The sequence below is a fragment of the Pseudonaja textilis genome, chromosome Z, assembly GCF_049901715.1.
Source record: "Pseudonaja textilis isolate UNSWEBS1 chromosome Z, rPseTex1.2, whole genome shotgun sequence".
NCBI lineage: Eukaryota > Metazoa > Chordata > Lepidosauria > Squamata > Elapidae > Pseudonaja > Pseudonaja textilis.
In genome coordinates, this window is record NC_142008.1 from 110,104,427 (window position 1) to 110,176,515 (window position 72,089).

Here is a 72,089-nt window from a genome sequence, read left to right on the forward strand (position 1 = left end):
TCTGAGAGATGCCTCTATATGGTGTTCAGTTTAAATCCAGTCCCCAAAGTTACTTCCCCCGATCTATTCCATTCCTACAGCCTTTTTCAATTAGAATGAAGACATTTCCTTGGCTGGTAAATTGCATCAGGAATTGTGTTGTGATTTTTCATTTCCCATCCTTGGACTAGAATAACAGAGTTGGAAGGGACCTTGGAGGCCTTCTAGTCCACCACCCTGCTCAAGCAGAAAACTCTATAATATTTTCAGACAAATGATTGTACAATCTCTTCTTAAAAACTCCAGAATTGGAGCACCCACAACTTCTGAAGAGAAATCATTCCATACATTACTTGTTCTAACTGTCAGGAAATTTCTCCTTAGTTTTAGGTTTTCTCCTTGATTAGTTTCCATCCATTGCTTCTTGTCCTGCCTCCAGGTACTTTGGAGAGAGGTTGACTTCCTCTTCTTTGGGCCAATCCCTTAGATATTGAGTATCTAAGCTAGTCCTTCTTAACTGGAGTGTTCAATGCTGAAAGTCTACATATAATTTCTAAGGCTGGTTCATTTCTCCTCTTCTGTTAGTCTCCACATGAGCTACAGGGTGGATGTTTATTAGTTTAAACTTGTTACATCTTAATCCAGGCTTCAGATCTTTAATCTCCTGGAAGGAAGAGAGACATTTTACTGTCAATATACTGCAGAATTTGAACAGCAATGTCACTGTACCACTCTTAAATGTGGCAAGTTTTGTGAATGGTGCCTCCAATTTGGGAGAAAAAAATGTTGTGAACTCCCCACTTAATCTAGCTCTCTCCCTATTTCCCATTTCTTGAGCAAAATTAAGTCCTAATCATCTAGCACTGTGTTATGGGTGTCCCAAATATGTTTTTCCAAAGGGCAACCCAACTTTCTTGGGTTTTTTTCTTTTGAAAATGTTTAGCTTCTCATCCAAGTCTCTTCCTTGGATAAGAAGTGAAACATTAAAAAAAAAACCACAACAATTATGTTCAGTCACCTTTTGGAAAAGCATCCTTGGGATATCTCTGGAGAAATTCATAATAGCAAGGCAAGGAGAGGAAATTGTGTCAAAAATGTTTCCCTCACTATCTCACAAACACTTGTGATTGAACAGGCTACTGCTGTGGTGCATTAAAGAGACTCACTCATTCACCACAGGGAAAATCAATAAGTTGTTTGAGGAAACATGTGGAGAGATGCTTTATTCCAGGCAACTGATAATCTTTTATTGATCCCGCTCTTTATCTTATCTCATTTCTCTTTCCAGAACAGTTTCTCATGTGAAGCTTGAGATTACATCTCACAGAAAAAATAAAATACCAGACATCTGGATTGTACTGAAATTAGATTCTCTGCTGATCTGATCTGGGGGAATCTGTTCATAGTGCATTGAGTAGAAAGATTTTTAATTGTTATCATGGAAAACTGGATTTCTCTCTTAGCTTTAATTGCTAGTGCTGTCATTCATTGCATGATGACAGCTCCTTCCAAGAGTTTAGGTCTTCTATGAGGCAACAAAGCCTTATTTCTTCCCCTCTACATCTTCATCTCTGAGTCCAACCTCAGTTGTAATCAAAGGAGTTTCCTTTGGAAACATCTCCAGCCCACATTGTATTTTTCTCCAAGTTTGCTTCTGTTACCTGCGGTAATTGTAAGTGGGGCAGTTCTAAAGCTGTATCTACATATGTCTCCTCCTAAATGTTACATCCACATTCTGTGCTAAGTTGAAAAGATTGTTTTGGCTATTGTGATCAAACACCTGAAGTTTGGTACAGAAGTCAAATATTTAGATCTAGACAGTTGTTATGTTGATGAAGTACTCATAGCAATTATTTTTGAATTTCTATGACATTTAGTAATAGCTTCAGTGATAGAAAAAGCTATAAGGAGTTTATATTTTTATAAACTTATATTTGCGACTTCCAGTTTGAGCCCCTTTGCGGACAGACCGAAACTGCGATTGTGCGAGGTTTCAATCTGTGCTCGCCTCTGGAGCGCCCCGAGCCAGCTGATTTCGGGGCTAAGCCCCCCATAGAAGTGGTGAAGAGGGGGGAGACTGCCAGCAGGGTTGAGGAGAGCTGCATCTCTCCTCCTCAGCTGGCCATTACTCCCTTTCCCAAAGGGGGTTGCAGCAGTGGTCAGAAATGGCCACCTCAAAGAAGAACGGAGGAAGATAAGAAGAGAAAGTTTTGGTTGACCAGGTTAAACTGCAAAAGCAACAACTAAGGAACCCTGGAATTTAAACTAAAAAAATGTAACATTGTTCCCAAAGAAGATTTTGAAGCAGCAAAGGAGAGAAAAAGTAAAGGATTTGGTTTTTTTTCTTCTTCTCTCCTTTCCCCTATACTGACAGCTAAGAGATCTAAATAAGAAATTGGAAAAAAGAATCCACTTTGACATCAACAGGCATTTAAGCTGAAAATAAAATGTCAAAGGGATAATAAAGATTTCTGGATACTTAAAACCTTTGAAAAGCAGGAAAGGAGAGAAAATTAAAATTAAAAGATATAAAGGTGTCATACTCCAATTAGTAACTACAGGAGAAAAATTGTTTAATGAGAAAAGAAAATATGGACAGACAAAAGTATAATGATTTGAATTGATATGAGATAATTAAAATAAAATTGAGAAAATTAAGAGAGGAGAAAAACTATGTAGAAAATGTAAAACAGTAATAAGATATGGAATAGAACATAAAAGTGAGCATGAACTTGAGTTTGTATCTGAATGAAGAAGTGTAACCCGGGACCAAGCTATTTTCAAAAAAAGATGTTTTATTTGTATTATGTTTTTTTTTGTGAAAACCCAAATAAAATTTTCAAAACAAAAAGGAGTTTATATTTTATTTTTCAAGTTGATGAAATATTTCCTTTTGTTTAGAATTACAGATGAATTCCTAAGGTTCCCATCTTCCTCTCTAAACTCTTGTTTGTTCTTCAACATTCTTGAAAAGCATTTACTTCAGGAACTGCTTAGGTCAGATAAACAATGCCAGAACATTTCCTTCTTGTTGACTTGGTAATTCTATTCCATTTTTAAATCCCTCGTGGAAATAGATATATTTGTAAATGGTTACCAATGGAACTACAGTCCAGGAATTCATTTTGCTAGGCTTGGAGGATGGGAAGCAAAAATGCTTCTTCCTCTTTATTCTTTTTACTATCGTTTACATAAGCACTTTGGCTGAGAATGCCACTATTATCATGCTGATGTGTGTAGATGAGCAATTAGCACACCTCCCCATGTACCACTTTTTGGGAAACTTCTCCCTGTTGGAGATCTGCTATGTGACCACCACCATGCCTCCTATGCTCTTCAATCTGACTTCTCCTCAAGGGATCATCTCCTTCCAAGCCTGTTTCCTTCAGTTCTACATTTTCTACTTCCTTGGCAGCACTGAAGACTTCTTCCTCTCAGCCATGGCCTTGGATCGCTATCTGGCCATCTGCCACCCACTCTATTATTCAACAATTATGTCTCCAAAGAACTGCTCCAAGCTTGTTGCTGGTTGCTGGATGGCTGGGTTCTTGGTTTACACTGTCCCAATAACTTTGATCTCCAGATTGTCCTTCTGTGGCTCCAATGTCTCAGACCACTTTTTGTGTGATCAAGGGCTCCTGACCTTAGCTTGCCCTCCCCTTGGAAACGCTCCCCTTATCCTCTTTTCCATGAATATTTTCATCATATTAGGCAACTTAATCTTTGTAACTATTTCCTATGGTGTTATCATTGTCACATTGACCAAATCCTCTAACTAAAGTAGCAGGAAGAAAGCTTTCTCCACGATATCCATTCATATCATGGTGGTGACCCTTTTCTATGGTTCTGTGGCAGGATTGTATGTAGTTCCAAGTGGGAAAGATCAGTCACGTGCCACTAAAATAGTCACCATCTTCTACACTGCCATTATACCCTTCCTCAACCCCATGATCTACTGTCTGAGGAACAATCAGATAAAGGAGGCCCTGGGCAGGTTGTTGAGATGGATGGAACAATGGTTGAGAAAAAAGATCACAGTGTGACAACAGGAGTGGAAAGGTTAAATCTAATTGCCAGCTATGTATACAGCAGAACCTCCAGTCATGACCATAATCCGTTCCATGACTTTGGTCACAACCTGATTTGGTCATGACTGGAAGTGCATGCGCATTAAAAAATGGTGTGGAAGGGTAAATCAGCATGGAAGGCAAATTGCCACAGCTGATCACCACCAGAGTATTTGTTTGTGACCTGATGCAAAACTTTTTGGTCATCATCTGATTTGGTCATGACCAAAAGCGTTAGTGACTAGAGGTTCTACTGTTACCTTTAATACCAGCGTTGTAAATCCTTTTCGCAAACTTCTCATACCCTCAAACTCTATTTTTTTTAAAGTAGATTTCAAGAACAAAGGAAATGTATCCTAACTTTCATCTGATAGATCCATATTCATATTTACAATCCTATTATTCTCAATTCAAAATAAAACTTTAATAGAACAATAAAGGTCAAGGTGAAGTTCATGGTTTCCCCTATCCAGTTGTGTCTAACTTTAGGAGCTGGTGCTCATTCATTATTTTTGGCTGAAGGAGCCAGAGTTGTCTGAAGACTCTTCTGTGGTAATGTAGCCAGCATCACGACATGCTGAGGCACATGGAATGTTGTTACCTTCCCACCAAAGTGGTATCTATTTATCTACTTTCATTGCATGCTTTCGAATTGCTAGGTTGACAGGAGGCAAGAATAGGACCTCACCTTATCACATGGTGCCTGGTCTTTATATCTTAAGATAAATTTACATCTTTAAATAGGGCAATATTTATAGGTTAAATTCTAAATTCTCCATCATTATACTCTGAGGTGTCCAATACACATCCACACACAGACAAAAGTTGCATTAATCTTATTTTACAATCACATGAAAAATTATTTTATACTGTTTAAGTTGATCCTTCCTTGATCTAACAAAATAAAATCTACAATCTAATTGCTTCATAGCTCTTTCAAATAACTAATATTGGTATAATCAACTTCCTTCATCTTTCTATGTAGACTTTCCATATAGGTAATTACTACTGATAATTCTTCCCCCTTGAAAACCTCCAACTACTATGAAGCATTTCAGATCCTTCAACCGGATCAACTGTTTGTTGAATGAGATGCATCTAGAAGCAGGAGTTTCCTTCACAGATTTTATATTATTAATACTCTTACATGATATGGCATACTCAAGGGTAGGATTCTACTGGTTCTGTCCAGCTCTACAGAACCGGTAGCTCTGAAGAACAGCAGACACAGAACCGTAAATTGCACTTGCACGACTCACGCGACTCGCGTGACGCACAACAACAGAACGGGTAGTTATACTGGTCGGATCCCATCCCTGGGCGCACTTTTCTATTTCAAAATGAGTTCTAGCCCATCTATGTGATTATTACACCCTCAGTATATAACTTTAGTCACTTGATTACTAGATACTAGTCGGGTTTGGATTGCCCTCCATTGTAATCCTTTTCGTCTATTAGATCATTTGCAGACCACAATTTTATTATTCACTGTATTTACTTATTTCCTTGCCTTTATTATTTTTACAAAGAATCAAAGGTGGTGAACATATCCAACACATAATAGATAACGGATAATCAGAGTTGGAAGGGACCTTGTAGGTCATCTAGTCCAACCCCCCAACCAAGCGGGAGACCCTACACTATTTCTGACAAATGGCAGTCCAATCTCTTCTTGAAAGTCTCAAGTGATGGCGCTCCCACAACTTCCGAGGGCAAACTGTTCCATTGGTTGATTGTTCTCATTGTCAGAAAGTTTCTCCTTATTTCCAGGTTAAATATCTCCTTGTTCAGTTTCCATTCATTATTCCTTGTCTGGCCTTTGGGTGATTTAGAAAATAGCCCCAAATAGGGCTCATATTTACCTGGTTGTCCACTAAGACTTCAAGGTCCCTCTCACAGTTCCAGTTACATCTTCCTCCTTCAATTTTCCCCACAATACCAACCCTGTGAAGTAAATTAGGTAGACAGAGAGTGACTGATCAAAAATACCCAGCTGGTTTGCATGGTAAGGTGGGATCTGAATGTATGGTCTCCCGCTTATGTAAAAATGTAATGAAGAACAAGTATCCTCTATTTGGGCATGTTTTAAACTCAGTCTGTGTTATGATGACACCTACTCTCCATGTCATTTGAGCCTATGGAAAAGTCAGCATGTCTAGATTCATATTGCATTGTGTATATTACATGAATTGCTTTTGAAATTTTGCAGTTCCTCCCTATAGTTTTGCTTTTCACACATGACATTTCTACCCACATCCTGAACAATATTTGTATATCTTCTTCATAAATTTTGGTTAAACTGTTGGCATATCTTTTGCCTTCTTCTAAATCTTTATTTCTTGATGCCGGTTCCTTTGTTAGGTCCAAACTCACATTACTACCTGAAGCTTTCTTCCCTTGGCACAAATTTTGATTGAGTGTGATGGGAGAACTTGGAATATTATCACTAATGTGTCCTATAATTTTCAAATGTAACTAAATGATTTTTGCTTCTTCTTCTATCATATTCTGCTAAAGAGTTTTCATATTAATTATTTCTCCATTTATTAATGTGAATATATTGCACACCTCAAAAACATCTCCTTCAAGGCTTTGACGGGAAGAGTGCTCTTTCTTCTTCTTCTTCTTCTTCTTCTTCTTCTTCTTCTTCTTCTTCTTCTTCTTCTTCTTCTTCTTCTTCTTCTTCTTCTTCTTCTTCTTCTTCTTCTTCTTCTTCTTCTTCTTCTTCTTCTTCCCCTCCCCCTCCCCCCTCCTCCTCCTTTCACTTATAGCCATCCACTCCAAAAGACTCTGCATGACTTATAATCTACCAATTATATAAATAAAACAGTTCAAAATATAACAACAAAATTTAATGCCCAGGCAAGAGAACAATCATAATTTTAAAACCACACTTGTAATTCCACAAAAACAATAATGTAGATTTAGGAACCGGGTCATGTTTTATGGGCTTCACTCTTGAAACTATGTGTTGCTCCTTTATCAATGCACAATGGCTTATCTTTTCTTGGCCCTCTCTTGTTCTTGCCTCAGTCCTTTTTCCAAGACAGACTCTCAGATCAAGCCTTGAGCTTAGGTTGTAAGCCCTGAGCTTATAACCCACAAAGCCCAAATTCTGAGATACCTCAGAGTAATTTCTCTGATCCTGTTGATGTTCATAATAATGCCTTGAACAAGAAACTGCTATCTTAGCACCTCTGGAGTTTTCTATGGGGTCTAAGTGCAGGTGCTCTTCCTCCTTTCATTGTGGCAGCTCCTTCCTGAGGTTGAGTCCTCAGAGAAAAATGAAGCCTGAAGTTGAGGCAGAAATGTAATTTGAGAAAGAGACTCAAACAGGACCCTGATGAAGATAAAAGGAGGGAAGAGGAGATATTCAGGATTGCAAGGCTATATCACTGTAACCTTAGAGTAAAAGTAATATTCATATTCATAGTTTTGGTTTCTTTGTCTAGCTCTCTTTGAAGAGGTAACAGTGTTTATCATCTCTTCTTTCATCTATATTTTATGCTATATTGAATAGTTTACTTCGGCTATTGATGAGATGAAGACACTGCATGTATTTCAGTGGTCAGAATTATACAGTGTTGCATAACTCTGAGTTCAAACATTTAGGTCAAGAAAGTGGTGAAAATAATGTACACATAGAAGTTGTTGTGTTTCTATGACACTCTAGTAATAATATTAAAAGGAATTCAGTTGAAGAAGATACTGCCAATAAAGACTTTATTTCTTTTTTTCCCCACAGATACATGATATCTATCCTTTTCCCTTTTCTGTGAAAGGGCTCCATCTTTCTCACTAATCTATTGTCCATAAGCCAGCTTTCTTTCTTTCTTTCTTTCTTTCTTTCTTTCTTTCTTTCTTTCTTTCTTTCTTTCTTTCTTTCTTTCCTTCCTTCCTCCCTCCCTGCCTTCTTTCTTTCTTTCTTTCCTTCCTCCCTCCCTGCTTTCTTTCTTTCTTTCTTTCTTTCTTTCTTTCTTTCTTTCTTTCTTTCTTTCTTTCTTTCTTTCTTTCTTTCTTTCTTTCTTTCTTTCCTTTAGCTTATAATATAAAATATGAAAACAAAAGAGTCAAAAATAGGGAACAAAAGAAAGGGAAAGGGGATAGAGAAAAGTGTACGAAAGAAGGAAAAAATGGCATTGACTTCTGACTCGCTCTGGTGCAGTAGAATAAGATAATAACATAAAACATCAACTTTTTACTTTTTCCATAATGTTATAAATTAGCCATTTCTATAACAACAAATTTATCCAATCAGTAAAATTCACAATAAAAATTTCATTTTTTTCCACCTCAAGTACGAAGTCCCAAAGAGATTTCCAAGTAGAAAGAAAATCATTTATGTTTTTGTCTTTGATCATAACAGTCAATTTAGCCATCTCTGCTAATTCTATCAACTTTTTCAGCCAATACCCCATCGTTTTTGCAAAGTTTTTATGCAAGGGTAGCCTTGGAGAGGAGATGAGCGGTCTCAGTTAAAAAAAAAAATCTCTTGCTGTAAAAGTTATAGTTATTCTGATGGCACTTAAATCAAATAAATTGTCAATTCTGCCTGTCCCACATTTATAATTTTTTTATATAGAAACTTTTAGAAATATTTGTGAATGGTACTTCTTTAACAGTGTGGAACAGTCTGCTTTCTTTCTCTTTGATTCCAGATGGATCTGGCCAATGAGACCACAGTCCAGGAATTCATTTTACTGGGTTTGGAGAGTGGACAAGAAAAGCGATTCTATCTCCTTGTTCTTTTTAGTTTTAAATACATAATAACTTTGATTGAAAACACCACTATTATCATTCTGGTACATGTAAATGACCACTTAGCTCAGCTGCCCATGTACATCCTCTTGGGAAATTTCTCCTAGTTGGAAATGTGCTACGTAACCACCACCATGCCTTGGATGATCTTTGATTTGGCTTCCCCTCAAGGGACCATCTCCTTCCAAGCCTGTTTCCTACAGTTCTATGTTTTCTTCTCATTTAGCAGCACTGAATGCTTCTTCCTCTCAGCCATGGCTTTGGATTGTTGTGGCCTTCAAAATACGAATAGTCTGTCTGCATCAGAGGTGATATTCAGCAGGTTCTGACCAATTCTGGAGAACCTGTAGTGAGAATTTTGAGTAGTTTGGAGAACTGACAAATACCACCTCTGACTGGAGATTTTACAGCATCCTTCCCCTGCCACACCCACCAAGCAACATCCACAGAACTGTTAGTAAAATTTTTTGAATCCTGGTCTCCATGTAATTTGCCTGTGATGGCCTGTGGCCTTGAAGGTCTGTAGCTACCATCTTGTTTTTGTAAGGAGATAACAGCACAAGAAATAAACTGTTCTTGAAAACTTTGGTTGCCAGGCTTCGGTGACAGCAGGGATTCGCGTCTCTCCATGATCCCTGCTGTGTTAGCCGTCTTGGTGCCTCCGATCCTGGAGGATAAGGCTGCCCTGTAGAGGCAGTCGAAGATAGGAAGGATCTGGGAAGGGGTTTGGGGGTGTCGCAGACCCCCTCCCCACCCAGCTCAACCTCCTTTTCTCAAGGCGGTGGAGCGGCAGTCAGCAATGGCTGCCACAAAGAAGCCGGCAGCTGGAAAAGATTGTGCTGGAGGAAGAAGGAGAAAGAAGATTCAGAAGTGAAAGTGTTGGCTGAGCCGGGAAAATAACAACTCTTAAAACCCTGGAACAGAATTGCTTATTGCCTGAAAGATACATTGTATCCCTAAGAAGAGAAAAGCGGCGGAGAAAGCTGTCAAGGGAAAACTTTTTTTTTTTTAATTCACTCTCCCACCCCATAGAAATAGCAGACGCAGAACTGGAAAATATATTTGGGCACCGAAGGTATTTTAACTTGAAAGTTACGAGAGAAAGGATTTTGAACTTTGGACTTAACAACTACAGAAATTGGAAAACCCGTATTTGAGGTATGGATTTCTGAGTGTTTAAAGGAAAATTGCTGTTGTAAGTGGGGGGAGAGGAAAAAAAATTTTTTGGAGCAGAGCTTGAAAAAGGAGGAGATTGCCTAGAACTTCAAAGAAAGAGACATTTTAATGGGAACTTCTTGATTAATCAGTAACCCCAGAAAGAGAAATAGAAGAAGGAAAAAAAAAGTATTGAAAGAAATAGTTTATTTGGATCTTTTAGTGACTTTGGAATTTTTCTGGAATTATTCTTGATTAAAAATACTTGGGTGGTTGTTTTTGAAGAAGTCTTTCTCTTCATGATGGCATTGCTTTTGGATGAACTAAAAACTCAATATCAGAAATATAAGAAAGAAGAGCAAGATGGAAAAGATACTTTGGGCACTCTTTTTCAATTTTTAGAAATGGCGGTATGCACTTATGAAAAATTGACTACGCAGCAGGATGACTGGAATAAAGAAGAAGAAGAAGCCATCTTGGATGAACAATGGGTTCTCTTTGGGGAGGAGGAGGAAGAGGAAAAGAAAAAGGGGATTTTAAGGTCTGAGAAAACAATCCAAAAAGAGAAAAATGAGATGAAAGTTGGATACAAGGTTAGATAACAACAGAAAGGGGGTAAGCAGAAGAAAAAAAGGGAGGAGGAGAGACAATGGGGTAAAAAAGGCAAGGAGAAAAATAAACAAGAGAGAAAGGAGGGGATGAAAAACCCTAATGATGGGAAGCAAGTCTTAAAGAAACAAAATCTATTTAGAGACAATGGGTAAATTTAATTGAAAAAGGGATCCTGGAAGGTACATAAAAGTGTGTTTTTCTATGTGTACTTAGAGTAAAATGTGTATTAGTATATATGATTAGCTTTTTTATGGTATCTATGGTGGGTTATATGTCTTTATTTTGTAATTGTAATGTACTTGCTTTTCTTATAAAGTTTATTGTGTAATTTTAGAATGTACTAACCAGAATCCCAATATAATGTAAGTGTTATATTAAGCATTATTAAGTTAGGGAAAAGAGTCAAAGGCGTTACTCCAATTAGTGTACAGGAGAAGTATATTTAAAGAGAAAAGATGAATGGATAACTGGAAAAGAACAGACAAAGAATGATAAGTATTATGAATTGTATTGAGATAAGATAAACAAAATAAAACTAAGAAAGATAAAAGAGGGAAGAAGCTATATAACTGAAAATGGTAATAAGATATGGAATGATATATAAAGTAAATATGATTTTTGAATTTGTGTCTGTGCGAAGAGTTTTAACCCGGGATTAAGCACTTTCAGAAATGATGTTTTTTATGTTTTATGTCATGTATGTTTGTGTATTGTTTTTGGAAGGCAAAATTTTGATTAGTAAGAAATATAATCTGGACAATAGAATGAAAAGGAGAAATTGGGATAAGATATGAAGTTGAGCGGATAACGTAAATATACACATTATATTTGGTATGTCCTATTGGTTTTTCCAGAAAGATCTTTTATGCTATTATGCCTTGATTGTCTGTATGTTCTGTAAAGTTAATAAAATTTGTTTTTTTTTTTTTTAAAGAAATAAACTGTTCTTTTAAAGTTGCTGCTGTACTCGCTTATTGGGACGACATTCCAAAGTTGATTTGGAGTGAAGGTTCCCTGCTGGAAAGGATCAAAGCTTTATTTGTTAGAATCTCTGGTGTTCACATCATGTTTTTGTAACATATTTATATCATACAAATAAAACCTTTCATCAGTAAAAAAAAAAAATGTAGTAGATTGTCTGCTTTTAATGTATCCCAGGATGAATCAATTGACTGTTCTGTTTTCTGGTGTAATTTAAACAAGTAGCAAGTTTGGGTTGATTGCACAATTTGTGGATATGCATGTATATGGAAGTAGGGGACCAAAGTGAAAAGGGGCGTGGAAGATTCAATGGGATAGTGAACAGCCAAGACCGAACAAACAGAGAAAAATCCTAAATCAATCTGGGGATGCAAATTATACATTAAACAGATCTCAGAATCAGATAATTCTGACAGACTTTATTGAAATATAGGCTCATTAGTAGCGTGGGCCCAAGAGAGGGATCATTAGACTTGAGTCCCTTCATGTCCACAAGAGATATAAATCCAGCCCATCTTGAATTCCTTTGAATTCTTATCTACTATCAATTATTTTGATCATTAGTAGTTCAGATACTTGTAGAGAGCATACGCTTGCAATAAACTTTTACATTCATTTGAGCTGTCTGCATTTCCTGATTTTCTTGCTGCTTGACAAAATCACTGGAATATAAGCTATCTGTAATGACCCAGAGTATATCAGAAATATAACAAAAACCGAAACGCGAATAAAAGTCCTTTAATGCAGGGGTCCCCAACCACTGGGCCACGGACCAGTACCGGTCCGTGGATCATTTGGTACCGGGCTGCAAAGAAAATAAAAATAAAATAAAAATGGCGGCTTTCTTCGCCTTCGGTGAATGCTGCTGGGATCAGGGATCAAGGACACAAATGAAAGAAGGGGAGGGAGGAAGCAACCAAAGCCTGTCCTGCTCTCCGGCTCAGCGGCTTCGGTTTCCTCCCGCCTCGTTCCTCTCTCAGTCGCTCTCTCGCTCCTCCACCAGCCCAGGAAGAAACTGCTTCAAACAAGCCGGCAGGGTGGCTTTTCCTGTCGGCGCAGCTCCTCCAAAGCGCCCGTTCACCCCCACCCCGCTGCCCGTGGTTCAATCCAGTGCTCCGTTTTGCCTGCCTGCCTTCGTTTCTGGTTGTTTCGGAGCAGCTTCGGCTGAGAATAATAACTATTCGCCTCTTTTACTCAGCCGAAGCTGCTCCGAAACAACCAGAAACGAAGGCAGGCAGGCAGATCGGAGCACTGGATTGAACCGCGGGCGGCGGGTTGGGGGTGAACGGGCGCTTTGGAGGAGCTGCGCTGACAGGAAAAGCCACCCTGGCGGCTTCTTTGAAGCAGTTTCTTCCTGGGCTGGTGGAGGAGTGAGAGAGCGACTGAGAGAGGAACGAGGCAGACACCTGAGGGATAAGGCTGAGGGAGGGAGGGAGGGAGACACCTGAGGATGGGGCTGAGGGAGGCAGGGCTGAGAAGCGGGGCTTCTCAGCCATCCTGCAGGGACTTGTCCTGAGCCTCCCTGAACTTGGTGGTTTGCTGGCAGACGTTTTATTACCCAACTAGGTAACAACATCAGATGTTATCTAGTCAGGTAATGAAGTGTCTGCAAGCAAACCACCAAACTCGGAGTCCTCCCCCCCCCTTGAAAAAGTGTCTCCCCCCACCCCCCCACCCCCGCCGGTCCTTGAAAAAGTGTTTCTGGGTGAAACTGGTCCCTGGTACAAAAAAGGTTGGGGACCACTGCTTTAATGCCTTCAACTTGGCTTCCCTGTTTAATTGTTCACAGTGTAGGAGTAAACTATTTTCAAAATAACATTTCCAAGGAAAGAAACACAGTTCAAATTCAAAGAGCCGATAACGAAGAAAAAACCAAAAACAAACTGCACTGAATAAAGTTCCACGACAGACCAGGATAGATAATTGCCAACTTCAGGAAGATAACCAGGTAGTCCATTGGAAGAACGCCAACAAAGATAAACCTTCTTTAGGAATAAAACACTAATTAGTCTCCAGCATCTGTTAGCATGCAGGTCCAAACTCTTATGCAAATCTCACACCTGCAACCCATGAAGAGGATCATGGCCCTCTCCTCCCAGTAGACCACATTTTACCTTGGTCTTCTCCTCCCTGTGTGCCCTAGGATGGTTAGGGGATGGGCCTGGGTCCTCCTCTCACTGCTTAGCCAGCCTCTGCCCTTCCCCAGCCTCCTCCACCACCTCTGGAGCCACAATTCCACTCCCTGTTGGCTATTCCTCCTCTTCCTCAGAGTCAGTCTCCAACAGGGGCATGACACAATACATTAACATAAAGTCCTCCCATGCTTACATTTGCTGTTGCTCCAAGCTCCTAAGAGTTTACATGCAATTTGTCTATGATGACCTATTGCCAGGAAAGTCTATAATAAAAGGCCAGTTACTTTGTCTAAGGAGACAATGATACAAGAGTTAATTCTTATGCACTATGACTTGAAGCAAAACAGAATGTCAATATTGTAATATATATGGAGCTCAGGATTGTTCTGTTGAGTTCTTGAGGTTCTCTGAGTGGGATTGTTTTCCTGAAGATGTTTCATTACCAGGCTAAGTAACATCATCTGTGCATAGAACGTACAGAAACCAAGAAAAATAATTCAACATGTTGCGAGGAAAACACAATTATTCTTCTTAAAATGAGGAGGTTCACCTTTGGAATGTGTCTTTCTCAATGAAAAATATATTCTCATAATCCATACTTTTCAGTTACTCAGTTCAACATCATGGTTATATGTATGGTACTGTAACTCATATTGTATGGCAGTAATATAGGATAGTACACTATTGGGGAACAGAGTATAACAAACATAATATATAACATAACATAAAACCATAATGTAACAAACATAACATGATAATTATAACATGACATATAGTGTAGCACAGTATGGTGTAACATAGTAGTAGCTAGACATCATTTATTAGCTACACTTTATTGATCTTCCACTGATAGTGTTTAGGTTATTCTATGTCTTTGATTATGCCACTTTGGCAAACCAATTTGGAGACATGCCAGAAAAATCATGGTGTGAAATGGTCATGGTGTAGAAACAAGCATCCATGTGTGCATACATGTACAATTGTTGCCTATCAGAAAAATCATATGATTATCCCACCAGTCACTTGTTGCTAAAATAGTCACTGAACATGAAAAGAAAATCTACTTTATTTTTATTTATGATGAAAGATATTGTTTGTTTATTTCACTACATCATTTCAAAGAATAGGTAGGCACAAAACATTCACAAAAATTGGAAGCAAAGTTAAAAAAAGGTACATATTTAATATTTCAGGAAACAGTAGTGTTATTTTCTTTCATTAAATGTTTTCCAAAAACCTTGTGCCTTTTTTGTTTAATTTTGGCCCATGTGATTAACTAATATGGAACAAGTCTAAGAGAATTTTTTTCTATGTAAATACATTCTTTGATATTTTTCACATAGTCCAACCCAATCCAATTTGACCCAATTCAGCCAATTGAATGCAATTGAATCAAATCCAATCAATTTTTTTTAGTTTTGAGCTGTTCTAAAAGCCAACCAAAAATCCACTATAAATATTTTTGAACTTATTTTTTTGTTTTCTTGATCCTCTCCCCTTTACATATTATCTTTTTCTCAACCATTGTTCTGTCCTTCTGAGAACCCTACTCAGAGCCTCCTTCACCTGGTCGTTCCTCAGACAGTAGATCATGGGGTTGAGGAAGGGTGTAATGGCAGTGTAGAAGATGGTGACTATTTTAGCAATATGTGACTGAGTTTTCCCACTTGGAGCTACATACAATCCTGCCACAGAACCATAGAAAAGGGTCACCACCATGATATGAATGGATATGGTGAAGAAAGCTTTCTTCCTGCTACTTTGGTTAGAGGATTTGATCAATGTGACAATGATAACACCATAGGAAATAGTTACAAAGATTAAGTTGCCTAATATGATGAAAATATTCATGGAAAAGAGGATAAGGGGAGCGTTTCCAAGGGGAGGGCAAGCTAAGGTCAGGAGCCCTTGATCACACAAAAAGTGGTCTGAGACATTGGAGCCACAGAAGGACAATCTGGAGATCAAAGTTATTGGGACAGTGTAAACCAAGAACCCAGCCATCCAGCAACCAGCAACAAGCTTGGAGCAGTTCTTTGGAGACATAATTATTGGATAATAGAGTGGGTGGCAGATGGCCAGATAGCGATCCAAGGCCATGGCTGAGAGGAAGAAGGTTTCAGTGCTACCAAGGGAGTAGAAAATGTAGAACTGAAGGAAACAGGCTTGGAAGGAGATGATCCCTTGAGGAGAAGTCAGATCGAAGAGCATACGAGGCATGGTGGTGGTCACATAGCAGATCTCCAACAGGGAGAAGTTTCCCAAAAAGTGGTACATGGGGAGCTGTGCTAATTGCTCATCTACACGCACCAGCATGATAATAGCAGAGTTCTCTGTTAATGTGCTGATGTAGACAATAGTAAAAATGATAAAGAGGAAGAACCGTTTTTGTGGTTCACTGTCCAAGCCTAGCAAAATGAATTCCTGGACTGTTGTCCCATTGGTCACCTCCATCTGAAATAAAAATAAGGAGTCATAATTATATGTTGTTAAAGATCATCAAATATGTCAATATATTTCTGACAAATTTCTAAAATTTCTGATCATGGAATTACAAATTCATAACAATGAATTGGATCTCTTCTAAGAAGGTTATTAAAATTTTTCAAGAATTATCCCAATGCCTTCTAACACTGGACCATTTTCAATAATTCTATAAAAGTATAAATTGAGTAGGATTTCACTTTACATTTCAGTGGATAAAATGTGTAGCATTCAATAGAAGCTATTATAGTATCCACACACTGGCTTGAACAAAATGTTTAAGCTCAGATGCCTTCATCGCACCTGTAGCCAAGCACTATAATCCATTTATTATAATTTAAAACTGTGCTTCTCAACTCTGAGAACTTTAAGATGTGAGGACTCCAACTTCCTAAATTCCTCCTGTGGGAATTCTAGGAGTTGAAGTCCACAGATCTCAAAGTGGCCAAGGTTGAAAAACACTGTTTACAATGAACAATACATGATAGGAGAATCTGTTGACATCTGCTGATAAATAGATCCTCTCTAACATGATAGCAAGGACCAGAAGTAAATTTAGAGGATAACAGGTTATGGATTATAGGTGTTGGAAAAGATAGTACCTTTGATTACAACTGATGTGGAACACAAAAATGGAGATGCATAGGGGATGACACAAAGCTTTGCAGATGATCTGTCTTGATACAATGAATGACAGTGCCTATATTTGAAGCCAAGACTTCCAGGATTTTGAGAAAGAAGTTCCCATTCAATGCACTACCAATACCAACAGGAAGAGAGCAGCTACGTTTAACATGGCTTATATCTTATGCAGTGTAAGCTCAGGCTTGACCAGAGAGGTTGTCCTGGAAAGAGGAGTGAGGCAAGAACAAGAGAGGGCCAATGAAAAATAAACAACTGCCCTGGATGAAAGATTTTGGATATGGCATAAATCTGGACGGTTGGCAAACCTTATGGGATAGAAATAAAAATAAATCTTGGCGGCATTGTATAAAGAAAATTTATATAAAATTTTTTACCAATGGCTTATCCCACCATCAAAATTGGCAAGAATGTATCCGCAACTATCCCCTAAATGTTGGAAATGCAATAAGGAAATTGGAACATATTATCGCTTATGGTGGAATTGCAGAGAAGCCCAAACATATTGTGCAGCAGCGAATCCACATCTAACAGCCTGGGCAGATGCCAAAGCCTCACGTAGGCAAAGGAGTTTCGATACCTGCAAGACCTCACGTAGGCTGGAAGCAGGTATCAGGAACAAAAGGATGCTGCCCACCTTGGGCTACTGGCTGGACTGCAGGTGCGGATTGGTTACTTTGTATCCCTTAAGCACTGTGATTGGGCGCTACAATGCATCCACTGAGACCCCCCACTCTTTTAACATGTAAAGTAGACTGAACTTTCTCTTTTGTGACGTTTAACAATGTGTGTTCAATAAAAGAGCTTCCCTGAGCGCGTGTTAAGGGGCTGCTCATCCAAGACTGAACCGGCTTGGTCTCTTTCTTGATGCATTGGACTCAATGAGAAGCCCTCCTAATGCGGAGCAAAGCTGCAATATTGGTTGAAAATTAGAAACTAGATAGAAGAGATATGTAAAATTAAAATAGAATTTAGACCTGAAATCTTTTTATTGGGAATCAATGTGGGGGAATATAATAAAGAAATAACATATTTAATAATCCATGTGACCACTGCTGCAAGGTTAGCCTTTGTCCAAAGATGGAAAGGTAATGAAATGCCAGATGAGATGGAAATAATTAGGAAAATTTGGATGTGCGCTGAAATGGATAGAGTAACTCAAGAATTAAAAAAAAATAAGACTGAATCTGATTACCACAAAATTTGGAAGAAGTTTTACCACTTGTTGAAAAAAAGAAAGGAATGAGTGTATCAAGGATGACTAAAGTTTACATACATACATACATACATACATACATATATATATATATATATACACATACACTACACACATACATATACATATATACACACATACATATACATATATACACACATATATATGTATATATATATATATATATATATATATATATATATATGTATATATATATGTATGTATATGTATATATATATATATATATATATATATATATATATATATATACACACACACACACACACATATACATACACACACACACACACACACACACACATATATATATAAGTTTTCATGGTACTTACATGTATGGCATTGGCTTTGCTCGGGTATTTTCCCACGTCATAGTAGTTGTGCTTTAAAGAAGTTGTAGCGACGTTTCAGCAGAATCTCATCTGCCATCATCAGCCTGATGATGGCAGATGAGATTCTGCTGAAGCTGTCGCTAACTAAAAGCACAACTTCTATGACGTGGGAAGCATCCTGAGCTGTTAAAGCTCGAATGCCATACATATATATATGTATATGTATATGTATATGTATACATATATGTATATACCATACATATATATATGGTATTCAGCTTTGTTCAGGTATTTTCCCACATCATTATAGTTGTGCTTTTAAAGTTGTAGCAACGTTTCGGCAGAATCTCGTCTGCCATCATCAGGCTTCTGTATTGTGTTCGTCTGTGAGTCAGGCTTTTACAGTTGTTTCAGTTTTAAATTTGGGGCTAGCCTACTGCTGTGCCAGAATGGTTTTTTCTTCATCCTGATTGGTTGGGAGTCTTGGTCTGTGTTTATTGGTCTTGGAGTTTGCTGTGTTCTGCTTGATTGGTGTTTCTAATATCTTCTGTCTGTTTTGTGGCTTTTTTTGTGTCTTGATTGGCTGGCAACTTTGTGTTCCTGTATTGGAGGCTTTTAGTGCAGCTTGGCTCTGAGTAAATGGACAGCTATCATTTATTAGGAAGTTAGGTTTCATCTGGGTGCCTGGTTGGGGTGTGTTTGAGCTGGAGGTATCAGGGGGATCTGTTTGTGCCCAGGTGTTTGCCTGGCTTGTGGTGTGGAGAAACTTTGCTACAACTTTAAAAGCACAACTATAATGACGTGGGAAAATACCCGAACAAAGCTGAATACCATACATGTAAGTACCCATGAAAACTTAAGAAAACACACACACACACACATATCTATGTAAATTTGTATTATTTGTTATATGTGTTATTTGGTGATGTAAGACAAATAGGTGTGTTGGGATGTATGTACCACATTCATTGTTTTTAAATGTTTTTCCTTTTGTTTCATTAATAAAATTTACAAAAAAGATAAATAACTGCCCAGAGTAAAAAAAAAAAATCCAAGCTGTGTCCTTGAGACACTGAGTAAATCTGCCAGTAGTCAGTTTGTGAGGCTCTTTAGGAACATTATTGCATCAGAGCAGAATCAGCTATTAAACTGTTAGAGCTCATGACAGTGGCCAGGGGGAGGGGAAAACAACACTTTTCCATCTCCTTATGCAGTTATCATGATGTTTTTCTGGTTGTGAGGGTATATCCAGGAATTCATTTATCAGATTTAGATCCAGATCTAATTTAATTTTTTTATAGGAGAACTGGAAGAAAAAGGATCTAAACAGCTACAACTCAATTTTGCTCCAGGAACTGGGAACCAGGGAGAGAATTAAATTAAGAGGGGAGCTCCTAACATTTGTTTCTTCAAACTGCTGGCAGCTTTCACTAAACAGGCCACATATAAGAGGGGTGCAATGACATTGCTGATCAAATTCAAGCTTTGAGTGCATTGCTGATAAATATTTCACTGTCTAATTATTGTATTAAATGTCCATGTCCTGAACTGGGAAGTTGCACAGTTAAATTAACAGCCATCCAACCTCTAGTTGAGCAGCTCTTAGATGAAGACTTTATTGACAGGACAAGAGAAATGACCCAGTTCTAGAGTATAGATGTAGAATTTCAGCATTCTTCTCCAAGCAACAATTTCCTTAGATGTATTTTAATCAAAAAATGGGAAATGAAATTTACCAGCCAAGGAGATGGTTCCATTATGAATGGAAAAAAGTTTGTGTCAATGGAATAGATCAAGGGAAGGTGATTTTGATTATTTCTAAACTGAACACTACACATAGCTATCTCTCAAAGACTTTAAAAACCTATAGTAAATATTAGAGCTGCTTTCTCTCCAGGCAGATTATGATCACGTACCTTAGTTCTGCTCCTTCATCCAAAGGACAAGGATGTGTGGTAGAGCCCTTGTTGTTGTTCTCAACTGCTGAATGAGGAATCAGGCTGAGGCTTGCCTTCCATAAAATGATCAATATGTGTCAGATCATTACAAGCTAAGATTTTGAATTTCTACCAGCATGGTGCAAAATAGTTGCAAGGCATCTGAAAGAACAAATGCTATGATGCTAGACAATCCTGACTGGGATGTACTGACACATAATAAGTCCTTTTTGCATGAAGCAAGAACATGTTACCCAGCATGGATCTAAATATTGGTGTGGAAAGTTTTGATGGTATGCCAGCAAAAAGCCCTTGGCTGTCATTTATAATATCTGGCAGCAACAACTGAACACTCCTAATCCAGTAGAGTATTACAAATAGTTACAAGCAATTAAAAAAAACAGAAGAATACAAAAATGTGTCCTGAGAGCAGTCAAGAGCAGTTGTCAGACTGAATGCCCAGGATAAATTTTGGAGACTGTGTAGAAACATGATTTCCCTGGGCTTGGCAGAAATGACTGGCAATCAATGGTGGTTTCAGAAGGAAGCAAACTAATTAGGCAAATCAGACCTAGAAAGGTCCCAGAAGAGGATTAATGCAATTTGAATTCATAGATAATTATTTGGCTAGTGGGGAAACTATCCAAGTTTCACTCTTCATTTGCTGTGTAAAATCAGGTGTAAAGGGTGTATGTTTGCCACAATTGTCAGCATTTCCACAAAGATAAAAAAGAGCTTTCTTTACTAAGTCTTGGTCAACAAGCTAAGTCTTGATCACAAGCCCTATTAGCTTCTTTTACTGGCTTTTATGCTTATGCTTGAAGTTCATAGATATAGCGGGGAATACCTTGGCAGATGACCAGGATGGCCTTAGATCAAACCAATCCTTGTGTGATCTGAACTCCATATTTTACAGTTTGATCCTAAAGTAGTCTTGTCTATTGCTTTGACAAGATTTCATAGAAAGTTTTTGACCTGGTATCCAGGAAAATCTTTGGATGAAACTTAATGAATTGAGCAAGGACTAACACTGATGATCGTACCTGGTTTAGATAATAGAATGTCTTATGAAAAAAAAACCAAGCTCAGAGAGCACCAGGGACCCCTCAATAAATAGTTGTCTCCTCCCTCCAGACCTGGGCTACTATGAGGGGTCCTTGCTCCTCCCTGAGCTTTAATTGTTTTCTTGCAGATGTTTCATTACCCAAACTAGGTAAGCACATCACTGCTAAATTAGTTACCTAGTCATTGAGTTTGGGTAATGAAACATCTGCAAGAAAACAATTAAAGCTCAAAGAGCACCAAGGATGCCTTTCAACCCTGAGCTGCAAATATTCTCCTTTATTTGTGGGCAACTATGGAAACTTTATGATTTGTGGACTTCAACTCCCAGAATTCTGAGCCAACAGCCCACCGTTTCCTTACCCCTATGGTTTTGTCATACTATAACACCTATTGCAAGATAAAGTGTAACTATGTCGAATGAGCATCTCTCGTGGTCAGTTCAAATAGGAAGGTATGTAAATAAGGATGTTTCTTTACTTCACTTGCCATTTTACATCAAAGCTAAGAGGGCATTTAACTGAAGATCATTATCTCTGAAATTGTTCAGGAAATCTGTCCCATCAGGTAAATCAGCACTCAATAATTCCAATTCTCCTTTTTCAATACTAATAATATTGTTCAACCTCTTTTATGGATATTTTGCATGATTGAAACCCCGCTTTAGGATTTTTTGAGTTTTTGTTCTGCCTCTGCTTTTTCATTATCACATAAGAACCTTTATTCTCTTTTCAGCGTTGGCTTCCTACTTAGTTAGATGCTAGCTGATAACCTGGCATTGCCTGTGTATTTATTTATCCCAATCCTGTATTAGACAGGAAAATCCTGTAGTCGGGACTCACGCTGTTGTACTGTCTTCTATTCCTCTCCTCTGGAGTTTCTTGCCTACACTGATGTTTCATTTTTTGATTGCACTTGGCCAATTGCCTGACATTTCCTTGGAGTGCTGAGAGAGAGCCCCCTTGTGGTGTACTGTGAAGCTGTTCCAATGGCAAGTCCACTGTGCTGTACAGTAGAAGCCATTTTAAGGCACACACCCCCCCCAGGGGTGTTAGGGGTGTCTTACACTTGCAGTATTTGTTTCCAGAGGGTAAGTCATCTGTGTATCAAGTTTGGTTGAAATTGCTCAAAGCGTTCCAGAGTTATGCTGGAATAGACAGAGAGACAGACAGACAGACACACACACACACACACACACACACACACACATTTATATGTATAGATAATCAAGAGACCTCCTTTCTTCTCTTCTCCAAATTCAACCAAACATAATGGAATTAAAGAGGACGGCTCAAAGTCTCATTCATTTAGTTCCACAACACTCAGGAGATCATTTACATTAAAGGTAATTTCATGGGATTTTAAAAAATTCATCGGCAAGCAGATGTGGACACATGTCAGTGACAACATGATGTGAAACTATCCTGGTTTAGAGACAAACATCCATGTATGTATACATGTGCAATTGGTGCCTACCAGAACAGCCATATGATTTATCCTGCCATCAAAAGAGCAGTCAATCTCTTTCATTTCATTTCTAATGTTAGATTTTGCATTTTTTAAAAATTTCACTTGGACATTTCAATGAAAAGTCAGATTAATGCTGAAATGGGAGGAACAATTAATAATGAAGTTATATACTTAATATTTTAAGAAGCAGAAGTGGTTTTCTTTATTCTAATTGTTATGCATTTGCCAAAAGTATCGGTGATTGTGAGAGAACATTTTTCTTTATATTTTGTCATCTAATCCCATCCCATCTAATCCAATCCAATCCAACCGAATTGAATAAATTCTATTTAATTATTCAGCTTTTAAAACAGGGGTGTAAAACTCAAGGCCTGTGGGCCTAATGCAGACTGCAAGATGCTTAGATCTGGCCTATGGGGCTGGCCTGGAAATAGCAAAGGACTGGGCCACAGTACTTCTGCTAGCGAAAATGGGCCCCAGGGACAGAAGGAGGGGGTCCAACCCTGGCAGAGGGTTATTAAAACAAACTAAAAACAAAACAAAAGGAGAAATATTTCCCCTTTTGCATTTGAGCATACTAGACAGGACAGGAAAGGAGAAAGGGAAAGAGGAAAGACAGAGAAAAAGAAGGAAAGATACGGAAAGATACGGAAGGAAGAAGAAAGAAGAATAAAGAGGGAAAGAGAAAAGAGAGAAGGAAGGAAGGAAGGAAGGAAGGAAGGAAGGAAGGAAGGAAGGAAGGAAGGAAGGAAGGAAGGAAGGAAGGAAGGAAGGAAAAAGATTATAATGAGAGGGAGGAAGGGTCTGAGGGAAATCCTGCCTTAGCACTTGGCCACCACAGGTGCCCCTGACATGAGTTCCATGTCACTCCCACCATGGCCCCACACCCCATGCTCCCCTCGGCCCTCTGAGGTCAAACACAACCCAGATGTGGCCCTCCATGAAATCGAGTTTGACACCCCTGTTTTCAGCTATTAAAAAACACAAGTTTTTCCTTAAAAGTCCAACATAAATGTGGTATTCAGAGAACTGACGACAGTCCCCACTCCGGTCCGCCATTCTGCCAGGAGTGCCGATTGCTCTCATTGGCTGATGCCGTTTGACAGCCGGCTATAAAAGGAGCTGTCAAACGGCATCAGCTGTTGCCACCAGCTGATCTACCTTGTTAGCCTCGGCAGCTGCGGCAACCCTTTATTCCCTGAATAAAGCCTTTAACTGTTTGCTCTGAGTCTGCCTTGTATCTCCGCCACTCCACAACACTGGCGACAATTAGAGGCAACCAGACATTCAACAAGCTGAGCTAAGTCACTTAAAAAGAGCCAGAGCCACCGAGAGCTGACAGCCGCAGCCACTGACACTCTCCATGAGCGCAAAGTTTAAAAGCCTCCACAGCTGAGGAGACAGATGCTGCCTGACAGGCGCAGCTGCAATCACTTTTTTGAGAGCGCGAGTTTCAAAACCTTCCCCAGCTGAGGAGACAGACGCTGCCGCCTCATGATGACTTCCAGCCCGGCATTCCCACCCTTCAAGCTGACTCCCGAGACGTGGGAATCGTACAAAAATCATTTCTTCTGCTTCCTAGATGCGATAGACCTCACGGACACCACAGACCACCGAAAGAAATCCTACTTCCTTAGTTTCTGTGGGGCCGCGGTTTTTGACACTGCTACAGCGCTGGTCGCTCCTCGTTCTGTTAGAACTATCCCCTGGGAGGAGCTTCAAGAGATCCTCTCCAACCACTACTCCCCTAAGCCTTCCCAAATTGCTAGGAGACATGCCTTTAGGATGAGGAAGCAGTCTGAGGGGGAGTCAGTTAGTGAGTATATGGCAGCTTTACGATCAGCTGCCCTACAATGTGGATTCAGAGATTACCTAGAGGACATGCTCCTAGATCAGATTGTCTGTGGGGTCAAGGACCTGAGGCTTCAAAGACGTTTGCTAGCTAAAAAAGACCTGACCTTAGCTATAGAGGAAGCCCAAGCTGCTGAGCTATCTGCTCTGTCAGCAGCTGAAATACAAGGGACCCCTATCAGACAAGGCAGCTCAACTGTTCATTCTGAGGAAGTTTCCCTAGACGAAAATCCTGAAGACACAATCGAGGTAAACTGCCTCAGACAACAGAAGCCCCACCCAGAAGTAAAAAAACCAACCTTCCCCCCAGGCAGCAACCTATCTGCCTGAGCTGTGGAGATACCCATCTTAGGGCATCCTGCAGGTTCAGGAATGCAATTTGCTTGAACTGTCAGAAGAAAGGCCACCTAGTTAGAGTCTGCCAAGCAGGGAGAACTTTTCCACAAAGACCTCAGCCTATTGCTATTTTCCAAAGGCAAGTTGAGGATTGCTATACCTGCTACCACTCAGATCACACTTCAAAAGGCTCTAATAAAATAAGTATCTTTGTTTTTTTAGAAGGTAAGCCTTGCAGGATGAAGGTGGACACAGGATCTGCACTTTCTATCATCTCCTGGGAAACCCTAAAGAAGATGCATCCTAGAATGTCCAAGAAGAAGCTCCTGAGCTGCCACCTGACTCTGCGTGATTACCAAGGCAAGAACATCCCTGTCCTCGGGAAAGGCAAGTTTTTAGTCCAATTCCAAAACTTCAAAGGCCACTTGCCTTTAGTGGTGGTAGATGGTGCCCTCCCTATTTTACTAGGACTAGATTGGTTCCCTGCTCTTGGCCTCAGCATAACCGGTATCCATGCTGTTTCAACCTCTGAAGTAGACACTCTATTCATAGACTACTCTGATGTATTTAGCAAAGATTTAGGGTGTTACTCTGGTACCCCTATTTCATTCAATGTAGACCCACAGGCAAGTCCCATTCGCCTTAAACCACGAGAGAGTACCTTTTGCTATTTGCCCAAGTTAGACATAGAGCTAGATAAACTACTAAAGCAAGGGTGTTAGAACCGGTAGATTTTGCAAGATGGGAGACCCCCATAGTCACCCCACTTAAAAAAGATGGCAGCGTGAGAATCTGCGCTGATTACAAACATCCCTCAATAGATTCCTGCAAGTCAGCGCATACCCTGTCCCTGTCATCCAACATCTTTTACACACCTTTGAGCCTGGGACTATCTTTGCAAAATTAGATATGTCCCAGGCCTACCAACAGTTTCCTGTTGATGACCAGACTGCAGAATTACAAACCATAGTCACCCATAGGGGTGCATTTAAGTGCAAATGTCTCTAATTTGGTGTTAGTGTAGCCCCTGGCATTTTTCAATCGCTAATAGAGAGGCTTCTCCAAGGACTTCCAGGCATAGTCCCCTATTTTGACGACATTTTGGTTTCAGGTATGGATAAGACACAACTAATACAGAGGGTCAGAACAGTCCTTGAGTGGTTTAGGCAGCATGGCCTCAAACTTAAGAGGGAGAAGTGCACCATTGCCACTAAGCAAGTGGACTTTTTAGGCTACAGAATTGACGCCTCTGGTATTCACCCAATTGAGTCCAAAGTCAGGGCTATCCACGAGGCACCCACACCTTCCAACAAGACTGAACTCCAAGCCTTCTTGGGCTTCTAAATTTCTATGCTGCATTCCTCCCACATAAAGCATCTATAGCAGAACCTCTGCACAGACTTTTAGATAAACATTCCCCCTGGCATTGGGGACCAAGGGAAGCCCATGCCTTCAAATCCGTCAAGTCCTTGCTCACATCTAATGTAGTTTTAATTCAGTTCAATTAGCAGCTGCCCCTAGTCCTGGCAGCAGACGCTTCCCCCTTCGGTGTAGGGGCAGTCCTGAGCCACAGGCTCCCTAATGGCTCTGAGGCACCAATTGCCTTCTTCTCAAGAACCTTCTCTGCAGCAGAAAGAAACTACAGCCAAATTGATAAAGAGGCTTTGGCTGCAGTTGCTGCTGTTAAAAAGTTTCACGAATTCCTTTATGGTCACTACTTTGAACTTATAACAGATCATAAGCCACTTTTAGGCCTTTTGTCAGGGGACAAGCAAGCCCCACAGGTCCTATCACCAAGGATGACCAGGTGGATTCTGTTCCTGGCTGCCTATTCATACAAACTAGTGCATCGCCCGGGAAAGAACCTGTGCCACGCAGATGCCCTCAGTCATTGCCCTCTACCAGTGCCAGTCGAAGACCATACATGCCATTTTTGAGGTCAACGAACTCAACTTGCCTATTACAGCTGAAGACATTGCCACTCACTCCAGAAGGGACAAGGTAATTGCCCAAGTCCTGGCCTGGGTGGGAAGCGGGTGGCCTGCAATTCAATACACTACTGAATTTTCACCATTCAAGATTCGCAGGCAAGAGTTGTCATCCCTACAGGGTTGTGGGGGACAAGGGTGGTCATCCCTGCCACACTACAAGAACCAGTCTTAAAGGTCCTACACGAAGGCCACCCGGGCATCGTGAGGATGAAGGCCCTGGCCCGCAGCTATGTGTGGTGGACAGGCATGGATGCCCAGATCTCCAGCTGGGTAAGCTCGTGCCAGCCATGCCAAGCTACCAGACCAGACCCTCCTGCAGCCACTCCTACCCACTGGGAGGGTGCTGGAGCCCCTTGGTCTCGGCTACACATCGACCTGGCAGGCCCAGTGCATGGGCGGACTTTCCTAGTTCTAATGGACTCTTTCTCTAAATGGATTGACCTGGCTCTTCTTTCCACAACCACACTGGCCATCACAAAACCCCTGACCAGAGTATTTGTTACCCATGGCCTCCCTGACACACTGGTATCCAACAATGGCCCCCAGTTCACTTCTTGTGAGTTTGAGGTTTTCGCAGCCAATCTGGGCATCAGGCACGTCCTCACAGCCCCCTTTCACCCTGCAAGCAACGGGATGGCTGAAAGGGCAGTTAGGTCAGTAAAGGAAGCCTTGGCGAGGTTTGGCCAGATAGATTGGTACTCCAAACTGTCCAGATACCTTCTGACCCAGCATACAACCCCCTGTACCATGACTAACAAATCCCCTGCAGAATTGCTAATGGGCAGGCGCTTTAGGACTACCTTGGATAGGTTGCACCCTCATTACACCCCTGGCACCCCCTTGGGTTCTGACAGCCTTGCCAAGGAATTTGCCCTACATGACCTGGTCTATGCCAGGAATTATGCAGGAGACCCATTATGGGTACCAGGACAGGTTATATCAGTTACAGGGCCAAGGTCCTACAGGGTCCTCCTGGATGATGGTCGTATGTGGTGCCAACATGTAGACCAGCTGAGGAGGCATTGGAGAAGGGCTACTGATGATTCCCACATCCAGCCAAGCAACCCGGTCTACCCAGCGAACGCCAATGGTCCCCAGCCAGGCGAACTGGTCTACCCATCAAACACCAAGGGGCCGGTCTACCCAGGGAATGCCGATGGTCCAGTCTACCCAGCAAACACCAAGTGACTGGTCTAGCCAGGGAACACTGAGGGTCCAGTCTACCCAGCTAACGCTGAAGGTCCCCAACCAGATGGCCCAGTCTACCCAGCGAACACCGAGGGTCCAGTCTACCCAGCCGACGCCGAAGGTTCCCAACCAAATGACCCGGTCTACCCAGCCAGCCGAAAGACGCGCCTGAAGCAAGCCAAACGAAGAAACCTACCTGGACCACTGCCGGCACTCAGACTAAGGCTCCAGATGATTGAACTCGCACTCCTGCAGCTTCTAGGGTGATCCAAGGGGCGAAGGACTCTGCCCAAGCTGGAGATTTGCTGGGACTAAGGCGGTCCAGCTGCCAGTGCAGGCGGCTGGCCTATTTACAGGACTGTGCATGCTCCTGGCCAGGAGTGCGGTATTCACAGAACTGACAGCAGTCCCCACTCCGGTCCGCCGTTCTGGCGGGAGTGCCGATCACTCCCATTGGCTGATGCTGTTTGACAGCCGGCTATAAAAGGAGCTGTCAAACGGCATCAGCTGTTGCCACCAGCTGATCTACCTGTTAGCCTTGGCAGCCTCGGCAGCCGTGGCAACCCTTTATTCCCTGAATAAAGCCTTTAACTGTTCGCTCTGAGTCTGCCTCGTATCTGCGCCGCTCCACAACAATAAATATTACACATCTTGCTGATTCATTTTCTCATTCTCAACCCTTTGATATGCATCATTTTTTCTCTCTCAGCCTTTGCTCCATCCTTCTCAGCAACCTGACCAGAGCCTCCTTCACCGGATCGTTCCTCAGATAGTAGTTCATGGGGTTGAGAAAGGGTGTAACGGCAGTATAGAAGATAGTGACTATTTTAGCAGTATGTGACTGACCATCTCCATTTGGAGCTACATACATTCCTGCCACAGAACCATAGAAAAGAATCACTACAATGAGATGGAAAGTTATGGTGGAAAAGGCTTTCTTTCTGCTGTGTTGGTTAGAGGATTTGATCAGTGTGGCAATTACAAAGCCATAGGAGATAGTGACAAAGACAAAGTTACCCAATATAATCAAAATATTAATAGAAATCCAACTGATATAGGAAGCATTTTTAAAAGGTGAACAAGTCAGGGAGAGGAGGCCTTGGTCACACACAAAATTGTCAATGATGTTGGAGCCACAGAAGGACAGTCTGGAGATCAAAGTCACTGGGACAGCATATCCCAAGAACCCAGCAACCCAGCAACCAGCTGCAAGCTTGGAACAGTTTCTTGGAGACATAACTGTTGGGTAGCAGAGTGGGTGGCAAATGGCTAAACAGCGATCCAAAGCCATGGCTGACAGGAATAAGGATTCAGTGCTGCCAAATGAGAAGAAAACCTAATACTGTAGGAAACAGGCTTGGAAGGAGATGGTCCGCTGAGGGGAAGCCAAATCAAAAATCATCCAAGGCATGGTGGTGGTTACGTAGCACATTTCCAACTAGGAGAAATTTCCCAAGAGGATGTACATGGGCAGCTGAACTAAGTGGTCATCTACATGTACCAGAATGATAATAGTGTTTTCAATCAAAGTTATTATGTATGTAAAGCTAAAAAGAACAAGTAGATAGAATTGCTTTTCTTGTCCACTCTCCAAACCCAGTAAAATGAATTCCTGGACTGTGGTCTCATTGGCCAGATCCATCTGGAATTAGAAAAGGAATCAATATCAAACATTTTTCAAAATAGCACCATTCACATACATTTCTAATATTTGCCTCAAGAATCCAAACATGCTTTTTTGTTTTATTTTAATTTATTAGATTTTTATCCTGCCTATATTATTTTATAAGTAACACAAGGCAGTGAACATATGTAATAGTTGTGTTAAATTTATGTTTTACATAAATTTATAGATTTATTTAAAGCTATTTAGATGAGTTAAATAGCTTGAAATAGATCTGTACTAGTCTCGCTTTATTTCTTTGTCAGTAAAACATAAATTTAACACAAAAATAGTTTGTCATGAAAGTGACTGCCTGCGAAGGCCCCTGGATTGGGGCTGAAAGGTGAAAATGGAAGCAGTATGTTCCTTCCCATATTTGGGTAGACAAGGTTGCCCTGACAGACCAGTCAAACCAAAGAAAATACATAATTAATTGTCCTTCTGCTTTCTAATTTTCCTGGGTTGAGAGAGAGTGACTGGATCACTCTGGATCACTGGCTTTCATACCTAAGGAGAGACCAGAACTGATCACTATATCGAACTGGAACAGCCAAAATCTACAATTTAATTTAAGGCATTCAGTTTAGCTGCTAACCAGTTCCAACAACCCTGATGCCAAGAAGAAATCTGATAATTAAAAGTTTAGAATAAATATAGAATAAAATTAAACTTTTAAGCTTAAAATTTATTTAAAGAATAAATAAATTGTTGAGTAAAGTTCCTACAAAAATTTTGGAGCAACTTAGAAAAGAGGATAGGAATTTTGGGAAATCATTTGTGGACCTTTCACAGAAGAGGCAAAAGGAAATCTTGTTGCTCAAAAATAAAAGAGACCCTAATGATTGGCATTATAATGTCACTATCTTCTTATCACTTATTATTTTCAATATTATTACAAATGTATCATAGAAATTCAAGAATGAATATCATGAATATGTTAGCTCGTCTCTTAAAGGTAGATTTAAAAGATTTCCCTAGTCCAGTCTTGTCCAACTCTAGGGATGTGCTTATTTCCGTTTCTTAGCAGAAAGAGCCAATATTGTCTGAAGACACTTCTGTGGTTATGTGGCCAGCATGACTTAAAACTGAGGTGCACAGAACCCTATTACCTTCCCACTGAAGTGGTACTTTATCTACTCATATTTGCATGTTTTTGAATTGCTAGGTTGGCAGGAGCTGGGGCAAGTAATAGGAACTTACCCCATCACATGGCACTTAGAACTTGGAAGCTTTCCAGATAACAAACTCAATTTCCTTAACTACTGAGTCTTCACACAGACCCAACTTACCCCTTAACAACACAGAAAGCAATATAAGCAAACCTGGAAAACAGCAATAGCAATACCACATCTACCTACCTACCTACCTACCTACCTACCTACCTACCTATCATCTATCTATCTATCTATCTATCTATCTATCTATCTATCTATCTATCTATCTATCTATCTATCATCTATCTATCTCACTCTCTTTACAATGTCAGAATATTTCTGTCAGACATTCTGGCTCCTCATTTTACTGACCTTGGGAAATTGGAAGCTGAGTCAACCTTGAGTCAGTAAGGATCAAACTTCTGGTTATGGGCAGGGTTAGGCTGCAAGGCAGCATTCTATCCACTGCGCCACTTTGGCTTCTATATCTTTTGATTACGACTGAGATTGAATTCAGAGATGGAGATACCAATGGGGGTGGGAGGCACAGGAGGTTTTGCAGGATATAGAAGAGCTATAATATTGTTGTGATGCAGTGAATAACATCATTGGCATTTGAATCCTTGGATCACTTTAACATCCTCTTCCATGCAACATATCTCTTGAATCTATTTTAATCCAAAGATGGGAAATGAAATATCACAAAGCCTTTCCTGGTGCAATTTATCAGTGAAGGAGAAGTCTCCATCATAAATGAAAATAATTCAATCAGAATAGAGTTGAAAAAGGACCTTGGAGATCTTCTAGTCCAACCCATTGCTCAAGCAGGGGACCGTATACTAATTGAGACAAGTGGCTTTCTGGTCTCTTCTTAAAAACTACTAGTGATGAAGTCCCTACAACTTCTGGAGGCAAGCTGTTCCACTGTTTTTATTTATTTATTTATTTTTATTTGTCAATTGCTTACAAGATAATAGGTATAAGTAAAAACATAGTTATGAATACATGGATACATATAAGCAAAATAAAAAAATAAAAGAAACAATATAAAAGAAACAATAGGACAGGGACGGTAGGTACCTTGGTGCGCTTATGCACACCCCCTACAGACCTCTTAGGAAAGGGATGAGGTCAATAGTAGACAGTCTAAAGTTAAAGTTTTTGGGGTTTGGGGAAAAAAACACAGCCAGGTAGAGTATTCCAGACATTGACCACTCTGTTGCTGAAGTCGTATTTCCTGCAATCAAGTTTGGTGCGATGAACCTTGAGTTTGTATCTATTGTTTGCTCTTGTGTTGTTATGGTTGAAGCTGAAGTATTCATTGACAGGTAGGACATTGCAATATATGCTTTTATATACACTGCTCAAAAAAATAAAGGGAACACAAAAATAAGACATCCTAGATCTGAATGAATGAAATATTCTTATTAAATATGTAGTTCATTACATAGCTGAATGTGCTGACAACAAATTCACACAAAAATTACAAATGAAAATAAAATTTAGCAACCCATGGAGGTCTGGATTTGGAGTTACACTCAAAATTAGAGTGGAAAAAAACACTACAGGCTGATCCAACTTTGATGTAATGTCCTTAAAACAAGTCAAAATGAGGCTCAGTAGTGTGTGTGGCCTCCACGTGCCTGTATGACCTCCCTACAATGTTGGGCATGCTCCTGATGAGGTGGTGGATGGTCTCCTGAGGGATCTCCTCACACACCTGGACTAAAGCATCTCCCAACTCCTGGACAGTCTGTGGTGCAACGTGGCGTTGGTGGATAGAGCGAGACATGATATCCCAGATGTGCTCAATTGAATTCAGGTCTGGGAAACTGGCGGGCCAGTACATAACATCAATGCCTTCATCTTTCAGGAACTGCTGACACATTCTAACCACATGAGGTCTAGCATTGTCTTGCATTAGGAGGAACCCAGCGCCAACCGCACCAGCATATGGTCTCACAAGGGGTCTGAGGATCTCATCTTGGTACCTAATGGCAGTCAGGCTACCTCTGGCGAGCACATGGAGGGCTGTGCGGCCCCATAAAGAAATGCCACCCCACACCATTACTGACCCACTGCCAAACTGGTCATGCTGGAGGATGTTACAGGCAGCAGAACATTCTCCACGGCATCTCCAGACCCTGTCATGTCTGTCACATGTGCTCAGTGTGAACCTGCTTTCATCTGTAAAGAGCACAGGGCGCCAGTGGCGAATTTGCCAATCTTGGTGTTCTCTAGCAAATGCCAAACATCCTGCACGGTGTTGGGCTGTAAGCACAACCCCCACCTGTGGAGGTTGGGCCCTCATACCACCCTCATGGAGTCTGTTTCTAACTTTTTGAGCAGCCACATGGACGTTTGTGACCTGCAGGAGGTCATTTTTCAGGGCTCTGGCAATGCTCCTGTCCCTCCTTGCACAAAGGTGGAGGTAGCAGTCCTGTGCTGATTTGTTGCCCTCCTATGGCCTCCTCCACATCTCCTGATGTACTGGCCTGTCTCCTGGTAGCGCCTCCATGCTCTGGACACTACGCTGACAGACACAACAAACCTTTTTGCCACAGCTCGCATTGATGTGCCATCCTGGATGAGCTGCACTACCTAAGCCACTTGTGTGGGTTGTAGACTCCGTCTCATGCTACCACTAGAGTGAAAGCACCGCCAGCATTCAAAAGTGACTAAACCATCAGCCAGAAAGCATAGGAACTGAGAAGTGGTCTGTTGTCACCACCTGCAGAACCATTCCTTTATTGGGGATGTCTTGCTAACTGCCTATGCTTTCCACCTGTTGTCTATTCCATTTGCACAACAGCATTTGAAATGGATTGTCAATCAGTGTTGCTACCTAAGTGGACAGTTTGATTTCACAGAAGTGTGATTGACTTGGAGTTACACTGTGTTCTTTAAGTGTTCCCTTAATTTTTTTGAGCAGTGTACTATACTTAGATTGGACCGAAGGCAGAGTAGTCCTAGGTTTTCTAGGTCTAGAATTTCGAGTCTGGTGGCATAAAGTATTCTGCAACAAGTAGAGCAGTGGAGAACTCTTGTGAAATATTTCTCAACTGTATTAATATCAGATATGTAATGTGGGTTCCAGACTGATGAGCTGTATTTGAGTATTGGTCAAGCAAATGTTATATATGCTCTAGTTATTAGTGTAATGTTACCAGAGAAAAAGCTACGTAAGATTAGGTTAACAATTCTTAACGCTGTTTCGGCTATGTAGTTACAGTGGGCTCTAGCACTTAGGTAATTTAAGATGAGTACTCCAAGATCCTTGACAGAGTTTGGATCATCAACAAGGTCTTGACTATTCAGCCTGTATTTTATTTTCTGATTTTTTTTGCCAATATGTAGGACAGAACATTTATTTGTTTAGATTTGAAGTTGCCATTTGTTTGACCATTCTGATACATAGTCGAGGTCTTTTTGAAGGGTAGCAGTATTGTCTGTGGTGTTGAATAGCTTTACATCATCAGCGAAGAGAACGCAGTTGCTCTTGATATGATCACAGAGGTCATTTATGTAGTGTATGAAAAGAGTTGGTCCTAGAACACTGCCTTCGAGGACACCACTGTTGACAGGTACAGAATTTGATAGGGTGCTCCCAATTTTGACCATTTGTTGTCTGTTTGACAGGAATGCTTCTATCTAGTTATGCAGGTGTCCAGAGATACCGTAAGATTTTAATTGTAGGAGAATTTTGTTGTGTACCACTGAATCAAAGGCTTTACAGAAGTCTATGTAGATTGCATCTATTGCTTTGCCTTGATCGAGTTGTGTAGTCCATATGTTTTTGCAGTGTAAGAGTTGCAGATTACATGCTAGTTTTTTTCTGAAACCAAATTGTTTATCAGAGAGTAGGTTGTTTGTTTCTAAGTGGAGGATGATGGATTGGTTAAGAATTGATTCCATAACTTTACAGGTGATACAGCATAAAGAGATTGGTCTGTAATTTTCAACTAGACTGGGTTCTGCCTTTTTGAAGATGGGGCTGACCGTTGCTTGTGACCATAGGTTAGGCAAGGAGCTGGTCCTGAAAGATTTTTCAAAGATTATGCTTAGAGGTTCTGCTATGGCAGTGGATAGCTTTTTTAAGAAGTTGGCACATATTCCATCTGGTCCAACAGATAGAGATGGTTTTAGATTGCATAGTGCTTTTTCAACATTGTCTTCTGTAAAATCGATATGTATTAGATCATTGTAGTTTTCTGTGGTTCGGCTAGGAAATACTGGGCATGATCCATTGCTGTTTACAAATACTGAGCCAAAGAATGTGTTAAAGATGTTGGCTTTAATGGTGTCTTCATTGCAGTCTTTACCATTAGGTCCTTTCAAAGGTGGGATGCACCTTGAGTATTTTAGTTTGTTGTTTACAAAAGTGTAAAAAGCACAGGTGGAATTGGTGCGTAGAAGGTTTTCCTCTTGTTTAATGTGATAATTGGTGCATTCAGTCTTTATCTTGTGGTATAAATTTTTGTATCGGCTTTTGAAGTTGGCAATGTGACCAGATTTGTTCCCTTTTTGGATTGAAGCTTCCTTATTGTTATAGGTAATCTGTTTTTTCTGGTTTTGGGAGTTGTTATTGGTACATATAGTTTGATGACTCTTTCAACTTCAAGTAAAAATATTTTGTAATGGTCTTCAACAGCATTGCATCCAGTGAATACAGATTGCCAATCAAGGGAAGAGGGATCATTGTCTATAAGATCATAGTTGCCTTTTTTGAAGTTATAATTGGGGATTATGTCATTGTGATTATTTTTGTGTGGGTGTATATTGAGACAGAAGTCAATCATATTGTGGTCACTGTTGGAAAATGGTTCTTCAGTTTGTATTCCATAAATTAAATTCAAACTATTGCAGAAGATGAGATTGAGGCAGTTGTTTAGTCTAGTAGCGTTGGTTACTGGTTGTTCCAGTCCCAGATTTGTAACAACATTGAAGGTTGCATGTATGGGTTCAGTCGTACATTCTTTTAGGGTCCAGATTGAAGTCACCAAGAAAGATAAAAGCATGTGGGCAGGATATTGCCCATGATAGTAGTGAATTTAGCTTGTTTACATGTTCGATGTCATAATCAGGGGCTCTGTAACATAGTAAGAATTGAAATGTGATATTTAAGGATAGTTCATAGATGATGGTCTCAAGAAGAGCAAACTCCTGGGTAACTTGGATGTTTTTTAGATGTAAGGACTTTTTATAGAAGATAGCAACAACACCTCCTCTATGAATTTCATGATCTGATCAGTAAACATGATAGTCTCTTACTGTGGTAATGGAGTTAGGGAGAGAGGCATTGAACCATGTTTCACAGACAAATATGATGTCGAATTTAGCCATATTTAATAAGAGGAGAAATTCAGGTATTTTATTCACAAGGCTTCTTGCATTGAGTAACTTGCATTTAAGGCCAGCTGTAGTTGGAATTGAGGTAGTTAGGGTCGTGCGTGCCTAGTCTTGGGTGATGGTGGATTGGTTGAAATAGGGTTGGGGTTGAAGGTTAAAGCTGAGTTGCGGGTTGTGTGACTTTTGATACAGTCAGCACAGTAGTCGATGTACAGATTGTTCTCTCCATTGTTTAGACATTTTTTGAGTTCTGTGCGGAGTACATGGGAGTAGGCACGTTGCTGTATCATTAGGTCAGGGCGAGAATGGAGGTTCTTATGGTTGGTGTTGCTTTTAGCAAGTGAATTTATAGTATAAATGAATTTATGTTTTCTTGATTCTTCTTTGCAAATGACTCTGCAGAAGCGTGGGGCCACACAGCCATCTCTGTTTTTGAGTTCTTGGCCAATGCGGGAAATGTCAAGTATTTAATCAGGGGAGATGGTTGATGCTTGATAATCACTGATGATGTTTTGGCCAGTTGTGATGTCATCATTGTCATTGATGTCCTCTAGACCAAATAAGATGGCATTTGGACATTTCCGTTCATGCTCAACAGCTTCTCTGATGAGGATTGGGATATCATTATTTGTCTGATTTTTTTTTTTTTTGTGGATTGGGTTGTGGATTGGGTTGTGGTTGTTGGGTAGAGATGTGGTTCGTAGCTATTGGATGTTCAGGTTTTTGCATTGTGTCTTTTTTTTCAAGGTTGGATAATCTTTCTTTTAAAGCTTCCAGGGATGCTACTATAGTGTCAAGGGATGTTATTCGTGTTTCTATGGTATCAACTCTTTCAAACAGATCCAGTTTGGGTCTGTATGATTTGCAGAGATATGGAAACTCACTGGATGATTCTAGGTATTGAATCATTTGCTCGGGTAATCTCAAGCAGTCATGATGAGCGTATTTGTTACATAGAAAACATTTGATGGAAGTTTCATTATCTTTTAGAGTTTTATAGCATTTAAGGCATGTGCAGGAGTCTTGTGATTCATTGGTGGAGATTACTTTCTCTTTAGGTTGTGGTTTGGCATTGGATTTTTTTCTTGGCATGGTAGGTTTGTTAAGATGATACATTGATTAAATTACTTAATGAAACAATTTTGGGTAATCAATATAGCCAATTTCACACCAACCAATCAACTGCAATAATCTCTGTTGGGTATATGGATACACCAACCAGGTTTGGGTTGAATAAATATGTAAACCCAGGATTAAATGTCTATGTAGCTTTAAGCACAAGAAACTGCAATGTCATTGTGGGTGTGGTTGCAGCAGGCAGTAATATAGGTAGGAAGGGAAACGTAATAGACGCTGCTTCTGGATGCACCTGGTTCTGTTCCTGGTCTGCTGCCTGCTGGAACGTCTATCTGCTTACTCTGGAAGGCTACTGTGCCAGATACCATTTCAACTGAACACAAGGACTGTTTGCTTGGTGAGCTGAGGATTCAGCGTTGTCTTTGATAGAAAGGTATCGGGAGGAGAAGATTTACAAGCAGATAAGGACATTGTATTTACTGTTAATGGACTTGATAACTGGATGGATATACTGGATAATGATATATGGACTGAATGACACTTCTTAATCTCTGTGTGAATTAAATAACTATTTTAAAACCACAAACAGTGTTTTTGTCTCCAGTGTGTGTATACTCTTGGGCCCACTCTCTCTCTCATTTGCCTGCCTGGCTTGACTGCTGCTGCATACTCTGCTTGGGGTTTATCCCCAAACACTAACATTGGTTATGGGCCCAGCAGTGTGCACAGTCTAACTAACCAGGATATAGCAGTAAGAGCTGGTGGGAGTTGCACATTACTGTAAATACAAACTGTTTGTTAAATAGTTGTTTATCACAAGAGCAATGGCACAAGTAAATTTGCCAAGTTTGTCCATGATATCCAGACTAGATGGAACAAACTATGTTTCATGGTCAATGAAGTGTAGTTTACTGCTACGAAGAGAAGGTTTGTGGGACATAATTACAAACCCACCAGATGTATCCAACTTGGATCCTACTGTTGATGAGGATGCCAAAAAGATACAGGACTATAAACAAAGAATGAACAAGCTTTGTGCATCATAGGACTGACTCTCTCAGACCAGCAACTGATACATATTCGTGGAGTGGAGATTGCTGCTAATTGCTGGGAGAATCTCAAGAAGGTTTATGTTCGAGACAGTGTAGGAGCTCATATTAATCTTACACGGAAGCTGTTTAGAACACATCTTGAGAAAATGGAGACATGTTAACTCATTTAAACTGGTGGCTGAAAAGCATTTTTCAAGAATTACAAGAAAAAGAGCTTATATTTAATGAGTTGCAAATAAGTATACATTATACTGTCTTCTTTGGATCGAAGCTATGATGATTTTGTGACTGCTTTAGAGTGGGGTATTACCTAAAGAGACAGCTTCATCAGTAACTGAGATAACCGCAGGCTATTAGAGGAAGCCAGGAGAAGAGGACGTGAACGAGACCAGGACTGAGGGAAGATAAGCCTAATGAAGAGAAATTATCTTCAAAGCCTGAAAGAAACCAGCTATGCAAGCTGAAGCACCTAGAGGAAGCAGAAGTTATCTTCATCTTACATACACAATTAAAAAGTGTTTTAATTGTGGAGGCAGAGGACATTTGGCAAGATTCTGCAGAAAAGGAAAAAGCCAGAATGTAAAGAAGCCAAAGAAATCCTTGAACTGGCCATTTTGGCAATTGTGATATGTAAAGAATGATATATGGTAGACATGGTACTCTGTTCAAACAGATCCTTTCAAACAGATCCAGTTTGGGTCTGTATGATTTGCAGAGATATGGAAACTCCACTGGATGATTCTAGGTATTGAATCATTTGCTCGGGTAATCTCAAGCAGTCATGATGAGCGCATTTGTTACACATAGAAAACATTTGATGGAAGTTTCATTATCTTTAGAGTTTTATAGCATTTAAGGCATGTGCAGGAGTCTTGTGATTCATTGGTGGAGATTACTTTCTTTAGGTTGTGGTTTGGCATTGGATTTTTTTCTTTGGCATGGTAGGTTTGTTAAGATGATACATTGATTAAATTACTTAATGAAACAATTTTGGGTAATCAATATAGCCAATTTCACACCACCAATCAACTGCACATAACTCTGTTGGGTATATGGATACACCAACCAGGTTTGGGTTGAATAAATATGTAAACCCAGGATTAAATGTCTATGTAGCTTTAAGCACAAGAAACTGCAATGTCATTGTGGGTGTGGTTGCAGGCAGTAATATAGGTAGGAAGGGAAACGTAATAGACGCTGCTTCTGGATGCACCTGGTTCTGTTCCTGGTCTGCTGCCTGCTGGAACGTCTATCTGCTTACTCTGAAGGCTTACTGTGCCAGATACCATTTCAACTGAACACAAGGACTGTTTGCTTGGTGAGCTGGAGGATTCAGCGTTGTCTTTGATAGAAAGGTATCGGGAGGAGAAGATTTACAAGCAGATAAGGACATTGTATTTACTGTTAATGGACTTGATAACTGGATGGATATACTGGATAATGATATATGGACTGAATGACACTTCTTAATCTCTGTGTGAATTAAATAACTATTTTAAAACCACAAACAGTGTTTTTGTCTCCAGTGTGTGTATACTCTTGGGCCCACTCTCTCTCTCATTTGCCTGCCTGGCTTGACTGCTGCTGCATACTCTGCTTGGGGGTTTATCCCCAAACACTAACATTGGTTATGGGCCCAGCAGTGTGCACAGTCTAACTAACCAGGATATAGCAGTAAGAGCTGGTGGGAGTTGCACATTACTGTAAATACAAACTGTTTGTTAAATAGTTGTTTATCACAAGAGCAATGGCACAAGTAAATTTGCCAAGTTTGTCCATGATATCCAGACTAGATGGAACAAACTATGTTTCATGGTCAATGAAGTGTAGTTTACTGCTACGAAGAGAAGGTTTGTGGGACATAATTACAAACCCACCAGATGTATCCAACTTGGATCCTACTGTTGATGAGGATGCCAAAAAGATACAGGACTATAAACAAAAGAATGAACAAGCTTTGTGCATCATAGGACTGACTCTCTCAGACCAGCAACTGATACATATTCGTGGAGTGGAGATTGCTGCTAATTGCTGGGAGAATCTCAAGAAGGTTTATGTTCGAGACAGTGTAGGAGCTCATATTAATCTTACACGGAAGCTGTTTAGAACACATCTTGAGAAAAATGGAGACATGTTAACTCATTTAAACTGTATGAAAAGCATTTTTCAAGAATTACAAGAAAAAGAGCTTATATTTAATGAGTTGCAACAAGTATACATTATACTGTCTTCTTTGGATCGAAGCTATGATGATTTTGTGACTGCTTTAGAGGTATTACCTAAAGACAGTTTATCAGTAACTGAGATAACCGGCAGGCTATTAGAGGAAGCCAGGAGAAGGAGTGAACGAGACCAGCTGAGGGAAGATAAGCCTAATGAAGAGAAATTATCTTCAAAGCCTGAAAGAAACCAGCTATGCAAGCTGAAGCACCCAGAGGAAGAGAAGTTATCTTCAACGGCATACACAATTAAAAAGTGTTTTAATTGTGGAGGCAGAGGACATTTGGCAAGATTCTGCAGAAAAGGAAAAAGCCAGAATGTAAAGAAGCCAAAGAAATCCTTTGAACTGGCCATTTTGGCAATTGTGATATAAAGAATGATATATGGGTGGTGGACAGTGGTGCATCCCACTGCATCACGAGAGATAAGACAAAGTTTATAAAAATGTCTACAAGCTCACAACGTATATCACTCGCCAATGGTTGGCACCTCAAGGCCAAGGGTGAAGGTATTGCTTATTGTCCATGTTTGAACCAGAATATAAAAATGTTGTATGTACCATAGTTAAAGATGAACTTACTTTCTGTAAGAGTATTAGATAAACTAGGATATGTAGTTACATTTAAGAATAATAATTGCATATTTGAAAGAGATAACAAAAGGATAACTGCACCTTTAAATGGAACATTATATGTCTTACATGATAGTAAGAAAGGGGAGGCACAGACTGTATTTAATAATATCAAGCCTCATGATGAATGTATCCATTTATTGCATAGACGTTTGGGGCATGTGAATTTTAAAATGCTAAAACGTACAGTAGAGTTATCTGAAGGAATAAGGTTAAAACCCTGTGATAAGTATTTGCGTTGTAATGTCTGTTGTGAAGATAAGAGTAAAATAATGCCTGCAAATAGACTAAATGGTTTCAAAACTAAAGAACCTTTAGAAGTAGTATTTGCAGACATTATAGGTCCAAAGAAACCCAGTATGGGGGGTGCTCGATATATACTGAGCATTATGGACCATTACTCTAGATATGGGTTTTGCTACTTAATGAAAAGCAAAACTGAAACATATCAACATTTCTTCAACTGGTTAAAGTTTGCAGAAAGGAAGACTAAACGGCAACTGATAACCTTGGTGACAGATAATGGTACGGAATTTGTTAACAGCAAATTCCAGAATAGATTAAAGGCAGCTGGAATAGAGCATAAGAAATCTGCACCATACAGACCACAACACAATGCATTTATAGAGAGAAGAGGCCAAACACTACAGGCAATGGTTAGAACAATGTTAACTGATTCTGGATTACCTGATTCTTTGTGGGGGGAGGCTGCAATATGTGCTAATCAATTATTGAACAACGTGGTTAACTCAACTACTGGTGAAATACCATTCACCATGTGGCATGGCAGGAAGCCTGATCTGAGTTACGTGCACACATTTGGTGCACCAGCATGGGTGCATATCCCTACACAACTCAGGCGTAAAGGGCAACACAGAGCTAAACAATTATTCTTCGTTGGTTACCAAGCTAACCATAGGGCATATAGATTTTGGGAGAAGGGCACATCCAGAGTGTTATGTAGTGCCAATGCCCAATTTCTAGAGCACGTAGGATGGGATAAGTTAGAGCAGGATAACAATAAAGAAGTGATTATTGAATCCTACAGAAATCCCATTAAGTATCCCTGTAACTTTAAACATAATGTAAAGGAAGAAGTACAGGAAGAAGTACAGCCCCTAGAGGAAGAAATAGCTGAAGATGAGGAACAGGTAGTAACTCAAGAAAGTCCTCATACAAGCCCAGTAATACGCAGAAGGACTACACGTATATCTAAACCGCCTGAAAGATACCAGGCTAATACAGTGTGCCAGGAAAATAGAATCCCAAATACTGTGGATGAGATTAAAAGATATTCTTCTAAAGAGAAAGAAAATTGGTATGCAGCAATTAATAAAGAATTGAAGTCTCTGAAGGATATGCAAGTGTATGAAAACGTGAGATTACCTAGTAATGAAAAACCCATTGGCTGCAAATGGATTTTTAAAATAAAAACAGATAAGGATGGAAACACAATCCATAAGGCAAGGTTAGTAGCCCAAGGCTTTAGACAAAGTGCAAAAGGCTATGATGAAGTATTTGCACCTAGTCTGAAAGCAGCAACTTTAAGGGCAGCATTAGTGTGGGCAGCAAGCAAGCAATATATAGTTAACCATTTAGATGTGGAAACTGCTTATTTGCATGCTCCACTAAGACATACTGTTTATATGAAAAGGCCTAATGGATTTAAAGGAGACAATGATAATGATTGTTGGTTGTTGAGGAAGAGCCTTTATGGTCTTAAACAATCGGGCTATGAATGGAACCAGTATATTGTGAAGGAACTGACCAATATAGGGTTTAAAGCTGGTTTAGCCGACCCATGTCTATTTAAGAGAGAAAAGAATGGGAAAGTATCATTATTATTGTTGTTTACTGATGATATTGCTCTGATAACTAAAACTAATGATGAAGCAAATGAAATAATAACATCATTAGCCGAGAAAATAAAAATCAAGCAATTAGGGGAGATAAAGAGATATCTAGGTTTGAATATACTGAAAACACAGAAAGGTTTTAAGATATCTCAGGAAGATAAGATATCTAAATTGCTAATAGATTATAAGATGGAACTTTGTAAGCCTGCAAAGACTCCAATGAATCAGGATATTTGCAAAATGGATACTCAAAGTCCCAAATGTGATAAGGAACTGTATCAATCCTTGATTGGTAGCTTATCATATATTAGCAATTGGTCAAGGCCAGATATTGCTTTTAGTATTAATCAGCTGGCACGACACAATAATGATCCGCTTCAATGTCACTGGATAGCATTGAAAAGAATCCTAAGATATCTTAAAGGTACATTACACCATGCACTGTATTTAGAACCAAAAGGTGATCTCATATTGAGTGCTTATGCAGATGCTAGTTTTGCAGCAGAAAGAGATACTAGAAAGTCGACTTCAGGAACAGCCATAATGCTGGGTAAGACATTAATAGGCTGGAAGTCAATAAGGCAACAGCATATAAGTTTGTCTACTATGGAGGCAGAATTCTCCTGTTTATCTTTATTGTGTACTGAGTTGATTATGTACAAACAAATGTTGAAGGATATGGGTATAACTGTAACTTACCCCATAGTTGTACATGAAGATAATCAGGCAGCAATTCAAATGGCCACTAATATTGCAGTTAAAACGAGAAGTAAACATACAGATTTGAGGTATCTTAATGTAAGACAATCTCTACAGAGTAAATTGATACAGCTGGAATACTGCATGTCGGAGGACAATGTAGCTGATCATTTTACTAAAGCCCAAGGTGCTATTAAGCATCTAGAGAATTGTGAAAAATATGGGTTTAGAATGTAAAGGCATTACATATTTATATCACCCAAAAGGGGAGAATGTTGGGTATATGGATACACCAACCAGGTTTGGGTTGAATAAATATGTAAACCCAGGATTAAGTGTCTATGTAGCTTTAAGCACAAGAAACTGCAATGTCATTGTGGGTGCGGTTGCAGGCAGTAATATAGGTAGGAAGGGAAACGTAATAGACGCTGCTTCTGGATGCACCTGGTTCTGTTCCTGGTCTGCTGCCTGCTGGAACGTCTATCTGCTTACTCTGGAAGGCTACTGTGCCAGATACCATTTCAACTGAACACAAGGACTGTTTGCTTGGTGAGCTGAGGATTCAGCGTTGTCTTTGATAGAAAGGTATCGGGAGGAGAAGATTTACAAGCAGATAAGGACATTGTATTTACTGTTAATGGACTTGATAACTGGATGGATATACTGGATAATGATATATGGACTGAATGACACTTCTTAATCTCTGTGTGAATTAAATAACTATTTTAAAACCACAAACAGTGTTTTTGTCTCCAGTGTGTGTATACTCTTGGGCCCACTCTCTCTCTCATTTGCCTGCCTGGCTTGACTGCTGCTGCATACTCTGCTTGGGGGTTTATCCCCAAACACTAACAATCTCTCTACTCAAATAATTTTGCTAAGCAACAATCAGCCTAATCAATTAATTACACTAATTGCTAATCAATTAATTACACTGTTCATTAATCACGCAGTTCAATTCAATTCACTAAATCACTAATTTTACTAATCAATTAAATTACATGAATCTTGATCTTTTAAACTAATCAGTAATCTCACCTTTTGCACTAAACACTCTAATCACACTAATTAATTAAAACAATAAATCAATTAAACCATTAATAAATCATTTTGTAGAAATTGATTATCTAATCATTGATATAGGTAATGAGGTAGAAAAGTTCTTGTAAGTTTTGAGGTAATGAATTAATCAATGTTTGATTAAAGTAATGAGGTAGTATTGAGAATCTGCAAGGAAAGGGTTAATTGTTTTACTAGCAGCTGTTATTTACTGGATGGGAGGAATTTATTGCTCCAATGGCTGCTGCTATTACGGTGTGAACAATAGGCTGTAACAGGATGTTCAAAAGCATGCTGGATTATTGAAAGAGAGCAAAACTCACTGAATTAAAACACTTTAACTACAATCAATATGTCTCTGAATAAGATTGTTTTCCAATAGTTTCCCAAAGTTCTTCAAGTTGAGTAGTAGTAAAAATACAGTCCAGAAATTTGGGTTAACCAATCCAATCTGTCCTTTACTTTTAAAGTTACTTCTAGCAGCAATATCTTTTTTTTTCTTTACTAAATCTGATAGTCACTCCCAATCGTTAATCACAGCTAATTTCCTCCTTTGAGTCCCACTTTCCTAGGAAAATTCCACTGCAGAAATTGGAGTGATTCTTACCAAGACTAAGCATGCTGTTACAAGATCTTTCCTTTCTTTTTCACTTCAGTGTCAGCTGCCTTCCCGGCTTCAATTCAGCCATGCTGGAGGTTCTCTTTTTAGTTCGGATGGAGGGGTTTTCTTCGGGTCAGTCTAGGAAATTCTACTCTCCTTGTGACCACCGAAGCATCCCTCTGCCTTTAACTGAACTTGCTGAAAACAACTTCATGTCCTCTTTTTTCTGGAGATAAACCACATTTTCAGAAACCAGAAATATACAGTTCACAGTTCACAGATGATGATCTCAGGAATAGCAAGCACTTGGGTAACTTGAATGATTTTTTTAGATGTAGGGACTTTTTATAGAAGATAGCAACACCACCTCCTCTATGGATTTCACGATCTGATCAGTAAACATGATAGTCTCTTACTGTGGTTATGGAGTCAGAGAGAGATGCATTGAGCCATATTTCACAGACAAATATAATGTTGAAATTAGCCGTATTTAGTAAGAGGAGAAATTCAGGTATTTTATTTACAAGGCTACTTGCATTGAGTAGCTTGCATTTAAGGCCAGTTGTGGTTGGAATAGAGGTAGTTAGGGACCTGCGTGCCTAGTTTTGAGTGATGTTGGATTGGATGGGATGGGGTTGGATGTGGAGTTGTGGGTTGTATTACTTTCTTTTGATGCAATCAGCTCAGTAATCAATGTACAGGTCTTTTTCTCCATTGTCTAGATTTTTTTGAGTTCTGTGTGGAGTTCATGGGAGCGGATTCTTTGTAGTATGGATAAGTCTGGTTTTGAGTGAAGTTTTTTATGGTTGGAATTGGTTTTTGCAATGGCATTTATTGTATGAATGAATATGCATTTGCTGGACTCATTTTTGCATAGAACTCTACAAAATCTTGGGTCCACAGAGCCGTCATTATATTTGTACCCAGGGCCATCTCTGGTTATTTCAATGATATCTTCAGGAGAGATGTTTTTTGTATTTGAGTTGCTTATGATATCACAAACTTTGGTGATGTCATCTGATTCGTTGGTGTCTTCAAGACCAAATAAAATGGCATTTGGACGTTTCTGTTCACGTTCCATGGTGTCTCTGATGAGTAAGGAGATATTATTTGTGGAATTATTTGAAGGGATAGTAATTATTTGTGGCTGTGGTTTGGTGGTTATTTTTGATTGTTGTGATTGTAGTTGTGATTGTAGTTGAGGTAGTGGTTGTGGTTGTTGTGGGATTTGATTTTGAGCTGATAGGTACTCACTTATCTATGCTGTATTTTTTTTTCAAGAGAAATTAGGGTTGTTTGTATAGTTATTTCAAAATGTGTTGCTAAGCATTCTTCTACTGAGTGAATGAGTGATTCTATGCTTTCAACTCTGTAATTGGTTAATTGTAATTAAAGGTGGTTAATTGTCCTCACTGTTAGGAAGTTTCTCCTTATTTCCAGGTCGCTTCTCTCCTTGATTAGTTTCCATCCATTATTTCTTTTTTCTTTTTACAATAATTTTTTTATTTTTATGTTTTAAAAAACATCTCTTTGGGAGAACAATGTGGTTCCAAGTTTTTTACATTTCAATACAAACATGACCATGTTTATGTATTCAGCTTTCATATTCAATTTTATATCATATTATTACTTATTCCATTTTCTTTAAATATACTCATATATTATTATATTCATTACTCATTTTATCCAATTTCAATTCATATAGTATCTTATTTCATTTTTCTTTAAATATTCTCATGCTTTATTTTACAGTATTATCTAAATTCTTGTTTCATTTCTATACTCATTACACATATTTACTTTTATCTGTCACATTTGCAAGTTTACCACACATTATTGTTCCATTCATTGTTCAATAAATTTAATCCTTATTCTAATTATCCAAAAGTTATTCCTTGTCAATTCGAGTTTGCATCCCTTTACTTATGCATCCCCCATTTTATTCCCTTTAACTCATTGTAAAAGTTTTCCATAATATAGTCATTTTTAATTCTACATTAATAACAATAATCTCCTAACTACTCCATATCACATGCATATATATATATAAAGTCAGATTCCACATGGTGTTCTCTTTTCTCAATTACATTCAAAATCATCTATTTATTTCAAAGGTATTAATCTATTCACTTAATTTTGAGAGCTGATAATAGTCTTTCCATTGCAATTCTCATAATTCATTTTAACTTTATTCATTGCTTTGTTATTCATTATTTCTTATCCTACCCCCTGGTGCTTTGGAAAATAAATTTCCCCCTTTTTGTGGAAGCCTTTCAAATACTAGAATACTGCTATACCCCAGTCCTTCTTTTCTCTAGACTGGCCATACCCAATTCTTCCAACCATTTTTCATATGTTTTGGTGCCAGGACCTTAATCAGAGTTTAAGAGTTTGAGGGTTCCTGTTTGCAGTGCTTCAGTGGCAGGCAGGAATCCATGATCGTGCGTGGTTTCTGCCTGGGCTCGCTGCTGGAGCGTCCTGAGCTTCGGGGCTAAGCCACCCTGTAGAGGTGGCAAAGAGGGGGAGATCCCAGCAGGGTCAAGGAAAGCCGCGTCTTTCCTCCCTAGCTGGCAAAACTCCCTTTCCCGAAGGCGGTAAGAGCGGCGGTCAGAAATGGCTGCCTCAAAGAAGCACTCAGACGGAAAAGAAAGTGCAGGAGGTAAAATTTAGATATATTTTTTTTTACTTGGTCCTAGTAGAATTTTGTCTAGGGTCTGTAATTTATTGTAGATTCCGAATTCCTTAATGTCTTGTTTGTATTTACTATGAATTTGAAGGTACACCCACTGATCAATTATAAATCCTCGCTCTTGCAGTTCTTGTCGTGTTTTCAATTTTCCTTGTGGGTCTAATAAATTTTTGTACTTAATCATTTTGGTTATATCCAAATTATTAGGGTGTACTATCGCTTCCATTGGGGATATCCAAATCGGTATTTTTAAATAAAGCTTTTTACGTACTTTTTTCCAATTAGTTAATAAAGAGTCCCTGATAAGATGCCTATGGAAATATGATTGCCTGGGTTTCCCAGATTCCCACAGAAAGGCATGCCATCCTTTCTGCATATCGTGGCCTTCTAATACTAGTGTTCTTTTGTTGGTTAGGTTCACCCAATCCTTTATCCATAGGAGGGTGGCTCTGCCGTATGATATATTTCCCAGTTTGGCAAGGCTAACCCTCCTCTGCTTTTCAAATCTTGTAGGGCTTTTACGTTAATCCTAGCTTTTTTCCCCTGCCAAATGAAATTCAATGTTATCTTGTTTAGTTCCGTAAAATTTTTTTTATTTAGTTTAATTGGTATTGTCTGGAATAAATATAGAAATTTTGGCAGAATATTCATCTTAATCAAAGCAATCCTGCCCAATAAGGAAAGTTGTAAATTGCTCCAAAAATCTAAGTCTTTCTTAGTTTGTTGGAGAAGTTTATCATAATTGTTTTCTTTTAACGATTTGCTTTGTGGAGTTAGCCAAATTCCTAAGTATTTAATTTTTTTGTCACTTGTATTCCCATTGTTGTCTCTAGCTCTTTATTCTGGTCTCCTGTTAAATTTTTAGTCATTAATTTTGTTTTTCCCTGTTTATTTTAAACCCGCAACTTCTCCAAATCGTTCTAGTTCTTCTAATAAGTTGTGTCCTTTTTCTATGGGCTCCTCCAGAAAAAAACCAAATCATCTGCGAAAGCCTGTACTTTATATTCTTCTGATTTGATCCTCAAACCTCTAATTCTCAAATTTTGCCTAATGTACGTCAGAAGAGATTCTAGAGCGAATATGAAAAGCAGAGGGGAGAGAGGGCAACCCTGTCTTACCCCTTTTTCTATTTTTATCGGGCCAGTTTGTTCCCCATTTATTAGAATGTTTGCCTGTTGAGTGTGGTAAATTGTAGTGATGACATTTTCAAATCTGGTGCCAAGATTCATATTGTATATTTTTTGAATTAAGAAATGCCAATTTAAGTTGTCGAATGCTTTTTCAGCATCCAAGAACATAAATGCAAATTGTTTTTCCGGGTGGGCTTCATAGTATTCTGAAATGTCTATCACTGTTCTTAAATTATTCTTAATTTGTCGAAATGGGAGAAATCTGCTTTGATCTTCATAGATATAAGTATTTAAAACCTGTTTTAATCTATTGGCTATTATAGAAGAGAATAATTTATAATCTGCATTCAGGAGCGAAATTGGTCTATAATTATTAATAAGTCTATGATCAAGGTCCTCCTTCGGGATCAGCGAAATTAAGGCTCCCCTCCACGAGTCCGCATCTTGGCTGCTAACAGCACCTCATTAAATACATCCAGCATCAGTGGTCCAATTTGTTCTATGATAATTTTGTAAAGTTCTACCGTATCCCGTCTGGTCCTGGTGCTTTATTGTTACTTTGCTTCTCTATTGCTGACTTCAGTTCGGACCATGTTATATTTTGGTTTAATAATTCTATCTCTTCCTCTCCAATTGCTTTGTCATTCGCTTCCTCCAGGTATTTCATTATTTTATCCTCAGAGACTTCTTCTTTTTGTATAATTTCCCAAAGTAATTAGAAGTGATCTCTTTTTTCTTCTCTATCTCCTCTTGCATATTGCCCCCTCATCCATTAATTGGTGTATCAATCTTTTTCTTTCGTTTTCTTAAGTTTGTGGGCTAACCATCTCCTGACTTGTTTGCATGCTCAAAGTAGATTTGTTTAGTCATTTTCAGACTAATCTCCAATTTTTCTTGTTCCAGTAAATTTAGTTTATGTTTAGTTGTTAATAACTGGTTCTGTATTCTTTGGTTTTTGGGGTTCTTTTGTAATTGGGTTTCTAAATCCTTAATTTCTTGTTGTAAGTTACTTTGTTGGGCATACTTTCTTTTATTTCTCATAGCATTGTAAGAGATTGTTATTCCTCTTATAAATGCCTTTAATGTGTCCCATATATTTTGTTTCAAGTTAGATCATTATTATTTTCCTTTAAGAAGAAGTTCAGTTCTTCTTTCAATTTATTAGTATATTCTTCTTCTTTTATTAAATGAGTGTTAAAAGTCCATCTTTTCTTTGGTTTTCTTCTACCCTCCAGGTTATTTGAACTGGGTTGTGGTCAGCCCAATCATTTGGTAAGATCTCGCTATCTTTGATTTCATTAAATAATTCACCGCTTATCCAAGCCATATCTATTCTTGTCCAAATTTTATGTGGGTTAGAATAATAAGTAAACTGTTCTTTTGGGGATTTAATTTTCTCCAGATATCTACCAGATTCATTTCATTCATCATATCCTTACATGGCTTAGAGAATTCTCTATTTCCTTTTTTGTTCTTACTCCTATTACTATGATCCTTCCGATAGTCAGCAATAGAGTTAAAATCGCCAATCAAAATAATATTACCATTTTCAAATTCTGTTATTTTTGATGGAGATGTTTAAAAATTTACCTTGATCATCATTTGGGGCATAGATTACTACCAGTAAGAGAGTAATGCCATTAATCGAAATTTGTACCACCAGAGTTCTTCCTTCAGGGTCCGCCCAGATTAACTCCGCTTTTAAGTCATCTCTCACATAGATTGCAATACCTTTCTTTTTGTGTTTATCAGCTGGTGCTGTAAATAATTTTCCCAGTTTCGGACAATCTAGGAATTTCTCCTCACTTTTCCTAATGTGTGTTTCTTGTATGCAAATTATATCAACATTTTGTTTTATTAGTTTGGTTAGAATCCTTTTCCTTTTAGCTCTTGAATTTAGGCCGTTTATATTAATGGAAAGAATTTTCCTTCCTTCGTCCATTTACTTAAGTCTGCCTCGCTTTTTGTCTCGTAACTCTACGGCTCTCTTCTTGTGATTGATATGAAGTTGTTTCTTCTCTTTCTCGTTGTAAGTTGTCTTTCCCTTGAATTTGGACAAGTCTTTCTTCTTTGTTCCTGTGGCAGTTACAATCTTCCTGCATATTCCTTTGGATTTTCTCCCTAGTGAGTTGATCCTCCGTGGTTGTTAGCTGTTCTAGGAAGTTTTGTGCTTGTTCTATTGAATCTATTTTAATTTTTCTTCCTTCCACGATATTAGCATCCTTCTGGGATTAGCCATTTAAATGAGATTTCATTTTTATTTAAGTAATTGGCTAAAAATTTATATTCTTGCCTTATGGCCCTCACTTTTCTTGGAATCTGCTTGAGAATTATGATCTCTTTGCCCTTATATAATATTTTCTCATCTCTGGCCTTTCTATGTATTAGGTCTCTCATGCATCTTCTTGAAAAGCGGATATGGATCTCCCTTGGGCAATTGTGACGCCTCACATAACTGGTGTTCACCCTATAGATTTCATCAAATTCCTTGAGTAAGTCATCCTTCTCTTTTCCAAGTAGTTCAGCCAACAAACCTGCCATTAAATGTTCTAATTCTTCATTTTTGGATTCCTCCACGTTTTGGAACCTTAAGTATGCAGCTGCTCTGTCCATCTCAAGTTGGACCAAGGAATCTTCCATTTCTCTATTTACATTTTTAAAATCTTCCTCAGTCCTTTCCAGGTTTCTCTCCGCTTGTTCTGTCCTCTTCTCTATTTCTTTTATTTTTAATTCAGTTCTTTCCATTGCCAATTGCATTGTCCCGACCCTATCTTCAACTCTCTGTATATCTACTCTCATCTCCTCTTTTAATTTACTCATTTCTTCTTTCAGTTCGCTAATATCTGCTCTGGTCTCATTATGATTCCTAATCATAATCTCCTGCATTCTAGACATTGATTCTTGCATTAATTCTTGCAGGGATAATAATGACGCTTGTAGGTTGGCATTAGTAACAGTCGGTTGTTTTTCTCCTACCAAAGTCTCTTCTATAGTTTTCATGCGTTGTTGGGAGGCAGTTGCCAGAGTTGTCATCAAGGTCTGGTTGTTCTTCCTTCCTGTTTTCAGGGCCGTGGTTGTTGTGGAAGTCATCTCTGATAAAATTTGTTTTTGCAATTGGACTATGTTAAGAATGTTATCCAAAATCACCATTCGATGTATTATGTATTATTCTCTATATTAAATTCAAATACTGGAGTTAATTGTATTTTACCCCTAATAAATCATACTTGTTTAAAGCATACAACCAACTCTAGAATATCTCACTCTATATATACTATATATACTTTTGTCCTATAGTGTATATTAATATTTAAGATTCCATTTTATCTGAGACAACCCTATTAACAGTCCTTAAAATTTTATATATCCAAGAGAGTCTAATCTGTAAATCTTAATAACTGTAACAAGCAGTTTGCCTTTATACTTAACTATTATAGAAAAAAAGGAAAGAACAAAGAGAAAGGGAGAGAGAGAAAGAATGCAGGAAGAAAGGGGTCTTCTCAATTTTAGGGAATCACAAAGCACATATCTGTAGGATTAGTTCCATAGAAAAACAAATCTGAGTTGGGGTTGGCGTTTTAGTCTTAGTGTCTCTCCTCCTGGGCGCACCAAGGAAGCAGGGGAGTGAAGTGCTGACTAATTGCTGTCAGCAATCAGCGATCAGTCTTGGCCAGGCTTCCGTCTGTCTCTTCCTTCTTCTTCTTCCTCCTGCCAGCAATTGTCAATCCACAGTCACTTTGGGTATCTGCCTCAGATCGATCACTTTAAAAATCAGTTTTGTAGGCAGTAATGCTAAAAGGAAAGGATCTTGCATATAAAAGTCAGTACGTCTTTTTCTGGCTCTCTACCTCTCGCTCTGTCCTCCTTCGCAGCTAAAATCCTCTCCTAATCTTCTAGCCTTCTCACGCGCAGATCCGAGATGGCAATCCACTCCTGAGCTTCTTAAGTTCCCACCTCCTTTTTCTCTCCTCGGCAACGCTCCAATCCACACTTTCACTCTAAGTGTCGAGCCACTTTATCCCCTTTTCACTTTTCAAACTGCTTTTCCGGCCGCTTATCTCCAGCTTCCCCCACTGTTACTCACAGTGAAACAGGGAGAATCAGACCGATCTCTCTCGTGGCTTTGTAGTCTTTCTGCCCTTTTCCGCTCAGACCTTTCAGGCAGTCACTTTTTGCTTCATCAGTTCAGTGGCAGACCGGACTTTGGAGCCGCCATTAGCTGGCAGCTGGCTCAATCGCGCTGGTCTCAGAGGCTCTTCCTTCGTTGCTGGGGAGTTGCCTACCCCCAAACAGCAACCCGGGGGTCCTCTATTCAGACACGAAGCTCTACGGGTTTCGTGTATCCACTGGGGATCCCTCCAAACGCGAGAAAAGGTGTTCGAAAGCCCCAGCTGGGCTTCTCCACCTCTGGACGTCCCTGTCCTGCCACCGGAAACAGAAACTAGAACAAGAAATTGTCAAGGGAAATATGATTGCGTGGAGCAGAAATGTGGGTCGGAGCATTACCCTAGCAGAATGGGAAAAGATCTGGAACAGGAACATTAAGATCACAAAATCAGCAGCTTATAAAGAAAACTTATATAAAATGTTTTATAGATGGCACCTGCCCCCTTCGAGATTGGCGAAGATGCACCCCAACACGAGCCCCAAGTGTTGGAAATGTCAACACATAGAAGGTACCTTCTTCACATGTGGTGGCATGCAAGGAAACCCAGAAGTATTGGCAAAAATTAGGCACTGGCTAGAGGAAATAACCATGGAACAAATTGAGTACAAACCAGAGTCCTTCCTTCTAGGAATTTTTGATAAACAAATATCCAAAAAGTCAAAGTATATTACAATCCACATCTTAACCGCGGCCAGACTGGCATTTGCCCAGTGCTGGAAACTACCCTCTATCCCCACTGATCTTATGGTTATTCAGAAAATCTTACAATGCCGAAATGGACAATCTAACACAAGCATTAAAAATAAAGAATCTTCAACCTATTATAGCAATTGGAATCCTTTGTACATTTGGCTTAATCAAAGATAGATCACCTCTAAGAAAATTAAGGCCGAGGCCTCCGAGGCAGAGATAAAGAAAAGCACTGCCGATGATAGTCTGGAAGAAGAAAAGACCTTACAGACAGTCACAAAAATATGGTTTTATTATAAATGTTTTCTCTACTTCTGTTATCCCCACTTTCCCCCACCCCCACCCTTCCCTTCCCTTTCCCTCTTTCCTCTCTCAAGCTTTCCTCTCTTTCCCTCTTGGCCCATGCCAAGACTTGTTCGTCTTTTTGTTGTATATACTTTGTAGCTGTGTTGTCGTTGATTTTTTAAAAAGTAAAACTAATAAAGTTTATTAAAAAAAAAAAAAAAGAAAGAAAGTGCAGGAGGAAGTTAAGAAGTGAAAGTTTTGGCTGACCGGGATAAGAAGCAACAACTAAGGTATCCTGGAATTTAAATTTTTTAAAAAGATACATCGTTCCCAAGGAAGATTTGGAAGCAGTGAATGAAAGTGAAAAGGAAAAGGTTTTTTTTTTACTCTCCTTCCTAACGTTGACAGCAAACAGAAATGAATGAGAAATCAGAAAAACCCACTTTGGCACCAATAGGTAATTAAACTGGATAATTATATGTCAAGGGGATAATAAGGATTTCTGAACACTAAAACCCCCCTTTTTTCTTGCTGTAAGTGGGAAGGGACAGGAAAAGAATAAGAGCAGGATTCAGAAGGAGGAGACTGCCTAGAATTTTAAAAAATCTGATTAAATCCTAACAAGACTTCTAAAAGATACATTTTAACTGGAATTTTTTTTTAAAAAAAATTCTTTTTATTATTTTAACAACAAACAAAACCACATAAAACATACCACATAAAACATAAAAACATCATCCTCCTTCATAGATTTACAAACAGTGTATCGGTTAGTTTACCACTTTTTTTTTGTGCATCCGTTTCCTAGACACCAATATAGTTATATTACATAATAACTCATATTATCAATCAACAATTGTATAACCTAGTATCATTACTAAGAAATCATTTAACTATAATTTTATTAATTCATACTTTAACGAGATAACTATAATTTACTTAATTTATTTTACAACAAATCATAAGATCATACCAAGTCTATCTTAATAAGGTTTTATAAAAATAATATCAAAGAAAATTATATTCTAAGTCTAAATATTCTATTATTGTGTTTTATTATCTAACCATTGATAAAAAAGATCCCAAACTTCATAAAATTGTTTATCTTCTTGTTCTCTAATTTCAAATGTCAATTTACTCATTTCAGCACAATCCAATATTTTCTTGATAGTTTCTTCCTCTGATGGAATTTTCTCACTCTTCCAGTTTTTAGCAGATACAATCCTAGCCGCTGTTAATACATTTACAATCAAATACTTCAAATTTTTATTATATGTATCAGGTAAGATTCCCAATAAAAAAATCTCTGGTTTCAAGTCTATATGTTTCTTTATCATTTTTTCCAACCATATGCAAAGTTTAGTCCAATATTTTCTAGCATCCTCACAAGTCCACCACATATGGTAATATGAGCCAGGTATCTGATGATATTTCCAGCACTTTTCAGATTTGTTCTTGAACATACTTGCTATTCTTGTCGGGGGAAAATGCCACCTGTAAAACATCTTATACAAGTTTTCTTTATATGTTGTTGACATTGTCATTTTATAATTTTGAGACCACAATTTTTCCCATTTCTCCAAATCAATCCCATATCCAAAATTCTTCCCCCAAACAATAATCGTTTCTTTAACTTGTTCCTCCTCTAATATAATTTCCAACAAATAACTATATAATTTTTTAATCACTTTTTCATCAGTACCTGTCAAAATCCTATCTAAATCAGTCAATTTATCATAAAATCCCTCCATTTTAGAATTTGTAAGATACCTTGAATGTATTTGCGTGTATGAGAACCAATTCATCCTTATGCCTTATTCTTCTAGTTTTTGCATTGTTTTAAGTTCACTCTTTTCATCCAATATTTCCCCATATCTAACTGTTTGTTCCTTCTTATATATTATAGGATAAGAAAAAGCTTCGATAGTTGATAACCAGACTGGGATTTTCAAATAACATTTTCTCTTAATTTTCTCCCAATTCAACCATAAAGACTCCCATATGTAATGCCTTCTAAAGTAGCCCTGCGATTTAGTTCCCTTATACCACAGAAAAACATGCCATCCCAATAATAAATCATGTCCTTCTAATGTCAACAATCTAGTCTTTCTTAATGTTATCCATTCTTTAACCCACATTAAATTTGCAGCTTGCAGCTCCCAGTTAGGAAGACCAAATCCTCCTCTAATTCTAGCATCTTGTAGAAGTTTTAATTTTATTCTCGCTTTCTTACCTTGCCATATAAACTTCAACACAATTTTATTTATTCTTCAAAATAATCTTTACCAAGCCTAATTGGTATTGTTTGAAACAAATATAAAATTCTGGGTAAAATATTCATCTTGATTGTTGAAATTCTACCTATCAATGACAATTGTAAGTTTTCCCATTTCTTCAGATCAGAAGCTATCTGTTGTTTAAGTTTAATATAGTTATTCTCTTTCAATGTGGTACATCTTGATGTCAAATGTATCCCCAAATATTTAACCTTGTTCGTAACTTGAATTTTCAATAAGTCTGCCAATTCATCTCTTTGTTTTAATAACATATTCTTTGTCAAAATCTTTGTTTTATCTTTATTTATTTTCAAACCTGCCATCTCACCATACATCTCTATCTTTTCCAATAGTTTTAAAGCTGTTTCTAGAGGATCTTCCAGAATAAAGACCAAATCATCCGCAAAGGCTTGCAATTTAAATTCCTCCTTCTTAACTTTCATTCCTTTTATATTTGGATCCTCTCTAATATTTCTATTCAGCACTTCCAAAGTCAATACAAATAGCAAAGGTGATAATGGGCATCCTTGTCTTGTGCCTTTTCTTATATTTATAGAGTCTGTAAATTCTCCCTCTATCATTACTTTTGCCGTTTGCTTATCATATATGGCTTCTATTGCTTGAATAAATTTTCTAGCAAAGCCCATCTGTTCCAATAACAAAAACATGAATCTCCAATTCACATTATCAAATGCCTTTTGGGCATCTAGAAATATCAAAGCCATTTGTTTTTCAGGATGTGCCTCATAATATTCCAAAGTGTCCAGAATTACCCTCATATTATCTTTAATTTGTCTCTTTGTCAGGAATCCATTCTGATCAGGATGAATAAAGTTATTTAAGTATCTTTTGAGCCTTTCTGCCAAAATTGAAGCAAAGATTTTATAGTCTGCATTCAGTAAAGAAATAGGTCTATAGTTCTTAATTTGTAATGGATCAGCCCCTTCTTTTGGAATAAGTGTAATATAAGCTTCTGACCATGTTTTAGGTATTTTCTTATTTAACATAACTTCATTCATGACTTCTAACAGTGGAGTGCTCAACGATTCTTGTAGTGTTTTATAAACAATACAAAAACACTCCTGGTTGCAATTTATGCTCCGAATGACAAGCAAGAAGAATTTTATAAAAAGTTACATATGAAAACAATTGGACTGGACTATATCAATATAGTTATGATGGGAGATTTCAATGGAATTGTAGATAATAAATTGGACTATACAGCGACAGCATCAAGACAAAACAGAAAGACTCTCCCTAAATCTTTTTTCAAAATGATAGATGAATTAAATTTAAAAGATATATGGAGAGAAAGAAATGGTAAAACTCAACAATATACTTTTTATTCAAATAGACATTTATCATGGTCCAGAATAGATATGATTTGGACTTCATCAGAATTAATATTCAAGAAATAAATATTGAAACAACTATATGGGCAGACCATAATCCAATGACAATTAAATGGAAAGAACAAAAAAGAAGATCTAGATGGACATTAAATAATACTATTTTAAAGGAAAAAGATTTCACACAATGGATGGGCAAAGAATTGGCTTTCTTTTTCAGTGGAAACAAAAAAGAAGATACTTCAATGCAGAATGTTTGGGATACAATGAAGGCATATGCGAGAGGATTAATAATGGACTATACAAAGAAAAAGAATAGGCAAACTATCAAAGCTTTAGAAGATGATTACAAAAAACTGGAAAAAGAATTGCAGAATATGCCACAGAAAAAAAGATATTAAACTCAAAATGGATATAATTAAACATAAGATGGGTCAGGTAGAGAAAGAAGAACTGGTACAAAAAATCAGAAGTGTTAAACAGAACTATTTTGAAGATGCAAATAAGCCAGGTAGATGGCTAGCATATAAATTGAGAAAGGAGAAAGAATCTAGGACAATATTACAGCTAATAGATGATCAAAGTCAAATGTGTTATGGTAATAAGGAGAAAAAGGTAATTATTCGAGACTTTTATGGACAATTATATAAACAGGAGGATTTTGATGAGGAAAGAATTAAACTTTATTTACAAAATGCTAACCTACCTAAGATATCTGAAGAGACTGAAAAAATGTTAGAAAGCACTATAACAATGATGGAATTAACTGAAGCATTCAATAGGCAGAATAATGGAAAAGCGCCAGGTCCAGATGGACTCCCGGCAGAATTTTAACTGGAATTATGTAACTAAACAGTAACCCCAGGAAGAGAAAGTGAAAAAAGAAGAAAGTGTCAAAAGAAACAGCTTGTGTGTATTTGGATTCCTTGGTGACTTTGGGACTTTTGGAAATTATATTTGAATGACTAAAAACACTTGGGTGGTTGTTTGAAATTTTTTTTTTTTTATAATGGCATCACTTGTGGATGAACTGAAAATGGAATTTAAAAAATGCAAAGAAAAGGAACAAGAAGGGAAGGGCTCTCTTGGCTCTCTTTTTCAATTCTTAGAAATGGCGATCTGTACCTATGAGAAACTACAAGAAAGGACTGCGCAACAAGAGGATTGGGACAAAGAAGAAGCCATCTTTAATGAACAAGTAACTTTACTTTAATTTTTCTCTTTTTAAAATATAGTGTGTAACTTTAGAATGTACTAAGCAGAATCCAAATGGAAGTTATGTATTATACTAAGTGTTATAAATTTAGGGGAAAGAGATAAAGGAGTCATACTCCAATCGTGATTACAGGAGAAATTTTGTTTAATGAGAAAAGATAATAGACAGCTGGAAACAGGACAGACAAAGAATATTAGTATAATGATCTGAACTGAGATGAGATAAATAAAATAAAACTAAGAAAATTAAAAGAGGGGAGAAGTTATATAGAAAATGTAGAATGGTAATAAGATATGGAATGGTATATAAAATGAGCATGAATTTGAATTTGTGTCTGTACGAAGAGATGTAACCCGGGATCAAGCTGCTTTCAAAAAAGATGTTTTATGTTTTTATGTTTTCTGTTTTGTTTGTTTGTGTTTGTTTTTTGAAAATCAATAAAATTTGTTAAAAAAAAGAGTTTAAGAGTTTGTGGGAATGGAGGAGACATGGAAAAAATACTTTGGGGGCTAAATCTAAACTGAGGACCCTACACAAATTAGTTATCTTTCGAGGATTTTGAAAGCGTCTGGTAAATATTACTGCTGTTTTCTCTTCATGTAGATGGTGGTGCATGGTGGCACACTGGTTAGAATGCAGTACTGCAGGCTGCTGCTGACTGCCAGATGATTGCAATTTGAAACTTCGAATCTCACCAGGCTCAAGGTTGACTCAGCTTTCCATCCTTCAAAGATAGTTTAAAATGAGGAGCCAGATTGGGGGCAATATGCTGACTCTGTAAACTGCTTAGAGAGGGTTGTAAAGTCCTGTAAAGTGGTATATAAATCTAAGAGCTATTGCTATGATCACTTAACATTAGCTCCACTCCTTCACTGAAGGCACAACCATCAACTGCAAATGAGGAATCAATCTGAGGCTGCCTTGCATAAGATGATTGGCCCAAATGAGCTCAGTCTCAGCTACAAGCAATGTCCACTGAAGTCAACCCAATGAAAAAAATATTTTAGTGCTATGAGATTGGGCTGTTCTGACAAATAATGAATAATTTTTACAGTAAGTAGAATCATATTATGCAACATGAAGCAAAGTAATAGCATGAACAGAGTTTTTTGCATGGAAGAAAAATAATCACATGTTTAAAGCATCTGTTGGAAAACCTGGTTGAACACTCCTCATTCCATTGAAACATAAATTCTCATTAACATTTGAAAAATAAAAGAATGTAGGTGAGAGTTCCTGTAGCCCATCAACATCAGTTGGAAGAGTGAATACTTTGAATAAATAGCAACAAGAATTCCCTGGATTAGAGTGAGGTGATTAGCTGCCACCCCTGGGTTAAGAAGGAGACACAAACTAAATAGGGAAATCAAACCCAGGAATGTCTCCAGTTGACTTTAGTGTCATGTAAATTCACAGAAAATAATTTTGCCTGGTGGAAAACCACCCTGGTTTCATTCTTCACTTACAATAAAATATTAGCTGCAAAGTATACAATATATTCACATCAATGGATGAAGAAAGAAGGAACATGAAAGTTGTAATACAGAGTATTATGACAAGCAGAAAACATCACCCAGTTATATTTGAAACTTATAGGACACAGCAATGTTAAAACTCCACATATTAAAAGAAGGACAGCCATTGGTTTGGCCCTGTCAAAGGAACCATCACTAAATAGTAAAGATTTGAAAAAGGACAGCAGATATCTGAACAGTTTAGCCAAATAATATAAAACATATATGGATGGTATTAGTGGTGGAATTCAAATTTTTTTACTACTGGTTCTGTGGTGTGGCTTGGTGGGTGTAGCTTGGTGGGCATGGCAGGGGAAAGATATTGTAAAATCTCCATTCCCTCCCCAACCCACTAACCTGCTTTCCAGCTCTGTTCTCCTGTGCAGGGTAACAAAAGAAGACCCAGCCAATCAGCTGGGACTCAGGAGGCAGGGAAGAGATGCGGGCAGGGCTAGTCTGAGGTGATATTTTCCGGTTCTCCAAACTACTCAAAATTTCCACTACTGGTTCTCCGGAACCAGTCAGAAACTGCTGAACACTACCTCTGCTCCACACCCCACTAACCTGCTTTCCAGCTCCATTCTCCTGTGCAGGGCAACAAAAGAAGACCCAGCTGATCAACTGGTACTTGGGAGGTAGAGAATAGATGGGGGCGGGGCCAGTAAGAGGTGGTATTTGCTGGTTCTCCAAACTACTCAAAATTTCCACCACCGGTTCTCCGAAATACTCAAATGTTCACTACCGGTTCTCCAGAACTGGTCAGAACCTGCTGAATACCACCTCTGGATGGTATCCAGGATATGGATAGATATATTCTAAATATGGAAAGTAAAATTATGTGGCTAAATCTTAGTGTTTTCCCTGCAGGCACAGAGTCCACTTTTTGAATCAACAAACGCCATCTTGTGCTATCAAATGCAGCATTTGGGTCTAACTGGGCATTTTTTGTGTTCACATTTATTGTTATCTTGCCCCTTTTGCTCTGGCCTTCCACGTGGGCACTTGCCATCTATACTAAAGTGAAAGGTGATGTGCACAACAGGGGTGCTGCTCATATAAATTGGCCCTATCATTCTAGGCCGGGGTGTCAAACTCATGGTCCATGGGCCAAATCTGGCCCATGGGATGCTTAGATCTGATCTGCGGGGCTGCCCTGGAAACAGCAAAGGACCAGCTCAAAGTGCTTCTGTTAGCATGCCCTTCCTGAGCTTCATTTTCACTGGCAGAAGGCTAGCAAAACAAACTAAAAGCAAAAGAAAACAAATGGAGAAATGTTTCCCCTTTTGCATTTGAGCATCCAAGAAGGGATAGGAAAGAAGAAAGGGAAAGACAAAGAAAAAGAAGGAAAGGTGGGAAGAGAGCAAAGAAGGAAAAATAAGGAAAGAGTGGAAGGAAGAAGAAAGGAAAATGAAGAGGGAAGGAAAAAGAAGAAAAGGAAGGAAAGAGAAGAAAAGGAAGGAAAGAAGGAAGAAAGGAGATTATAATGAGAGGGAGGGAAGATCTGAGGGAAGTCCTGCCTTAGCACTTGGCCGCCACAGGTGCCCCCAACACAAGAGATGTTGAGCTGGCCACACCCAGCCTAGCCACATACCCCTGCCCCCCACCAAGGCCAAACACAACCCTGATGAAATTGAGTTTGATACCCCTATTCTAGGCATTTCTCTTTGCATTTTTTTCTGATATTGGCATAGTGCCCCTTTGCTTCCAAACTGTGTTGTTGCTAATGTGGTCAAGGAGAGAAACACCTAATGACCAACGAAGAGGTAAAGTTTGTGCATCCCTCATTATTTTTCCACTCCGATTTATTGCCGAGTGGTTTAAAGAGACAAACGAAATAAAAATGTAACCAGGCCTTATGTGGTATAGTGATTTGGCTTGTTTCTTTCTTCCTCGTGTTTATACTACATTCTCCTTCCTCAGCCATTGCTTCATTCTCCTCAGGTCCCTTCTCACAGTTTCCTTCACTTATAGATCTTTAAACAGATCACTGGATTGAGAAACGGAGTGACTGCAATGTAGAAATGAGTAACTATTTTATTCACTTGTGAATGATATATCAGAACACAAATGGTCACTCCCTAATTTCCCAAGTGACTCGCCTTTATTCTTTTTCTGGAATTACATTAACTATCTCCAAGAAAACTCATTCATCATTCTCGTTTTTATTTTCTTTAAAAAATGCATGGAATTAAAATCACAAAGCTGAAGGGACCTTTTGGTCACTGAACATTGCTCAGTTGAAGAATCCAAATTGAAGAATCTGCCTTCTTGTGTCTTAAATTTTTCTTCTGTATCCTGCACTTTTTGGAGTGTTAGGCAGGAACAACCAGACTGACATGTGTAAAGTTCAAATTAACCATTTTATTATTATAATGTAGAAATCTCCCAGACTGGTAGCTTTTGCCTGGAAAGACCATAAAAGGCTCGAAGGAATGTGGTGTGTGTGTGTGTGTGTGTGTGTGAGAGAGAGAGAGAGAGAGAGAGACAGAGAGAGACAGAGAGAGAGAGACAGAGACAAAGACAGAAACAGAAAGAGACAAGAGAGACAGAGATAGAGATAGAGACAGAGAGAGTGTTAAGTTCGGAAGGTCAGGCTCATAAAGATGAGAGACTCCGGTTCAGTAACAACAGCTCTTTATTTTTCGGCTAGAACAAGTTCAAAAGAATAGCAGCCGCGGTGGCTCTTTTATAGAGCTCGCTGGGGCTTGGCGGCCAATGACATTGCTTCAAGTCTCCTGCGCTTGGTTTCGACCAATCGCGGTAGACTCTTAGCGAGCCAATCATGACTGCCCCAGTTGTCCAATCAGGTAGCGGTTGAAACAGACCAATGGGAATGCATGGTTTCAAGTCTGCTAATATGGAACACCCCTCCCCTCTTGGTATTGTCCAAGGGGCAGGGTGACATAGTTGTGTAGGTAGGTGGGTCTCCACACCTGCCTACTTGACCTGCGTGCTTCATTTAGTCTCTGGTCATTGGCTGGTTCGGACGGGCTCCACGTTGCTCTCAAACCTCCTGATGGAACCACCTGGAAGGGTGAGCCGGACCTATAGCTGTGACTCCCGCCTGGTTCGCCCGGGTTGGTCGAGTCATTTGCTCCACTGCTCCTGCCTGGATTTTCTGGGCTGGTCGAGCTTGTCCGGCTACTCCTTTCAGGTGAAGCACCCGTCTGCAATGGCTCTGTGTATTCAGGTGAGTATGGTTGGTTTATTGTTTGGCTTCTGCCTGGGGGGTGTTCTGCTTGTGTTGAGTTTTTTTCTTTTTCCGTGTTTGAGGTTTCCTCCCCCCCTCTAATTTCTTTGTTAAAGTCTGTACTGGCTAGCCTTGACTGTAGCTGGTCAATGTGGTGCTTCCAGCTTCGCCCATTGGTTGTTTCTAGGTGGTATGACCGGGGGGGGCAATTATTTGGGTGATTCATGCGGGTACCCAGAGAGGGTCCCTGGTGAAACTTTTTGCGAAGAAGGTGTCGCCGATGTTGAATGCGCAATGTCGGCTAGTGGAGTCAGGGATGGTCTTTGTCCATGATGGTGAGTGGCAGTATGTTGGTGTGGCCTTTGAATGTGATTTTGAAGTGCCTGATGCTGGTTACGGGGATGCAGTTTCCCTGGTAGTCTCTGAGAAACAGTTTTTGGTTGCTTAGTTCGTGTCGGCATATGATGGGTATTAGGCGCTTGATGGTGTGCCAGGAGACCATGGAGAGGTAGGATCCAGAATCCACCTCCATGGAGCGTGGTTGGTTTTCGATGTTTACTGTTACACGTACTTTTCGGGCGTCTATGGTTGAAGAGTGGCCGATGACAACCGTCTCTTCTTTCTGCGGTGCCTCGTTGAATCATTTGGTCTGGCCGTCTCGGCTCCATCAACTGTCAGTCTGGTGATCCCGATGCTTTGGGGGGGGGGTGCCGTCTTGTCATCTAGGGCTGCCGCCTCGGCGCCGGGGGCTGTGGTTGCGTTTGTTTCGGCATACTTTTGCGATGTGCCCCCGCTTCTCGCAATGGTGACAAATGGCGTCAAGAAAATGGCATTCAGAGTGGGGGTGATCACCTCCACATCCAGCACATTGGAATCCTGACTTACGACCCCACCAGTCTCGTCGATCGCATTCCGACTGAAGTCGGTGGATCTCTTCCTCCTCGTAGCTGATGTCAGAGGGGGATTCGATGTTGCCGTGGTGGGTGGAGGTGGTGTGCTTCTCCAATGTTGAAACCATCTCGCTGACAGGATGGCAGTCGGTTCCATTTGATCACCGCATTCGAGCCGCTGATTTGCGGGTGGCTTCTGCTGCTGTTGCTTCAGCTATGGTGTTGGCGAGGGAGATACTGCCTTTTGCCATCAACTTGCTTTGTAGTGTGGGATCTTTTAGGCCGATGACGACCCGGTCTCGCAAGGCCTCTTCTAGGTCAGTGAATCCACACAACCCTCCAAGGTCCCTTAGATCGCCCACGAATTCGCTGATGCTCTCACACTCACGCTGGTCTCTTTGGTAAAAGTCATGCCGGCAAATGAGGGTGTGCACAGCTGGAGCGTAGTGGTTTTGGAGGATGGGTGCGAGGTCGTCCCAATCCATCGTCTTGATGTCTGCAGGTTTCGCCCGTTTCCAGTTGCCGTGGGCATCTTTCAGGTTGCTGCATTCCAAAAACATCTGAAACCAGTCGATATAGGACTCCCAGTCCTCAGTGGCCGGATTAAAGGGTGAGGGTGGCGTGGCGTTGCTGGTCATCTTGATGGTTGTTTCACGCCGTTTGCCACATGCTGGATTGTCTCGTTGTCTTCTCTATCCCATCCTTGTTGCCAGTGTTAAGTTCGGAAGGTCGGGCTCATAAGGATGAGAGACTCCGGTTCAGTAACAACAGCTCTTTATTTTTCGGCTAGAACAAGCTCAAAAGAATAGCAACCACGGTGGCTCTTTTATAGAGCTCGCCGGGGCTTGGCGGCCAATGACATTGCTTCAAGTCTCCCACGCTTGGTTTCGACCAATCGCGGCAGACTCTTAGCGAGCCAATCATGACTGCTCCAGTTGTCCAATCAGGTAGCAGTTGAAACAGACCAATGGGAATGCATGGTTTCAAGTCTGCTAATATGGAACAGAGAGACAGACACACAGAGAGAAAGAGACACAGAGAGACAAGGAGACAGAGAGACAGAGAGAGACAGAGATAGAGACAAATAGAGAGACAGAGAGAGACAGGGACTGAGACAGTGACAGAGAGATAGAGAGAGACAAAGACAGACAGAGAGACAGAGAGAGACACAGAGACAGAGAGACAGAGAGAGAGACAGAGAGAGACACACAGAGAGACAGAGAGAGACAGAAAGAGACACACAGAGAGAGACAGAGAGACAAAGAGAGAGAGACAGAGAGACAAAGTCAGAGACACACAGAGAGACAGAGACGGAGAGAGACAGACAGAGAGAGTCAGAGACAGAGTGACCTAGCCCTCTTATATATATATAGTCAGTCTAGGCTAATTTTCTGTCTGAACCTTCTTTTCAACTAGGACAGTTGTTATCTAACAGAGACTATAGAAACAGGCCTTGGTTTTCTGCTGTTTAACAGTTTGAGATATTTGAGTAGTCCTGCATCCCTCTCCCAATGACATACAGGCTCAATCCCTTCAGTCTCTATGGGAAAATCTGACCATCTCTGGATATATCAATTTCTCTGATGTCTTTTTAACATGTATTGTCTAGAGGTGGATATATTACTCAAAAACCGGACATAGTGTTTGAATGAAAAACTGTAATTCACACATATATATTTGGAGACTAAAGATTCACTTGCCCTTTTTAAAGCCACACAAAATACAACCTTATATTCAGCTCTATTTATTATTACAAGATCATATTACTCAATCAGATATTCTCTATCTTACATTTGTTCACGTTCCCTAAATGAGTTTCTCTGTGTTAAATTTCATTTTGTCACTTTCAGCTTTCTTCTCTAGCATTATCAATATTTTGAATTTTACATCTGTTTTGTAGAATATGAATTGTTTCACCCAATTTGGGCTCATCTGGCAATCTGATAAGCTTTCTCTCAATTTCTTTGTTTAAGTCTCTTACAACAATTCTGGGACCCAGAATTGACCTTTGTGGTATATCCATTTAGGCATTATGAAATTCATGTAGTAACCAAAGACTTGCTTGGACATTAGTTTTGTGTGTGTGAGAGAGTGTCTGTGTCTGTGTGTGTGTTTGACACAGTTTAAAGGTTCACTTGCCCCACTTTTTTGAAGTCAGACAAAATGCACACTCATATTCAGTTTCCATTTAATATTGCAAGATCACTAGCGATTACTAAAACAGATATTCTCTATCCCATAACTGTTCATTTATATGTTCCCTAAGTGAATTTTCATCTGTTAAATTCCATTCTGTTACTTTCAGCCTATTTTTCTAGCATTGTCAAGATTTTGAATTTTATATGCCTCCTAGGTTGACCAAGTTTGGGGTCAATTGGCAATCTGATAAGTTTTCTCTCAATATCTTCAACAATTGAAGAACATGGACCCAGAATTGACCTTTGTGGAATACAGGTGGGCATTATAAAATTCATGCAGTAATTTCATTAGAATTGCTTGGACATTAGAATTTTCTTTTTAATATGACATAAATACAGTTTTATTAAAGAAGCATGACTTTGGTTTAGACTGTATATGTTGGTGCTTGTGCTTAATTTTTGTTCATATATTTCTTCTACAGTTTTTGACTATTCCTTGTTCCACACAACTCTCATCTTTCTCCTTAGTAATGTATTCAGTGCTTCTTTCACTTGATTGTTCCTCAGACAGTAGATCAATGGGTTGAGGAAAGGTGTAATAGTGGTATAGAAGAGCGTCACTGCCTTAGTGATACCTAACTGACTTTCTCCACCAGGTAATAAATACATGGCTGTCACAGAACCATAGAAAAGTGAGACCACAATTAGATGGAAAGAGATGGTGGAAAAGCCTTTCTTATGACTGCCTTTGTTGGACGACTTCATTAGGTTGAAAATCACAGTGCTGTAGGACAGAATGACAAATGTCATATTCGCTAGGAGCAGACCATTGAGACAAACCTGACTCACAGTGGGAACTATTCCAAGTGGAGGGCAAGCCAAAGATAGAATTGGGCCAGCATCACACAAAAAGTGGTCAATGACATTGGAGCCACAAAAGGACAATTTAGAAATCAGTGCCGCTGGAGCAAGATACCACAGAAAGCCAAGAATCCAACAAAGAGCCACTAGTATGTAGCAGACATTTTGAGACATAATTTGTGGATAGTGCAATGGGTGGCAGATGGCCATGTACCGATCTAAGGCCATAATTGAAAGGAAAAAGCATTCAGTGCCCCCAAGGATGAAGAAGATGTAGAACTGGATTAAACATGCTTTGAAAGAAATGATGCCACCAGGAACTGCTAAATCAAAGATCATGCGAGGAACTATGGAGGACACATAGCACATTTCCAACCAGGAGAAGTTACTCAGCAGGATGTACATTGGAAGCTGGCCCAGATGGGTGTCTAAAAACACCAAGATAATAATGGTGATGTTCTCGGCCAAAGTGAGGACATAGAGAAAAGTGAAAAAGATGAGGAGCAGCAAACGGTTATGCTGTTCAATTCCAAAACCCAGTAAAACAAATTCCTCAACTGAAGTCTTGTTGGTGGAATCCATCTGGAATGAGATAAGAATTTACATCCTGTGCCATGTTCTCTTACCATATTTTATCAATCACTTTCAAAAGTACAAATGTAGCAAATATTCAAGTGTACGTGTGAAATCAGGCAGGTAAAGTGGTGCACCAAAATTTCAAATTTCAAATTGTGCTTTAATCTTGCTACAATCAGTTGGGGCAAACAATATGGACTGAATTACCTAGTACATTATAGGAATATTGATCAACCATACTACTTTAAGTAATCATTTGAATAATACACCTACTGTACAGTAACAAAAACATTTTATTAAAAAAAGGAAGAAAAGAACATTGGAATTTCAAGATGATTATTTTATATCAGCTGCTTCTTCAAGATGAATTTGACTATGGTTTTTTGGGGATGATAATGTTTGTGATTTTAGTGATCTGTCAAAATGAGCAAGAGACATTCGATGCCCAAGGAAAATTAAAATCTAATCAAGAACTAAAAGAATAAAGAATTACAATTGTTTGGTGGCCATATCTTCAAATTCAAAATAGATAAAAAACAGGCGCAGAAGAATTTGAATTTGATATGGGGCAAAATCAATTGGATAAAATCCTACTTGGACCGGAACAAAAATTTATATCCAAGGTGTATAGATATTTGTTGGATTTTAAGATGGAGGAGGAAACAGTTAAGAATATGATGATAGCATGGGCACAGAATTTTGGTTATAATATAAATTTAGATGAGTGGGAAAAATTATGGAACATAAATTAATAAACTAACAACAGTCTTAACATATAAGGAAAAATTTTATAAAATGTTTTACCAATGGCATTTAGCCCCTGCAAGATTAGCTAAGATATACACAAATTCTGACCCGAAATGTTGGAAGTGTCAATGAGTTGACAGTACCTTTTATCACATGTGGTGGCTGTGCCCCAAGGCCAGACTTATTGGACCAAAATCAGAGATTGGATACAAGAAATCATGGGACACCAAATGGAATTCAAACTGGAACTCTACCTATTGGGGATAATCAAAAAACAATATCCAAAAAAGATAAACTACATAATATTACACTTACTGACAGTGGCCAGAATAGCTTATGTGCAAATGTGGAAACAGCCTAAGGTTCCAACAGAGGAACTAATTTTACAAAAAAATAGCAGACTGTGAAGAAATGAATATGCTCACACTAAAAATAAGGAGAAAAGAAGAATCTGAATATTACTCAGTTTGGCATAGATGGTACATGTGGCTAGAAAAAAGAGACAAGAATTGATAAAGATGATTGTATAAGAAGAATTCTCAAGAAAGTGATACACAGATAGGTAGATAGATAAAATAGATAAGGATAGATAATAAATAAGAAATGTAAATAAAGACAAAACTATTAAGGGTTTGTATGAATAGATGATGGAAATGTGAGTTAATACCAAATGTTGATGCAAATGCTGTTGAAAATATAGTTACGATTTGTACTGGTGGAAAACAATAAAAACTATTTTAAAAAATATGAGCAAAAGAGACATCAGCATAACTCTACCACAGGTATTTGTCTCAGGACAAGCCTATACTGGAAGTTTATCTCATCTCTGGTTTGCTTGTTTGTTCATTCATTCATTCATTCATTCATTCATTCATTCATTCACTCACTCACTCACTCACTTACTTACTTACTTACTTACTTACTTATTTATTTATTTACGTTCGATGTCTAGAACCAGCTATCCAAAAACTTAGCATACAAAAATAGCAAAGGATTACATTAACAACTAAAACAGCATTGAGGCTCAGGAAAAAACACTGATTCTTAGACTGTCATTAACATCCCACCCTTTTCTTCCCATCTCCTCCTCTAAATATATGTTTAATATTTAGGAAATCTGAAATCTGTATGAAAGAAAAACTGGAGGCAATACTTGAGTTACCCTTTGGATAAAATATGCACATATTTTGATGTCACTGAATATACTTCATGCTGATATTTGATGAGGGGGAAGTGTAGGCTACTTATTGATTTATGGTTTAGGCTGATGGAGTTCTGCAAAAGACTTTACCAAGGTTATAAACAGCCAGACAGAAATTGTGAGATCTCTATGATTTGGGAGCCAGGACTGCTAAAGAAATTATAGGGATAAAGATGTCCATGACCAATGAAGTGAAAACAGAAGAACACAGAACTTTGCTGAAAAATGGAGGATTGCAAGTGATGCATAAAACCCCCAATTGGTTAAAACATACCACCTATGTAATAAAGGAGAAGCTGACCAATTTCATTGTCTCCCAGCCCTAGGAAAAAGGCAATGATAAATCACTTCCAAAAATATTGGCAAGGAAACCACAGACCTAGTCAAGGCAATTGCCAGCATTCAAAAGTGATCTGACTTCACATTTGACAATTTATTATTTGGTAGCTTAAACTTGAGAGAAGAATATTTTATGAATATAAATATTTTAAAGTTGAGTCCTAACATTTTAAGATATTGGTATTATTTGCTTAATGCAATCTATCATTGTTTTGGATCAGATACAATCCAAGATATTACCCCTAAAATAAACCACCCCAAAAAACAGCTTTCTCTCCCCTTCTCATATACAACCCATAACAAGACATGACTTGCCATGTTATATGTCACAACATGCACATTTATTTTTGTAAAGTTCAATGTGTGGTAAGAACCATCTCTATATAGTAAACCTATTGAAATTATCCAAACCTAGCAGACCTGGTGGAATGATGGCCAATCTTGTTTCTCTTTGCAAAGGAAACCATATCTTGTCAATAATAGTTATTAATCAGCATTTACTTGCAATTTGAAAGGAACACCTTATACCAAATTAAACTTCAAATAGTTGGATATGCAAGTATTCATTTCTTGCAACAGCAGAGACTGAATTTGGTTCACAGTGGAGAGAAATGTTCAAAAAACCAGTATCTGTCATAGCTGAACTATATAGACTAAAAAAAATAGGAAAATGAACCATACTAATTTGTGCTCTAATGAACACTGTGTGCTTTCTCATCTATAAAAAGTGGACTGACCCATAGTATGAAGGCATGTTTTTTCTCTTCCATTGAAGTATATTTTCAACAAAAAAGCTTGCTTTTATTAGGTGTTCCATGGACTGATATATTGTTTACCTGCATATTCCTTTCAAATCTATATCAGATTGATTTTTTTAAAAGTTGGGACTATAGAGTAAGTCTTGAAGAAACTATGTCTACTTGGTGGCTTAGGATTGCAAAAACAGCTGTGAATTCAGGAAGGACAAGAAGAAACTGCCCAAAATATTATTTTGCATAGCATTTACTATAATTCATGAAAGTTGCTTCTCTCTTACTACAATGCATCTATGGATTTTCAGGGTCAGATACATTCATGCAGGATGAATCTATCAATGTTTATTACAATTTTACTTTTTACTGAGCCTTTGCTGTGTCCCAAGAATGAAATACACATAGAGCAACCAAGATGATGAGGGGACTGGAGGCTAAAACATACAATGAATGGTTGCAAGTACTTGGCATGGCTAGTCTAGAGAAGGATGAGAGGAGACATG

At 38.9% G+C, this 72,089-nt stretch overlaps 2 protein-coding genes and 2 pseudogenes across 2 annotated transcripts; 1 reads left to right on the plus strand and 3 right to left on the minus strand.

Annotated features, from left to right (window-relative positions):
* The first annotated feature begins 3,068 nt into the window (after positions 1–3,068).
* LOC113449557 (olfactory receptor 11H6-like) lies at positions 3,069–4,022 on the plus strand (annotated as a pseudogene).
* Positions 4,023–15,193: 11,171 nt separating this feature from the next.
* Positions 15,194–16,168, minus strand: LOC113449556 (olfactory receptor 11H6-like). Its single transcript, XM_026720645.2, has one exon. It carries the CDS (start codon positions 16,139–16,141, stop codon positions 15,194–15,196), a length of 948 nt encoding a protein of 315 aa, XP_026576430.1. The 5' UTR covers positions 16,142–16,168.
* A 12,737-nt stretch (positions 16,169–28,905) lies between these two features.
* On the minus strand, positions 28,906–29,856 carry LOC113449555 (olfactory receptor 11G2-like; annotated as a pseudogene).
* Positions 29,857–67,599: 37,743 nt separating this feature from the next.
* On the minus strand, positions 67,600–68,562 carry LOC113449554 (olfactory receptor 11G2-like). Its single transcript, XM_026720644.2, has one exon. The coding sequence runs from the start codon at positions 68,551–68,553 to the stop codon at positions 67,600–67,602; it is 954 nt and encodes a 317-aa protein (XP_026576429.1). The 5' UTR covers positions 68,554–68,562.
* Between the last annotated feature and the right edge of the window lie 3,527 nt (positions 68,563–72,089).

What these genes read in the sequence shown, in the direction of transcription:
- LOC113449554 (XM_026720644.2), bottom strand. Translation starts at nt 68,553, where the DNA reads ATGGATTCCACCAACAAGACTTCAGTTGAGGAATTTGTTTTACTGGGT.
- LOC113449556 (XM_026720645.2), bottom strand. Translation starts at nt 16,141, where the DNA reads ATGGAGGTGACCAATGGGACAACAGTCCAGGAATTCATTTTGCTAGGC.